This window comes from Hibiscus syriacus, unplaced genomic scaffold (genome assembly GCF_006381635.1).
Source record: "Hibiscus syriacus cultivar Baekdansim isolate YM2019G1 unplaced genomic scaffold, ASM638163v2 tig00110633_pilon, whole genome shotgun sequence".
NCBI lineage: Eukaryota > Viridiplantae > Streptophyta > Magnoliopsida > Malvales > Malvaceae > Hibiscus > Hibiscus syriacus.
In genome coordinates, this window is record NW_024062806.1 from 789,788 (window position 1) to 861,876 (window position 72,089).

The 72,089-nt window shown below is 34.2% G+C and overlaps 3 protein-coding genes, 1 long non-coding RNA gene and 2 pseudogenes across 4 annotated transcripts in view; 3 read left to right on the top strand and 3 right to left on the bottom strand.

Annotated features, from left to right (window-relative positions):
- LOC120136513 (glucose-6-phosphate 1-dehydrogenase 6, cytoplasmic-like) overlaps window positions 1-2,956 on the bottom strand; it is a 14,451-nt gene extending 11,495 nt beyond the window's left edge. The window contains exons 1-4 of the mRNA XM_039152524.1: window positions 2,806-2,956; window positions 2,692-2,740; window positions 2,371-2,431; window positions 2,131-2,280 (exon numbers count right to left, since the gene is read on the bottom strand). Of these exons, the coding sequence (XP_039008455.1) occupies window positions 2,131-2,280; window positions 2,371-2,431; window positions 2,692-2,740; window positions 2,806-2,956 (411 nt within the window). The remainder of the gene's footprint in view (window positions 1-2,130; window positions 2,281-2,370; window positions 2,432-2,691; window positions 2,741-2,805) is intronic.
- A 5,553-nt stretch (window positions 2,957-8,509) lies between these two features.
- Window positions 8,510-13,158, top strand: LOC120136574 (AUGMIN subunit 6-like). Its single transcript, XM_039152559.1, has 13 exons — window positions 8,510-8,754; window positions 8,851-8,907; window positions 9,002-9,096; window positions 9,358-9,508; window positions 9,677-9,802; window positions 9,948-10,104; window positions 10,192-10,252; window positions 10,332-10,590; window positions 11,063-11,188; window positions 11,745-11,906; window positions 12,016-12,319; window positions 12,427-12,903; window positions 12,989-13,158. The coding sequence occupies exons 1-13, from the start codon at window positions 8,539-8,541 to the stop codon at window positions 13,027-13,029; spliced, it is 2,232 nt and encodes a 743-aa protein (XP_039008490.1). The 5' UTR covers window positions 8,510-8,538; the 3' UTR covers window positions 13,030-13,158.
- Window positions 13,159-17,256: 4,098 nt separating this feature from the next.
- LOC120136570 lies at window positions 17,257-20,460 on the top strand (annotated as a pseudogene).
- A 773-nt stretch (window positions 20,461-21,233) lies between these two features.
- Window positions 21,234-21,611, bottom strand: LOC120136571. Its single transcript, XR_005517355.1, has 3 exons — window positions 21,509-21,611; window positions 21,359-21,408; window positions 21,234-21,260 (listed from the first exon to the last, which is right to left on the bottom strand). It is a non-coding gene; the product is annotated as an uncharacterized LOC120136571 (long non-coding RNA).
- Window positions 21,612-22,563: 952 nt separating this feature from the next.
- On the top strand, window positions 22,564-25,318 carry LOC120136514 (annotated as a pseudogene).
- Window positions 25,319-33,683: 8,365 nt separating this feature from the next.
- On the bottom strand, window positions 33,684-36,168 carry LOC120136515 (glycosyltransferase family 92 protein RCOM_0530710-like). Its single transcript, XM_039152525.1, has 3 exons — window positions 36,065-36,168; window positions 35,981-36,003; window positions 33,684-33,969 (listed from the first exon to the last, which is right to left on the bottom strand). The coding sequence occupies exons 1-3, from the start codon at window positions 36,166-36,168 to the stop codon at window positions 33,746-33,748; spliced, it is 351 nt and encodes a 116-aa protein (XP_039008456.1). The 3' UTR covers window positions 33,684-33,745.
- Between the last annotated feature and the right edge of the window lie 35,921 nt (window positions 36,169-72,089).

A 72,089-nucleotide genomic window follows, 5' to 3' on the forward strand; every position in this document is an offset into this window, starting at 1 on the left:
ACTTATTATCGATTGCTTGAGGACAAGCATAGCTTAAGTTTGGGGTGTGATAACTCCATAAAAACACTATGTTTTATGTCTTTCTACTCAAGTTATTGTGTGTCTAAAAGCCGTTGTCATAGCATTTTAGTTGCATTTAGGTCATATTTGCATGTGGTGGATAAGTTTTACCTAGGCAAGATTTATTTGGCTTAACTGATGCTACTGAGGAGAAAGGTTCTTTGTTGATTGTGTTGATGTAGGAAATAACTAAGGAATAATTTATTTACCGAGACAAAAATTATTTCCCAGTGCTAGAGGAACATAAGAAGACGACAGTGAGGAACAAATTTATCTTACCTAGGCAAGATTTATCTTGTAGATCTGAGTGGCTTAACAACTGCTGACGTCATTTGCCCAGCTTCATCCTCACGCACAGTCACGCCCTTTAAGAAAATTGATCACTTCTAGCCGCCTTTCCATTTATAACATTGGTAAGTCAACGAGGGTATTTAGGGAATTTTCAAGGACACAAAACCCTACAAATTCTCATTATAAATACCTCATTATAGTTGCCCAGGAGGATTGAGAAGCAAGGAGAGGATTTACCGTAGGCTTGGAGTAAGCGGCTGCAGCACCTTATTTTCCATCGTTCCCCCACTTGATCGTCCTTGGTGCCTTCCATAGATGGACTTCACCAGAGCAGCGGCTAGGCCCTCGAGAGAGGCTAACCGCTGGAGCAGGTGTGGTGGTTGTCAGAATGTCCAGAGCTCTGTTTGTGAGTGTTTCTTCCTAATTTCTTAATTTCTAATTCGCTTAAAGGGCTTGTACTTAATATTTAACTCTTGGATGATATTTTCGTACCATGAACATCTATACTTGGTGTTGGTTATGGTTTTGATGAAAAGTTGTTTGATGTTATTGAATGAAGAAGTTTGTTTATGCTTAATATTGTTTTCTTCATTGTTTTAATATTTTGCCTTGACACTGTAAGAGCTTTTGAGAGATTGCCTGGTGCCTAGACAAAACATTCCTATACTTTGTAAGAGATTTCAAGAGATTGTCATTTTTCTAGGAATGGATGCCTAATATCGAGAGAGTTAGGGAAGATCTACATGAACAATGGGACTGATACGGGATGGTGAGGTTCTAATCCGTCTTAGAGATAAGGAAAAGGTTTCATTCGACTAAAAGGGGTAATTACTTGAGTAGGATAGGCAACGAATGTAGTTTACGTTGAGGGGTATTGCCTCAACAACAGTTTGACAAACCAAGGGTTGTAGTTCACGCCGAGTAGTATTGTTGTAGCAACCGTTCTTGAATACTCCAATAATCCTGTCAGACAACTTAAGCATAGCACACTAAGTCATTCTAGATATAGAATAACTTTTTGCCTTAGCAAAACCAACCTAAGTTCTTCGTAAATAAGTCTGTTTGTGTGAGGTTTCTCTGAATATATTGAACCCAACACTTTTAACTGCTTTAATAATTTTGATTCGTTTTCTTTTACAATTTTTCCTTGCCTCGACTAAACTTTTCTGTACACCATACTTCATAATATTTCTTGCCTAGACAGTACTTTCTCATTCGTTTATTTTTTTTGGTACTACTTGTTTTTGTTTCGACAAGAATTTCTAGACTAGTTCGGGATATCTAACTCTAGCTATAGCAAAACATCAATAATTCTCATCAATTCCTGAGGAGACGATAACTCTAACTTATTATATTACTTGCATCATTTGTGTATAGTTTCACATATTTGTTTGCTTTAGCATATACATTCACAAGCGATTGGTTTCTCAACAACAATCCGAGTCCATCCACAAAGATCAGCTGGGGAAAAAAATATATAAGATACTGCCTTCTAATCATCAATGAGCCCTTCAAGGAAAGTAGTAGACAAGATATCGTGTCTCTCGATCAAAAATCCGGGACAGAACCATTTAAAGCTTGTGATCGTGAGAATATAGAATGGAAAATTTACACAGTTCGGTGAATTACAAAAATATGAAGAAAGCACAGACCAATGAAAATATTTCCTGAAACAGGCGTTATAATAAATCATGTAAAATGATATGTTCTAGCACCATTGTTCATGAAGCATAAGTACCTACATTTATTCATGCAATATTTCCTGATCATCCTGCAAACAGACGGATATACAGACGGTGGAAGTGCAAGATAAAAGAGTATCCGAGATGACCCTTTTTGGCAACTTTTCGAGATTTCATGTTTCATGATCTCCTTGTCTAACAATTGAAAGCCCTCAGCAGCAGCATACGTCCCGCTTACGTATTTAATCTACAAACAATAACAGTTGCCAGTTGAAAGCTAAGAAGCAAAAATAATAGGACTGAAACATGTTAAATGTATAACTAGGCTTGTACCGACCAGCTGTAAGAACTTCGATACATCTTCCGACGGCAACGAACTCCTTTCAGTCACAAGATATCTGTCATTTTGATTAGATATCAGTCAAGCCTACCATTGACACTATTCATAAATTAATGCGATATGACCAAAGTGTGATAGACGCCTCACCTGCGAATGCGATTTCTCAACTCATCATCCGAAATCTTAGTCCTTGCATGCACGGTTTCAAGTCGCGATCGTGTTTTCAGTTATTTCGAATTTACCGTGATTGCGGCCGTCTCGGGCGCCATTGCAACCATTGCGGGTAACTCAAACGGCGACGAAACCGTTTTTTAAAACCCTGCCTTGCATAGCCGAAAACATGCACCTCGTCCGGCAGTAGAAATCCCTGCAAACACACAATTACCATGTAAGGTTAGCTCCCCTATGATCAAATGAATCCAAAAACTTAACCTGGAGCAGGGAAAGTCTTCTTGGCAAGATCACCAGAGGCACCAAGAACGATAATCGAGAGGCACCCGATTTCGGGCACATTCTCGGTGCCTGAAAACGAATCGTTCCTGAAACTATCTCTTTTTTGAAGGAACCATTCACCTGATCCCATTTTTTAATATGATATGCATTCAGAAAAAAATGGGAACTTTAAACTAGAAGCTAAAAACCCGACACAGAATTCATATCAAATAATCAAACAAGAAAACCAATGAAATTAAAGTCAACAAAAAACATGTTCTGTGTTTTTCTTTTGGTTCTTGTATGATCTGTATTCAAAGAAATGTGACAAGCTCTCGATAAAGACATGAAAATCAAATATTTCTTTAGCTTTCATCGGATTAATCGACAACATGCAAAACAAAACATATCAAACAAACAAAAATGCAAACTTTTTTCATTGCATGGATGGATCACCATGAAGAAAAAGACTTTGAAAACTAAAAACAATAAAAAAAAAACCCAGAATTCGAGTCAAGGATCAATGAGTGGAGTGAAAACAGACCTTGAATCCTGGGGAATTGCAAAGAAAGGGGTATGAGTTTGGTGTTGAGTTTATGACTCATGAAGCAGTATTTGTATTGCTCATGTGTTCCTCACCAACTCTCCTTTGTCTGCTCTCGTTTTCTTACCAGCCGCTTACACCTTATTTTCTACCTATTTCTGCTAATGACCCGCCAGCTTTGTCTACCTTTTTGCTTGACCACGAATTTTCTATTCAATGGCCAGATTATCTAACGAATTAAGATTTTGGATAAACTTTTTATTTGATAGATCAATCTAATTCGAGTTAAGATCTTGTCATAACTAATGACCGATAACAAGCGGTAGTTCATTGTCAATGATGGTAAGAGACGGAGCTCTATTGGGGCTCAAAGGCCCTTGGTCTGTAAAAAAATTATATATTGAATAGATTTTAGTCTAATTTTAATTTGGTTTATGTAAAATAAGTATTTAAATTTAAAAAATACAATAATTTATTAAATATTTAATCAAGTTGATTAAAAAGAAAAATCACATGTTCAATTTTTTGGTCTAATAACACTTTAGGTCATTGTATGTTTAAATATTACACAAATTAAACATTATTTTCTGAATTTTAAGTTTAAATACTATAAGTCATTTTTTTCTTAAATAGTTCAATATTTCAACCTCTACTAATATTTGATTTTGGCTTCATCCCTGATGACGGTTGAAAAAGTAAAATGTTATAACTGAAAAATCGATATACTCTTAAAATTCATTGTCTAAAAATTTTATCATTTTTGACATTAATAGTCGCATCAAAGCGATTTTATTTTTCTCTATATCATCATGTCTTTTGAATTTTAACAACCCAATGGTATATTGAAGCTAAAACCAAAGTTCATTACTCTAATTAAAATAATTAAAAAATTAATGATATAAATAATATATCATCTAAAGTTTAATGGTAGTTGATAAAATTTACCCTATTATTGCGAAGAATTTTCATCCCTGATGACGGTTGAAAAAGTAAAATGTTATAACTGAAAAATCGATATACTCTTAAAATTCATTGTCTAAAAATTTTATCATTTTCGACATCAATAGTCGCATCAAAACGATTTTATTTTTCTCTATATCATCATGTCTTTTGAATTTTAACAACCCAATGGTATATTGAAGGTAAAACCAAAGTTCAATACTCTAATTAAAATAATTAAAAAATTAATGATATAAATAATATATCATCTAAAGTTTAATGGTAGTTGATAAAATTTACCCTTATTATTGCGAAGAATTTGTATTTAATGTAACATACATATGTTAAATATTGTTTTTTATTAAGAGATTTTATCGTTAACTTATAAAATTATACAATAATAATATAAAAATTATTATTATGAAATAATATATTTACTTAATATTTAAATATCAATCTAAGATTGAATTACTCAAACTTTTAAACCCTTAAATTGAAGTGTAATGTACGTCTAAATACGTTATTCTCATGTACTCTTTGATATTACGATAAATGGTTGTCCCTTGTTCCCATATATAATGGGGTAAGGGGGAGGTAAGATAGTAGGCTACCCCAATAACAGGTTGAGAGCAACTTCCGTATAAGACCTCCGAATTATGAAATGCCCTCCGTGGGACTCGATCCCACGACCTCAAGATTAAGAATCTTGTGCTCTACCAACTGAGCTGGATAGTCATCTCATTTACGATAACAATCATACTAATTAAATTAAGATATTCTTAATTAATTTTTTATTGTTACAAATAATATTTTAATTAACTCCAAAAATAACTTAAAGTATGCGTTAACAACTAAAATGGGTGTGAATGAGAATAACCTTTTTCATTATGGGCTGAAACGAAAAAACCAGAAAGTCAAAAGGATCATTTTGCAAATACAATAAAATATAATAAAATACATCAACGGCTTTGATACAAAGTTCAATATGTCAAATTTCAATAATTCCATTATATATAATATATATAATTCAGTAATTCCATTTCTAGAAACAAGAAAACGAAGCATATAATATCATACCGTTTTTGGTTGGAGAACTCGTTTACGATGAACCACCGAGGGATGTATATTTTTAGTGCTACAAGAGGTTATTACTCACATGGACAGACATAAGATTCGAATTCGATGAGTTCTGATTTAATTTAATTTTATAGGGTCAACAAAAATTAAAATTAGTTTCGGGTTAGATCTGGTCAGATTTTTTAGATGTTATGTTTGAGTCAAGTCGGGATTGAGTTTATGGTGAAAATTTCCTACTTGATCAGAAAAAAAAATCATTTTACCTTATATATTTAAGGATAATTACAATAATACCCTTCTATTTATTATTATTTTTAATTAGTTTTTATTAAATTAAAGTAATATTTTTTATAAGTATATTATTTTAAGTTGGATCGGGTCGAATTCAAATTTTATCTCAAAAAGATTAGTCCTACGATTTTGAGTCTGTCAATATTAAGTTAGTCGATTTTTTTTTTTGGATAAAATATATGTATTAAATCTAAAGAAAACAAAGCAACAAGCTGCAACAGTCAAAAAAACAATCAAACCAAAACCTATAATCTCACACTATATAACCCTATATAGTCCTATTTAGTTTCACCTGCACAATTTCTCCATACAACCAAGCAATTCCTCATCATTTCTATACAACTTTTTAAAGTTTCTTCTATTTCTCTCTTCCCAAATAAAATATATAAAAGTATTCCAAGTAATCTTAAACATATAAGAAGAAATGGAATTACTCTTCCTTTTTCAGAGTGCCCACTACAACTCATTTTCTCAACCGAAGCTCCCATGCCACATTCACCACCAAGCTAAAATGGTCTTCCAAACACTTACCGAAAAATTAGATTCAAAGAACATGTCATTTCTAGACTCTTTTGCCACTCCGCATAAAACGCAAACACCCTCCAACATTAGACCCATGTGTTGCAATATGTCTTTAGTACCCAGTCGATCTAACAACGCCAACCAAGAAATAACATGTTTAGGAACGGGAAGAGGAAATCATACTAGCTTCTGCCATGGAACTGTATTCCCTTTCACCCTTAGTTCCTGTCAAATCCACCTTGTCTGAACAGGGGCCAAACCAGTAGCTTCAAACAAGGGCCTTGTAATCTCCCTAGAGAAAAAATCTTCCTTAAACTCATCTAACCCAAGTTAGTCGATTTTGAATCGGATCAACCTTTAGATCCTTGTATCAATTCGTGTTGAGTTGAGAACGAGTCTAATGGATTATATATAAATTATTGATATGTTTAGATAAAGAAATATGTTTTTTTATTTATCAATATTATCATCTACTAGGATATTTTTAATTAATTTATTTTTAAATGATAGTTTCTTATCAATTCCTTTAAATGTATTTCAATTCAATATATAATTTATCGATAATTTTGTTTTCATTATATTTTCAATTATATTTTTTTTAGAAATTTAATTTAGTTTCTTAATATTTTAATATTTTATTTAATTAATATTTAAATTAAAAAACTTAAAATATTATATATATATATATAAGATTGGAAGGGATAACAACCCTCCCACCTCCTAAATGATTTCGGCCCTGTCTATAATCTATTATAAAGATAATTCTCACCAGATTTACTTAATTAAAAAATATAAAATTATTTTATTTGACCGCACAAACAATATCATTTAAATTAATTAGATTTAATTATGCTCACAATATGAAGGAAATAAAATTTTAAAAATATATATTTTAAATATAATAATAAAATAATAATAATAATAATAATAATAATAAGGGAAGCAATAAAAGTTTATATATAATCTACAAACAATGGTTGGTTCAAATGGTAAGCAACTTGATATTACTTAAACAAAGTATTGAGTTCGAGTTCGAGTTCGTTTTTGTGTATTAGAAAATTCCTGTTGGAAGACTCACTCATCAAAGTTAGGTGTGCAACACGGATCAGTCCGAATTAATCAGATGAATCATTGGAACCAAGGGGACAACCAAAAGAAAAAGTTTATGACACAAATTTATAATACTATTTAGGAAGATGATCATGTAGCAAGTTGGTTGGAATTTCTTGTAAATATAACATAGATAATTGTTATTTATTTGTTACGGGTGAGTATTTAATCGAGTAAATTGATTTTAGTATAAAAATTAGGATTGATCAAATTTATAAATAATATTTTATTTAAATTTATTCAAGTTAAAATAAATCAAATATATTGATATTGTTCTATATTACTTATAGGGATGAGCATTTGATCGAGTTCAATAGGTTCTAACACGACTTGAACAAGTCATTTTATATATATATATATTATATATATATATATATATGTTGGTTATGACCACTTACACAATGTAAAACTCTGTAGTTTTACACAGATTTAGGACCGTTAGATGAGTGCAAATAGATAACTAAGATTGACTCCTTGTTTTTTTCTAGTAAATATCTTCTTATTTCCTACTGTTAATCTCAGTCATCTATTTTAACTCATCCAACGTTCATAAATATGTATAAAACTAAAAAAAATTACATTGTGTAACATGATCTTCTATATAGCTAGGATCAAATTACATAGTGTAAAACAAAAAAGTTTTACACCATTTTAGGATCGTTGGATGAGGGGAAATCAAAGGCTGAGATTAATTCGTAGTAGGAAATGAGAAGATATTCATTGGAAAAATGAGTTAATCTCAGCCTTTGATTTCCTTTATCCACGATCCGAAATGAGAGTAAAACTAAATATTTTTTAAATATTAATTAATATTAAAAAATATATTCTTAAAAAATAAATAAAGAAAAATTTATTATGTCCCTCAATTTAAAAAAAAATTGTATTTATAAAAATCCGTACAAAAAAGGGGAAGCCGCCACCTAAACAATTTTCAAAGCGGGCCGGCATTCGCCGACTGTTTTCCAAAGCGCACGTTAGCATCGACCTTTCACTTTATGTCTCTAGTCTTCATCAATTTCAAACGGGTAAACGTGACTCGCTTTATCCCACACGGTCCCATCCAATTACCAAAATTTCAAAACAAGTCCACAACTTTCTCCCACACGGTCCCATCCAATTACCAAAATTTCAAAACAAGTCCACAACTTTCTAAAGTTTAAAATCAGCCCCCAATTGAAATACCCACCATTTCTAAATTTCAATGTTTTGATCTTTTTTTCCTAAACGAAAAAAATTTCAGAGAGAGGGAGATGACAATGGATAGAGAAAAGGAGAGAGAGATAGAGCTTGAAAGCGCAATGTATACGAATTGCTTGCTTTTAGGTTTGGATCCATCGATTATCGGTCTCGGAGCCTCCAACGGAACCCGTCGGGTCGGACTTTTCCGTCATTCCAACCCTAAATTAGGCGAACAGCTTCTTTACTTCATCCTCTCTTCTCTTCGTGGCCCCGCCCAATCCGCCAGAGTAACGATATTTTTCCTTTTTTTCACCGGTTCGGTTTTGGTTTTGATCTGGTCCGTATTGGTTTTGTGTTGAGTTTTTTGCTCTCGGATCTCTCAGGATTTCGATCGAGTTTGGCCGATTTTTGACTCAGCGCAATCTCGTGATTTTCGAAAGGTTGATTTCTCGATTTATTCTTTTCGTTTTTGTTTTTTTTTTTCATTTTGAGTTTCACCGTTTTGGTTAATTCTTTCATTTGTTATTAATTTAGGTTGTGCAAGGGATAATTACCGAGCTGGAAGCACAAGGAGCTCTACCGAGGAGTAATTCGAGGGTTTCTTCGCTGGCTACTTGTTGTGGACCGAGGTTAGTAGTTAATTTCTGTTTGGTTGCCCAAGAAAATTTAAGAAAGTCAACCAAAATGGGAAAGTATATTGATTGGCTTGCTTCTGTTACTTAGTTCTAGTTGCATTTGGCTCATTATAGCGGATATTTTACTATTGGCGCTGAATAGCATTGCAAGGTTCAAAAAGCTTGAATTGTTTTATTTGCGAGTAGGTTTTCTTCATAAATGAAATTTGTTAATACATCTTCACATTAGGCTTTCTTATGTTTTTCATTTTGTAGATTTGTTGAACTTTTGTGGCAACTTTCATTGCATGCATTGCGAGAGGTTCATAGAAGGAATTTCGCCACGGATGTTGCTTCTAACTCATTGCCTGCACCGTTGACTGATGTTGCATTTTCACATGCTGCTTCATTACTTCCTGTAACAAAGGTAATGCATCTCTATAGAGTCTCTGTAATGAACTACAATTACAGTTCCTTATATTGGGTCCTTCTTTTTCTTTTTTTGGGAGCTTCTTTGTTATAGTTTCAGCATGTAGTTTCTAAATGCCTTTTTTATTAAACCATCCATGGCTTTGAAGTAAGATGCTTGTAACAGGCTAGAATCGCTCTTGAACGGAGGAGATTTTTGAAAAATGCAGAAACAGCAGTGCAGAGACAGGCAATGTGGTCAAATTTGGCTCATGAAATGACTGCAGAGTTTCGTGGTCTTTGTGCTGAGGAGGTAAATAGATAGTTAATTACTTATTTGAATCTTTTTGAGTTTTTATGTCAAATGATCAACTCCCCGCTCCTTTCCTTTTGTTATGGGATGGCTTTGACTTAATATCTTTAACTAATGCCTTTACTTTGGAAAACCTGGATCTTAGGCTTATTTGCAGCAAGAGCTGGAAAAACTACATGACTTAAGGAACAAAGTGAAGTTGGAAGGAGAGCTATGGGATAATCTTGTCTCTACTTCAAGTCACAATTCGCATTTGGTTTCAAAAGCTACTCGCTTATGGGAGTCTATATTATCTCGTAAAAGTAAATGTCCATGCATAAACTGTGTTAATCTGTATCTTCATTAACTTGTATGATTTTCATAACCTTGATTTCAACCCATATGTCCAGGCCAGCATGAAGTTCTTGCTTCAGGCCCTATCGAGGATTTGATAGCTCATCGGGAGCATAGGTAATTTGCCCCTGCATGTCATTTTGGATGATGCATATGGCACATTTTTTCACACCTTCTCATATGTGTCATTTTCCAGGTATCGCATCTCTGGGTCATCTTTGCTTTCAGCTATGGATCAGAGTTCACAAGTTCTTCCTACTGATGTCTTATCCGTTCAGTCTGGTGATTTGGATGGCAAAGAACAGAATGATGGATATCACACACAGTTCAATGAAGAGACACTTTCTCGGATAGATGATAGAAGTGGGAGAATCCACCAGACTGTTGATGTAGCAGAAGTTATCAGACGTTGGACACATGCATTACAACGCATTCATAAACAGTCACTTCAGCTGGTATGCTGTTTTATTTCGTTTTTGTTAAGTCAGCTAACTTAGTTTGTTTTAATACTTGTCCATCAGAAGTATACTGAATTTGTGAATACGATAATGTCTATACGACACATAAGTATTAATCTGTTATCATTTAAATTTGTGGTATTGTCAAATTTTATTTACCCAGGCATAATTTTAAACATTAAGCTTGAAGTTGTGGTAACGAAATTTATGGCCCGTATTTTTCGGCTTCTATGGAGCAAAACCTTTCACTTAAATTTGTTCATCTTTTGGAGATGTGAACTAGAAATCTTTTATGGTATATCAGAAACGTGCAATTTTCAGTTTGCACCTTCTGAAGTATTTAAAAATAGTTTAGAAATTCAAGATATGATTCACTTTTTTTTTATTTTATGGAATTATGGGTTTTATGTTGCTAATTGTCACTGTTGAATTAAGGTGCTTGTATGATAGTATTGCTATTGCTTTGCAGGCAAAAGCTAATGACGGAGAGGGTCCTGATATTCTACGAAGCGCACATGATGGTGGCACAAGTGGTCATGCTGAGTCATTAGCTACTACTCTTGCTGAGCATCAGCAGCACCTGGCTAGCTTTCAGGTAAAGAAATAGCCATTACACTTTAAGTAGTTATTTCGTGAGGATAAAGAGCTGAAAATATCTGGAAATGTTGTTAGTTTATGGAAATTTTAGTTTAAGTTATGTTGAGATTGAGAATTGACTGAATCTTTTCTTTTCCTTAAAATCTTTATTGAGTTGGCTTCACGAGTCAAGAAAAAAATTAATTGTTTGAATATAATTAGTGAAATATTAAAAAGAACTAAACATAAAAATATCCGGGATATTAATGGGTTTTTTGTTTCACTTATATTTATAAAAAAGAAACTTGTAACTACCTAACTTCTTTTTGGATGTGTAAAAATCTAGTGGGAATATATTATTGTTTGCTTCTATTTTCTTTGGTTTATGTGCATGTTTGTGGGTTAACAAATACGCTTAGACAACCGCCTCTTCTAAACAGCAAATTGCTGTTATAGTTTCTAAGTTATATCTAAAGGGTTTTTATGGCCTTCATGGTCGACTCAAGATGTTATTCTTAGTTTTAGATGACATGTACAAATTTCTTTTCCAAATTTCTAATACCATTTAACTTCAGGTGCTTATTAACCAACAAAAGGAAGTTGCTCCATCAATCGAGAAGTCAATATCAGAGTGTACAGAGAAAGTAAATAGCATTTCCTCCAACTTGCCTCCAATAACCAAACATCGCGGTCAATCCTCCTCATCTAATGAAGCTCAGAGCAGCGGAAGGACCTTGGTAAATTATGTCTAATCGATGTTTCATGTCATACAAACATTTGAAACTTTGAATAATTGTGTTTGTAGAACCTATGATTCATTTAAAGATGTTTTCGTGGATCACGCAGGAAAGTAGCTCTGATGATGTTGGTGATATTACTTCAAAAATGTCTGCTGTTCAGCTTGAGAAGATTTCAGCTAGCCCTCCAGCTTTAAAGCTCCCGCAATTATTTAGTTTGACCCCGAATTCATCTGGAAAAGGTGGAACCATGCAAAAGCGAGCTCCCTTGACCCCAAATTCAACTGGAAAAGGTGGAAACATGCAAAGGCGACATACATTTGCTCCTGAGACCAACCAAATTGGAACTTTTTCTGAAAGGAATTCAGTGGAACAGCCTCTAGTAAGCAATCAAATAGATTACCCACCCCAAGGTTTGCTTCTTTTCATGCCCCACTTGTCTCCCTACGTGTGTTATCGATTTAATGCATCTTTTTTATCAATTGAAAGAGTCGGTAATTTAACACCTTTTATGTTGCAGAAAGTGACGGTTCTTATATTCAGAACTTGAAAAAATCTGTGAGGCAAGCTGCACTGTCAACACCATCCTCCAATTCAGAGTCATTACGTGACGGTCAATCTAATGAAACTTCCGAACACTTCTTTGTACCTGTTTCATCAACTAATTTTTCTCGTAGGGAACCAGAAAATAAAGTTGGCCCTATAAGGACTAAGAGAATATTTTCTACTCAAACAGACAACTCCTTGATCGACGGCCATGCCGGTAATGGTCATATCGGGAGTAATAACTACGGCTACTTGCCACAAATGTTGAACAATATAGATTCTCTTAATGACTATGATCAAGGAAATGGATTTCTCTCCGCTGGTGCTTCGAGTTCTGCAGCCTCTGATGGCCAATCGTTTTTCGACATGGAAGAAGCTCAGGATCAGGTCTTCTCCCCTCCTTTGCTTATGGAAACGTCCCTGTTTGCCGATGCTTACGAGAATTTGCTCGGTAAGTTTGTTTTAATTGCAAAGTAATACCATTATAAACTACAATGCACTTTGTTATTTTAGCAAGTCATGTTCGTTTTGTGCAGCTCCACTTTCTGAAACAGAAACTGCCTTGATGGAGCACTGAGACCGGAGATCGGATGGTTTTGGTTTTCAGTCGTTGGTTGGGACGTTTCCCATTGCATTGTTATTAGACACGATGCTTGTATGTAGTTTGAGAGAGAGACAGATCCACAGAAATCTTGAATCTTGTTATTAATTTGTAAACCAACTGAAGTTATAATTTTGCCCGCATTGCAAGCATTTCCCATATATTTAATAAGAATTGATTATTGTTCTTTAGTTCAATGAGTTGAATGTTGGAAACTTTTATATGCAAAAGTTGTAGATGATGTTCATTGCTTTGCTTGCAAATGAGTGTTGTTGATTCTGTAAGTTTTAGATTACGAGGGAAAATTATGTTGTATATCCTTGTATTTTTAATTCCACATAAATTCAAGGGTAAAGTAAACAAATGGTCCTCTGATTATAGGGTGTTGCTTTGTTGAGTTTCTTAATTATTAAAGATTACAAAATGATCTTCACCCATAGGGTTTACTTTTTTGAGTCTCCTGACTATTAAAAGTTAAAATGGTCATCCGACTGTTGATATGTTGTAAACTCGTCCTTTTTGATAACAAATTGATGACAGTCTAAGTTGAATGTTAACCTACTGATGAGATATGGTAAAATTTGATCTCAGAATCTCAAACGACTACAAGTCAAATGTTTCGAGGATCATATTTTATCATATCTCAATCAGTAGGTTAACGTCTAGTTCAGACGACATCAATTTTTTTTAACGAAAAATGACGAGTTTGGAAAATATGAATAGTCATGTGACTATTTTGTAACTTTTAGTAGTTGAGGGACTCAACAAAGTAATACCCTATAGTCAGGTGATCATTTTGTAACTTTTGATAGTCAGGGGACTCAACAAAGTAATATCTTATAGTTGGGGGACCATTTGTGTACTGTACCCTAAATTCAAAACCCAAAAATCTTTATGAAATTATAGATATCAAATTAATTATATTTGTTTTGTTATTTCACCTTAAAAAAGACGGTTTAATCATCCTATGTTAATAATTGAATTAAGATAGGATAAAATTAACTTTATTCCTTTAATTTTATAATTGTTTTCTATTTGGTCCTTAAATCTTTTTACACAAAAAAGAAATGAGTTGGAAAAGACTAAAGAGTGTGCGTGATACAACATCCTAAAAGACAAGAATAAATAAGTTCTATTCTTTAATACTTTGTATTTTTCTCTAATTTGGTTCATGATTTTTTTTGTCTATATTAGTCCATGTATCTGGCGATTTTAGAGTATCATAATAACTAAAATTTCAAATTCAGGAACCAAATTGAAAAAATTACCAAGTTGGGGGACTGAAAAGTGCTTTATCCTTGGGCCACATAATGTAATGTTGCTTTATCCTTGAAAACGCAATCCACTGTGGGTCTTTAAGAAAGAGGTTTTATTATGCATCTTTCTTTGGGACGTAAAAACAACATAAAGAACGCAATGTGACGATCTAAGTCGAGTGACAATCGTGACTTTGGAGTAACCTTTACTTCCTCGTCAAATGATTCCTATGGTATCGATATTATATGCACGAAATGATCAAAATCGATACCGAAATGTATCATCACAAGTGTTTTCGCTGTTTTAGATGACATATGTAATTGATGATGATGTTAAAAGCAAACAATGAAGTTGCTTTGTTGGAACTGAGTGATATTATTCATCTGGATGAAGATGGAGTTCCATGTTTATGGGTGGATTGACTGTTTTCCACTTCGAATTCGATGATGTTGCATTTGCTTTGAAGGCCTTTTCTGTTCTTATCGAGTTTTTAAGTGCTCGAAAGGTGATTACGATGATCAAACGGATACTTAATAGGCTCCCATGGAAACCATCTAAGTGGAGTGACATTCATGATGTATAAGGAACCTCTACTTCATCATTGTGCTTCATCTAGTTCAAGAAGCAGTGATCTAGCTAGTAACCGCTATGCAAACTTGAGTCGTTCGACCTTCTCCGGCTTTACCTCGATTCCAAATTCGTGGTTGAATCAATGCAAACTTGTTTGTAAGCTGAACTTGTGTTGCATTGCGCTTGACTTCACTGACCCGAAGAAAAACCTCAAAGAGAAGGATCTTCAGCTGCAAACCTTGCCAGAGCTGGTGGATTTTTATGCAAGAAACCGTGAACACGGTGTTCATTTAGAGCACTTTATTTGGAAGAGGAAGAACCGTCAATGGACGCTGTGTGGTCTCATTTGTAAGTTTGAAAGGCTTTCTCCGACGCCGACCCCGACCCCGAGCTCGAGCTCTTCGAGGAATGCTTGAAGATGTCGCATGAGAGAATGAGGTCAAATCAACATGGAAATGATTAGAAGGGATTGCTGCAATGAAGCTGGGACTGGGAGTAATGAACCTGAGCTTATCTCCTCCGAAACAACTCCCCGTAAGCCGTCCGGTTAGGAACATGAGGTTCGCCATTTTAGTTGTAGATGTTCGATGTTGAGATTGGTGGTTTGCAGACCATCGGTTGGTGGACATATGTCGTCGGGATTTTCGCCGTGTCGAATTGTCTCGTGTTCACCTTAGGAATATACGGTTCGATAGATTTGATCTCACATGAGATTCATCAAAGATTGACGCTAAGTGTATGGGTGAGCAAAACTCGACTCGTTTCAAAATAAATCATTTTTTTACTTTAAAAAACTTGACTCAGTTCTTAATTTCATAAATTTGACTCGAAAAAATTGCAAATTCAAGTCGAGTTATTAAATTCGAATTACTAATTTTTTTTAGTAATTAGTAGATTGATTTTCAAGTTCGAGTTGAGTCATTCAACTTTACATGATATATGCATATCACGTATGAAAAATTTACGAAGAAATATATATACATATACATATATATTATATACGGTTATAGAAAATCGCTTAAATTGAAATCAAATAATACTATAATATTATAAATATTTACAATCAAATTTAAACAAAAACTCGAAAAATTCGATTTGACACGACTCGAAAAGATCAAATAAATTTTAAGTTATAAAATTTGATTTATTAACTCAATTAATTCAAATTTTTTTAACTTAATTCAACTTGATTGAATACTCGTCCCTAACTATATGAATACTGCTCATAAATGCATAGAATGTGTACATAATTGTTGTGGGGGTGGAGAGACCAAAGAGAAAACAAGTTATGATTTTAAAATATTTTAATTGAATCCTTAAATTTTATAACATCATATTCATTTGCAATGTCTTAATTTTAAAACCTCAATTATTACATAGGGGCCTATGCTGCAAATTTGTCATGATACATGTTCATTAAGTTTATTACAAAATGATGGAAGGAATTAGAGATCTAGAGTCGATCTTAACACATTTTAAATATAAAAAGAGTTAATTGCATCACATATCCTCAAAGTATAATCTTCATTTTAAATCAGCCCTAACTTTTATATGTTCCAATTCATCCTTAAACAATGATTATCATTCTAAATTAGTCCTCCAACTTATAAACATTTCAATTTCATCCCTAAACTATGACTTTCATTCCAAATTGATCCCTAAACTTTTTGAATATTTCAATTTTATCCCAAACTATATGTATATACTAATCACATCCCTTGTAAATAAAAGCGTCAAACAAAGTTATATTACTAAATGTTCAAAATAAAAAAAATTAACTATGGTTGAAATTAATTACATATTTGGACGAGTTTGGGGATAAAATCGGAATATTCAAAAGTTTGGGGACTAATATATAAAGAGGATTATAGTTTAGGGATGAAATTAGAATGTTCAAAAGTTTAAGGACTAATTTAGAATGAATCATAGTTTGGGGATGAAATTAGAATATTCCAATGTTTAATGACCAATTTAAAATGAAGATTATAATTTGGGGACATATGATGCAATTGACTCATATAAAAAATTAATTGATAACAAAATATATAATAAATTAATTACCTTAATAAAAGTTCCATGCATTTTTATGTCACAAAGGTACACCAAAATCCCATCCCACAAAAATAATTCTAGATATTTATTTTATGAAATATAAAATAATTTTTTTTATAAATAAAATTATTTGATATAAATAATTTTTTATAGAATATAATATTATTTGAAAATTATACTCTTGAAAATAATTTTATAGTTTGTAAACCTATCAAATTATACATCCAAAGGCCCCTCCTTTCCCTTTCCCCCCCTATCCTCGTGTTTCTTTCTTTCATTCTACCCTTCTAATTGATTTGCCATTGAAATTTCTTTTTCAATTTTAATAAAAAAAATTCCCCAGATTTTATAAACCCTAATCGCCTATTTTTCATGTAAAAAATCAACCCCATTTCAAAGTTTCAGACTTTCTCCTCCAAAACCATGAGTTTATTATATCAACCTTAAAGAAGAAGACAAGAGTTTGGAAGGAAAAGAGGAAGGGGAAAAAATTCGTCTTTGTTAATCTCCGGGCCTGCAAATCTTTCAAAAAATTAGAAAAAAACGTTGAAAAGATCAATACCCAGATTTTATTTTCGACAAAAAAATTAAAAAAATAAGGAAGTTTATCTTATTATTTTGTAGTAAAAATTAGAAAAAATTTAAGGGAAATGCCAAGCGTAGCTGTGAAATTATACAGTGTGTTCTTCAAGTTCCTCATGAAGCAGCGTTTACAAAGCTGGATTAAAGCCCCTGTTGACGACTCCTCCAATCCTTACGGTGTCACGACCCGACCCGAAGAATCCGTTTCCGCCCCCAATCCTTCTTTCACCGACGGTGTCGCCACTAAAGACATCCACATTGACCCGTTTTCCAATCTCTCTATTCGGATCTTTCTCCCAGAAACGTCCCTATCCCCTCCCGAACAATCGCAGAATAAATCCAAGCTCAGATTGTCCCAATTAGATAGCCCGGTTCCATTGTTCACCGGAGGAACAGTTATGCTCCGCCTGATATCGGAACCCCGAGAAGCGATTCGAGAAGGAGCAGTTTGGATGGGTTAAATTCAAGATCCGACAGTAATGCCTATCGAGGTTATTCACCATCATCTCAAAAATGTCGAAAATTGCCTATAATGTTGCAGTTTCACGGCGGGGGTTGGGTTAGTGGGAGCAACGAATCGGTTGCCAATGATGTATTTTGTCGGAGGATAGCAAAAATGTGTGATGTTATGGTTTTGGCGGTTGGTTATAGGTTGGCGCCGGGGAATAAGTATCCGCGGCTTTCGACGATGGAATGAAAGTGTTGCATTGGTTAGGGAAGCAGGCGAATTTAGCCGAGTGTTGTAAGTCGATGGGGAGTGGGGCTCGTGGGGTTGGAGCAGAGTTTACAAAGGCCGAAGTTCAAAGACATCTTGTTGATGCTTTAGGGGCTACCATGGTTGAGCCATGGTTGGCAGCTCATGGAGATCCATCAAGGTTATTTACTATTCCTTCATTTTTTTCCCATTCAAAGTTTCGATCTTTGTTGTTGTAAATGAATTGATTTGGTTGAAAATTCAGGGGGGTAGCTAAGTTCAATTTGATCCAAGCTTCAATGGGGGTGTTGTGATCTTCAATTTTGTTAGGTTTTCTGCTATTGATGTGTTTTTTGTCTGGAGATGTTTTATGCATCTGTTGTAGTTTGATTTGTAGGTCGATTAGGTTCCCATATGAGCTAGCAACTGCAGCTTGATCATAGAAGTGGCTTGTAAGCTTTAATTGGAATTGGTTTTAATCGGTGTCTAGATGCAGTGTAGGTAAAGTTTTAATCGGAATTGGTTTTATACTTCTGTGATGATCAGGTGTTAGATTTAATATGATTGAGTGTGAATGTTGATGCTTTGTGATCATTAATTTTGTTTGATGGTTTTTTGTTAGATTTTCTGCTATTGATGTGTTTTTGGCTGGAGATGTTTTATGCATCAGTTGTTGTAGTTCAGTTTTTAGGCCGATTAGGTTCCCGATTTGATCTAGCAACTGCAGCTTGATCATAGAAGTTTGGCTTGTGAGTTTAAATTTATTCGGTGTCTGTAGATGCAATGTAGGTAAAGTTTTAAACCGAATTGGTTTTATACTTTTGTGATGATCGAGTGTGAATGTTGATGCTTTGTGATCAATAATTTTGTTTGATGGTTTTGCTAGATTTTCTACTACTGGTGTTTTTAGCTGGAGATATATTATGTGTCGGTCACGGTTCGGTCTATAGATCAATTAAGTTTATGATTTGGGCTTGAAAATGCAACTTGATCATGGCAGTTTGATTTGTAAGCTTAAATTTCGATGTTAATAGATGCAACGTGGTAATGTTTTAATCAGAACTGGCGTTATAGTTTAGGGACGATCGAGTGTGGATTTAATACGACATTGTTTGCTTTTCTTTCTATTTGGTTGAAAATTACGAAGTGCATCTTGATTAGGGAAATGTGACTTGCTCTGAAGCTTTCGAGAGTAATTTAGTTCGGGTTATTTGTCATCGTGCTCTAGTGTTCTACAGGATTTATACTATTCTATATAAGAAGTTCAAATTTCCCGAAAAGCTTCTGCGGCTTGGTCGATTGTCTTTCCTATATTTCAAAATTGTATTTCTGTATGAAGTTTCAAGTGCATGTAATATCAGGCACTTTTCTTCCTTTAATTTCTGTTTCGTATTTGTTTGGCTAAAACGTCATTGAGGTAAATGTTTTGATCATGTTGACCCTTGGCTGTAGCATTTATCTAAATATGTTTCTCGAATATATAGATCGATACTCTGCTATTTTTGCGTAAAATTTTGTATTGTGATTTTGCCGAATCTTTAATCTTTGACATGGTTGGAACAGATGTGTTCTACTCGGGGTGAGTTGCGGAGCAAACATTGCGGATTATGTAGCTTCCAAAGCTATAGAGTCTGTCAAGCTTATCGATCCTGTCAAGGTTGTAGCACAGGTCCTAATGTACCCATTCTTCATTGGAAGTATTCCGACAAAATCGGAAACAAGGTTGGCAAACTCCTACTTCTATGACATGGCATTGTGCTTGCTTGCATGGAAACTCTTTCTTCCCGAGGAAGACTTCAGCCTCGACCACCCAGCCGGCAATCCACTTATCCCAGACAGGTCTCTGAAGCGCATGCCCCCGACGCTGACAATTGTAGCAGAACATGATTGGATGAGAGACCGGGCTGTTGCATACTCAGAGGCGCTTCGTAGTGTAAACGTCGACGCACCTGTTCTCGAATACAAGGATGCAGTTCATGAATTTGCAACCCTTGACGTGCTTCTAAAGACTCCTCAGGCCGAGGCGTGTGCCGAGGACATTGCCATCTGGGTAAAGAAGTACATCTCGTTTCGAGGCCACGAGTTCTCTTATTAAGTGGAAGGTTCCAAGTGTAGAAAAAGATTTACAGCAGTGCATCGATTTTGTGTCATTCGATCGACAAAGAGAGCAAGAACGATGCAAGGTTGCCGTAAACAGGATCCGGATAATCATATCTCATTTGTTCATTTGTTGGTAATCTGTTATTCTAACCATGTCCTGTTGTATTCAATTGTAAGATATAGAACCTTGATGTGCAGTAGATTAGTGATCTGTGAAGAAGATGAGATTTACTCCTTTTGAACTTCTTTATGAAACAAATTTGTGTGAATTAAAATGTAACATTCCTCATGAACAAAGAGGCTAAATTGATGTAATTCGCAAGTTCGAAGATCAACATCGGCCTCGATTAATGGCTCTAGATGCCATAGCTCTCAAATTTGCTCTAGCTAAAGAAAGAGGGATCCTCTCTTGCTGATGATTATGGCCACTGCTTCCCCTGAAAGCCTCCATGAATTCTTCTCTTTGCAACCTCAAAGCTAATGCCGCGTCTTCATCTTGGCCCGGCATCCCTCTTCTTCTCGTCCTGGTGCTTACCCTTACAGGGTTCCCCTTCTTGTAGTGTTTGTATTCGTGTTTACTAGCCGCGCAAGATCCTCCCTCTGCAGGCTTAGCAGCCATTGCATGATATTGAACTCGACCTCGAGTTCGTGTCCTTTGGGTGCTGCAACGAGTTTGACTCTCCTGACTTCGACACTCGACTCCGTCGCTTCTGTTTAAGGAACCAGCAGACTTCCTTGCTTCAACATCTTTAGGAAACAAAAGCTGAATTGTATTCCAAAGAATTGTATTCACAGTACAAGATCTTCCATTGCTGCAAATAAAAGGTAAAATCGTTAATCAGTCTTCCATTGACAGGGCTTATAGCTCGGTTTTTACCTTATGAGCTGCCGGCATTTTGGACATCTTCTCCCACATTTATCCGGTGCCAATCTCAAACATTTCTTACAGAAACTACAATCAAAAGAGAGAAGGGTTTCACTTAAATGACAAAATCAACTAAAAACATTGAGTAGTTTCATTGAATTTATTAAACATTGGGTGTGTTTTACCTATGTCCACAAGGAGTAGTGCTTGGTTCAAACCAGATATCCAAACAAATCTATGAAGCCAATCAAATAACATAATTATTACTAGAAGATGAAACGAAAGCTAAATCAAATCAAAGCTAATAAATACTGAGAAAGTATGAAGACTCTTACTGCACATGAAAGCTCTTCTCTGAGTTTATCCTTACAATGAAGAGGATTTGTTTCATTTACTTTTGTTTTCTTCTCATCCTCCACACCAATTGATTCTTGATCACTCTCTGGGAAACATTATTATTCAATAAAAATCAAATTTAATTCATTTTTTTGCTTTAAAAAATGAACAGAAAAAAGGGTTACCTTGTTTCGAAATCTCTTCTTCTTCTTCGAGATTTAATGGAGCAATTGGAATTGAAACAGGGTTTTTTCTCTGAGCCCTACGTTTCCTGGGGAGAAAATTGAAGAAATATATGAATCAAGAATCGGGAAAAGAAAGGGAGAACGAAAATTTTGGGATTATTAGTTTACCTTCTCGAAGTGGAGCATGGCTGTTGAATATCAAATCGGAGCGATTATTGTGTTTATATCGTTGCCGATCTGGTGTATCTTCGACAATGAGACTAGCGTCTAGCGATGACCAGGGCCTCCTTATCCCATCCAGCCATGGCTGCCACGGATTTGAATCTGGGACAGAACAAGTCGTCGACATTTTGGCTATTGTCGGCACTGTTTGGCTGCTGAGAATCTTCTGGGGATTCTCTCGCCATTTTCTTTTCTTAGTGAGAAAAAGAAAGGGGAAGGGAAAACGCTTCTTCTACGGAGATGATGATACGATTTTCTAACGGTCGAGGTTTTTGAATTTGGTTTGAGCAATTTAAATTTTATTTTTGGTATTTTATTATATTTAATTTTTTAAATATTTTTATATTAGATTTAAAATATTTTATTTTTAAAAATGGATAAACTACGTCAATGGTCACTTATTTTTGGGTAAGTTTTCGTTTTTACCACTAATGTTTCAAAAGCTAAATCGGTCACTAATGTTATTGTTTGTGACAAAATAGTCACAGGCCGTTAATAGGCGTGACGAAAAATACAGCTAGACCGTTATATGCTGAGTTGGATCGTTGACCTCCATTTTGACGGGCTCTTCTTCTTCTTCAACCCATTCCCCATCTTATTTTTCTTCACTTATCTTCTTCTCTCTTTTTCTTCACTTTTTTTCACTTCATCTGGTCCTTCGCAATCTTCTAAATGTAAATCACTGCTTTATTGATCACCCATTGCTTGTTGTCTTAACCATGAATGATCCCATCCTGTTGTTTTTCATTCATGATCCAGCAAACCATTGTAAAGATGAACAACGCAGTGCAACACGCCAGGAGAGAAACAAGGATGCTTCTTCACATTCACGTAAAGGTACGAAAACAAATCGAGTCCCCAATACGATGTGAAAATAGAGTTCCTTTTCTAAGACTATGTTCTAGTTTTCTATTTCCTTTCTAGAAAACCGAAAGAAGAGCAAACGACATGGTTCCCCAACGACTCCAAGAGATTGGCCAGTTTCAAGGGTGAAAAAACTTGCATGGGTTCCTGGCCGAAACGTCAACAGCTTTTATTACAGCGACTTGAGGGCTGCCACCCATAAATTCAGTGACGAGAACATAATCGGTGAAGGCGGTTTTGGAAGAGTGTATTTAGGATATATAAATCAACACAGTATGAGTGCTGCAAAGCCCGACACTGGCAAGGCGGTTGCTATCAAGGTGCTCGGAAGAAGAGGGGTATAGAGCGACAAAGAATGGCAGGTTTGGTTCTGATCCAGTTATCCACCTTCAGTTTCACTATATCTGAGAGGAATGTTTTTTGTTGATTTCAGAATGAATTGACGTTTCTAAAGACATTAAATCATCCAAATATGGTGAAACTTCTGGGCTATTGCAATGAGAGAGACCATAGGATTGTGGTTTATGAGTACATGTGCAGGGGAAGCTTGGATACCCATCTCTTGAGTGGTAGAGCTCAATAACTTAATATGACCAGAGAAAATTGGTTGATACAATCATGGAACTAACGCGCTGTAAATGGCAGAGAATGATACAGAGCTAAACTGGAGTAGAAGAATCAAAATAGCTATTGGAATAGCAAGGGCAATAGACTACCTTCACAGTTGTGCAAGGCCAGTCATTCATCGGGACCTTAAAGCGTCCAATGTCCTTCTTGATGCAGTCTGTTTCCTTCCATGATACTTATTTTTAATGCGTCTGACTTACACAGACGCATCCTCACGATGTTTCCATCAATCCTCGCTGCACAAAGTATTCATTAAGCTAAGCGTCATGTTGCAGGATTTCAATCCAGAACTATCAGACTTCGGGCTGGCTAGGTATGGACCCTTAGAAGACCAATCACATGTTAGTTCAGGGGTCATTGGAACGAGAGGATACATTGCCCCCGAATACTTTACAACAGGTATATGCTTCAGCTTATCATTCTGTGCCGTTGAAACTTTGGTAAAGAGGAAAATAAGAAAAGTGAAGAGAAAGAAAGAAGAAGAAAAGTGAAGAAAAATAAGATGGGGAATGGGTTGAAGAAGAAGAAGAGCCAGTCAAAATGGCGGTCAATGATCCAACTCAACAGATAACAGCTGTTAATGGCCAGTGACCATTTTGTCACAAACGATAACATTAGTGACTGATTTGTAACTTTTGAAACATTAGTGATGAAATGAAAACTTACCCAAACATCAGTGACCTTTGGCGTAGTTTACCCTTAAAAAATCAAATAAGCCTTAAACTTTAAAAATTAATTTTATCATCGAACTAAATAAAAAATCAATTTAATTCATATGTCACACCATCAACTATATCACCAATTATTTGGATTATCACGTCAACACTATAGGATGTCATGTCAATATTATAACGATCAACAACGAAAACCATTTGCTAAAAAGTCATGTTAGATTCTTTTTCTAAATTTGAGGATCATATTAATTTTTTAAAAAGTACAAGTACCTTATGTGTCTTTTTGCCTTCTAAATTTTATATTAAAAATATAATAAGTTAGATATGATTATTTTTATTATGTACATTTAACCTCTCAACAATTCATTTAAATTTTGATAATATTATCTAGTATTTTAAACCTAAGCTAATATAATAGTTAAAGTTTGATTTGTTTATTTAAATATGGTTTAAGTAAATTAAAAATTAGCACGAACTATATTTTTTCATTAGTTAAAAGAATTATTATTTTTTCAAGAAATTACGGATTTGAGCATCAACGATTTTAGATAAAGGTGATTGAACGTTCATTGTTAAATGGTTGAGAGTACTTAGAACGTAAATTACTTTGTAATCACTTTCAACTTAATTAAAAATAAATAAATTGAAAATTAACTTTTAATCGACAAAGTTAAGACGTTTTGAAATTAAAAACTTGAGCCATAATTCGATAACATTAACCCTAAAAAATTCTAGAGGAAGTTATACCGGTAATTCCTTATATTTTTATTTGTTCGTCTTCGTCTTCGTCTTCGTCTTCGTCTTCGATTTTGATTATTGATTTAAAGAATCTTCTTTTACTTCTTCTCCTCCTCCTCTTCCTCCTTTTATTTTATTTTATTTTTTAATTGTCAACACAGTCCTCAATTAATGAGTTAACAAGAATTAATGATCGAGAAACTAAAATCGAATGAATCGATAATATAAGGAACAAAAACCACTCTTTTTTTTGAACCAGTGAACAAATCAAATGAACCGAAAACACAAGCAACCATCCATATAATTTATTCAAAATCCTAACATGTTATGTGCGCAGAAGATACATTTTCTATATAAATTTTGTATCATTAAAGAAGAAAAAACACAGTTTATTACAATAACCTTGTTATTTCATTATCTGCAGTCTGCCATGGCAGAAGGGAATTTTCTGGGTCACCAAAGTTCTGCAACACCATATCTTTTAGCCCAGTGTCCGTAACCTCACAAAACCGACTCGACCAATCATCCGGTTCTACCGGTTTAGCCCCTAGCCCAGGGGCTCGATCCTTGGACCCTGCATTTTGATCATCTTTCCAATCAACCACATATGTAGCCACCCTCCTATAGAACTCTTTGAACACTTCCCACACTTAGTATTTGTAGTAGTTCACAACCACCATTCTTCTATCAACATCTATGAATCTAAATTCATCCCTCAGATGAAAGTGATGCACAATGTTGATCAATGTCGAATTCAGTGCTTCGGGTTTGACTATACTCTTGTGTCTCTTGAGAAACGCCATCCGACACGTGTATCCGACCATCACGCCTTGTCGTGGCATCTGTTTGAGTCCTGATAGTCCAAAACTGTGACAAGAGACATATCTCTCCGACTGGAATGCTCTTGGATCGATTTTCAGAACTAGTTAAATTTTGGATCATGTCATGTGTCATAACTATTTTTTTTCAAACAATTTTTATATTAAAAAAACAATTATGACTTATTTAAAGGAAATTGGGATTTTTTTTGTTTTGAATTGTTTTGAATTGGAGTCACCATCGACCTTTGGGCTAAGTATGTCGAATAACTAAAAACGTCATTTAAAATAATTTTAAGAAAAATCATTTTTAAGACAAAAAACTGATTTGCGCTTGTCAAAGATTCTTTTTAAGTTCGGGAGTCGATTACGCGTTGGGACGACTACGCACCCTACAACGCCCAAAATTGATACTTAGTCACTTACACATTATCATAAATGATGGACATTATGAATTCACATCAATAATTAATATGATCCATTTATTGGATTTGGAATAATTTATCAGAGAAAAATCTTTTATTAAAAATGAAATATCGAGATTGACACGTCCTCCAATAGGAATGTTATCTCTTTTATTTCTTCTCCACAAAAGAATATTCCTCCCGAATTATTTAAAAGTATTAAATTATATCAAGAATTAATATCAAGGTTTGCAAGAAATAATCTGTCACTTCTTCTAAAAAGAACATAAATTGTCAATGAAAAATTTTAAACTTGATAAAAATAAAATAAAATATCACCAAATAGAATGAAATAAAATTAAAATATTACTATCATTTAATAAATGAAAATATTCGATTTATTTCAAGTTCACCATTCGTTCGAATATTGTATTGAATCACACTACTTCTATAAGACGGTACACTTATTCTAAATCGAATATTCTTGGAAATATTCAAATAAAATATATTTATAAAACTAGCACGCAAAAGTAATTCAAGGAAAGACAAGATGCATATGCATTAATACATAAATGACAAATATATGACATAAATAAATATGTACATGCATACATATATATATCTACTAGGTATATATAAGGAATACAATAATATTATAGAATGTATACAGAAAAACACATGCATATAAGACGGTAAATGGAATATATTTATTTCATGCAAAAGTAGATAAAACTATAATATATGTAATATAGCACACATATACGTACAAATATGTAAAGGGGTGAAATAAAAATATAGAATCATTGCAGACTAGAATTCAAACATAAGAAACTAAGCATACTTAGTAATTCAAAGGATCAAAATCATGTTAATATTAACTTAAAAGACTTAAATAACAATACTAACAACAATCAGACTATCAATCGAAGATATTAGACAACAAAGGCACTAAAACTGCAGATAAACCATAAATGACATTAAGGACTACAATCAAATAAACCAGAAACATGGAGGGATAAATAATAAATTTACCTAAAGACATCTATACAAAGTAGAGACCAAAATAAAAGATTCATAAACATCATGGTCAGAGTCAAATATTAACAAACATGGCATAATGTATAAAATGGTGACTTAAACATAAATATTAAAAGATGCATGCTCAAAATGAGATAAAAAAATTTCCATATAATGGCTAAAATGTAATATTACAAAGAAAAGAGGACCAAAATTGATATTATCCCATAACAGGCTCTCAGTCCCCCTATGGCCAAAACGACACCGCATGGATGTTGATATATAACCCGTTTTAAGGGTTTCCTTTGAAACCCTATTTTCATTTTTTTAATCTCCAGTCATGCTCTCCCCCTTCTCTCTCTCTTTTCCCACACTAGAGAAAGGGAGAAGAAACCCCTTCCCCGAGGCCATCACCAAAGACAGCACCGATGATCAGGGAAGAGGGAACCAAAGTCCCCTCCCTTTTGAACCTGACAATGACCCCTTTTAAAACTCCCCAAAGAAAACGACATCCCGCTAAATCTCAATCTAGGCGATGAAGGAATTATCTCCAATTTGGAAGCTCTTCGGCCCCGACGAACGATGAAAATATTCTACAAAGAGAAGGGTAATTTCCTTATTCTTTTCATTCTTACTGTTCGAATCTCTTTCGAAATTTTGTTCCTTTTTTTATGTTCTTCAAATGGTTGTTATCCCTTCATCTGCTCCCCTCCGTTTTTTTGTTGTTGTTACCTTCTATTTCATTTTTTCTTCTTTTCGATTTCTGATTCTTCCTCTTTTTTCTCTTTGTCCCCTTTGATTTATGATTGATTTCTCGGATAAAATTATGAGGTCTTGTAATAGGGGAATAATTTCCCTAGTTAATATCCCAGATTTGGTAGGATTTTGATATTTTTTAAAGAGAAAATAACTTCAGTGACAAAAAATGCTTTATAATATACGATTTTAACCAACCTTTTTTGGATTTGCCAAAATGACCAACAAAATCGCAATGCGAAATAAAAATCGCAACGCGATCTCCAGAATCGCAAATCAGTTCCCAGAATCGCAACGCGATTATGAAGAATCGCAATGCGATAGTACAAATTCGCATTGCGATTTTCCAGAATCGCAACGCGATTCTGACTATCGCAACGAGTATCCGTAAAATCGCAACGCGTATCCGTAAATCGCAACGACAATACGTAAAATCGCAACGCGTATCCGTAAATCACAACGGCAATACGTAAAATCGCAACGCGTATCCGTAAATCGCAACGAGAATACGTAAATCGCAACGCGTATCTGTAAATCGCAATGAGAATACGTAAATCGCAATGCGATTTTGGTTTCGCATTTTATACAGTTAATCTTAGTCATTCATATCATTTTTTTTCGTTTTATACTATATCAACCGATTTTGTCGAATAAAAATATTATCATATCCGACCATTATAGATAATAATTTGGATAATATATATTTTCGAATTTTAAGAATTGCCATGTCAAGATTATGCGATAAAATAACTAGACTTGGACCCTCCTTTCAATTAATAAAAATTTGAATAATCAATTAAGGTTGGTTTTTATGTAAAATAGTCTTGAGAATCAAATTCCAAATGCATTTGATGAAAGAGAAAACATTAAAATCTTTAAAAATTTATATACTTTTAACATTATTATAAAATATAATTATATTTAAATATATTTGAATTTATAATTTTTATATATTATAATAATAATGTCAATTAAACTAATATTCAATCAACTTATATTTGAATATGATATTTTTAATTAATTTAAAAAAACAAACACTTATTTCACTTTATTTTTAATCATATAAGTGACTCTTTAAATTAAAACTTGTAAGTTCTTAGATAATATATGACAAAAAAAATTATATTTATCTACGCACTTAATTTTATATATATATAAGTTATAGTGGCTTGATGATATCCTTCAATCTCATCACTGTTAATTTTAATAGACAGTCGTTAAAAAATCATTTACCTGCATATTTATCACGATTGATTTTTGTTAGTGTATTCATAATGATATTTTACTCTGTAAAAACATAATTGATCTTCACTTTCCAATCAACGGATGGATCTGAACCGCTTGTAAATTATCTGATTCAATCTCCATTTTTTAAAATATAGTCTCCGTGTACGTAATAAGATACCATGAAGTGCCTACAATCAACACAAAGGGTTGGGCGACTCCCAAACTTGTAAATCCAATTACCTTCATTATTTCCCCACCATAATATCACTATTATTTCCCAGCATTGACAACCATAGTTGGGTTTTTGCCATTCTTTCAAGTTTATCGCGCAAAACTCATCAAATGTATATTTTGTAAACATTCAAAAGTCACGGCATAACCACAACAACATTGAGCCTACAAAACGAACACTGAAATATCTATCTATTATTTCACTTATATGATTAAAAATAAAGTGAAATAAGTGTTTGTTTTTTTAAATTAATTAAAAATATCATATTCAAATATAAGTTGATTGAATATTAGTTTAATTGACATTATTATTATAATATATAAAAATTATAAATTCAAATATATTTAAATATAATTATATTTTATAATAATGTTAAAAGTATATAAATTTTTAAAGATTTTAATGTTTTCTCTTTTATCAAATGCATTTGGAATTTGATTCTGACTATTTTACATAAAAACCAACCTTAATTGATTATTCAAATTTTTATTAATTGAAAGGAGGGTCCAAGTCTAGTTATTTTATCGTATAATCTTGACATGGCAATTCTTAAAATTCAAAAATATATATTATCCAAATTATTATCTATAATGGTCGGATATGATAATATTTTTTTCGACAAAATCGGTTGATATAGTATAAAACGAAAAAAAAATGATATGAATGACTAAGATTAACTGTATAAAATCGCAACGAGAGAATCGCAATGCGAAATGAAAATCGCAACGAGTGAATCGCAATGCGAAAATGAAAATCGTAACGCGAAAATTTCGCGTTACGATTTTCATTTTCGCATTGCGATTCACTCGTTGTGATTTTCATTTCGCATTTCGATTCTCTCGTTGCGATAGTCATTTCCGCGTTGCGATAGTCTGTTTTGCATTCAACATAATGCATATTGAAATCAACAAATCAACTATTACATTTCAATCAATTAAACAAGCACAAATATTATGTACACATCAATTAAACAAATCAACATTTACAAATCATCTTTTACAAATTAATTAAACAATCAAAAAATAATAATGAAATCAACTTTTGCACCCATACATCCATTTCACGCAGCTCACTTCAGGATTAACCTGCAGAAACCAAACATTGAATCAACAACACTTTCTACACATCTAAAACCTACAAACAACAAATTCTTTAATTCTAGCTACTTAACCAAACATTTTCAAACCAAAAAGAGTAAATATGTTTAACAACACTTTCTACACATCTAAAACCTACAAACAGTAAATTATCTCATTGCGATTTTCATTTCGCGTTGCAATTCTCTCGTTGCGATTTTTATTTATCTCGTTGCGATAGTCATTTTCATGTTGCAATTTTCATTTTCATGTTGCGATTTTAAGTTTAGAAACTATTCTTCTTCTGCAAATTGAAACTTTAATGTATTGCATTACTTCAACCAAAAGACAAAACAAAGACAAATACTAACTTCATAGGGTTAAAGACTAAACAGTTTAGCAGTATTGACAACAATCGAATGAATTTAATAAGAAATCTAAGTGAAATGGTTAATCTATTATTAAAATTACTAGTAAACTTATCATCAATTTCAATATGAAAAACTTAAAATAATGCAAAAATTTCAAAATAAAAATAATTAAAAAACTAACCCTCGGAGGTTGATTTTCAATTTCTGAATGATTGTGAGGGATTTCTGACAGTGAATGGTTGTGAGGGATTTCGCCGGAGATGGGGACGGAATCTTCGGAGATGGGGACGGATTTCGTCGTAGAGAGTGAGAGATGGAGATGAGACTGAGTTGTGATTTTAGGTTTTAGGTTATGAGTTGCGATTACGGGATATACTGTGGACGGTTCAGTGTTCCAAATAATTAATATTCGTGTTTGGAATTTGAAAATAAAATACGCGTAACGACTCTAATGGCGCTTTAAAAATCGCTTTGCGATTTACGGATACGCGTTGCGATTTTACGTATTGTCGTTGCGATTTACGGATACGCATTACGATTTACGTATTCTCGTTGCGATTTACGGATACGCGTTGCGATTTTACGTATTGTCGTTGTGATTTACGGATACGCGATGCGATTTTACGGATACTCGTTGCGATAGTCAGAATCGCGTTGCGATTTATATGTTCGCGTTGCGATTTTCATATTCGCGTTGCGATTCTGGAAAATCGCAATGCGAATTTGTACTATCGCATTGCGATTCTTCATAATCGCGTTGCGATTCTGGGAGCTGATTTGCGATTCTGGAGATCGCGTTGCGATTTTTATTTCGCATTGCGATTTTTATTTCGCATTGCGATTTTTTTGGTCATTTTGGCAAATCCAAAAAAAGTTGGTTAAAATCGTATATTATAAGGCATTTTTGGTCACTGAGGTTATTTTCTCTTTTTTTAAATGGGTATTGGATTAGGGTTGATAGTTGATTGTCATGATTGTTTTTTGTTACTATTTTGGGTCTGTTGCTGACGATGGCGGCTTGGAAACTCATCGACGACGGCTCATGCAACGGGGAGGCGAATGAAAAAGTTTCACGGGAATTGTCTTGATCGTCGGATATCATTGAGAAATAAATAGGAAGAATCGAACGATTTCCTGCAATTCTTCCCAGTATAGAATGACTAAAGAATCAAGCTACAAGTCTCGATCTATACAAAACGCACGAACTGTATTTTTGCTTTCGGTTTCATTGATAGCAGAAGACCCTTACTCTATAGGGGCGCTAGCGCTTTAATAGAATATCAAGTTTCGGGGCCTGAAAAACGTAATAGGCTGCTACTCTAGGCTCGCTTCGCTTCTTCAAGCTCCGCCCCTTATTGAAAACTAAATCGCTAACGCGTCTTATATTATTTAGTAAAGCAACCTTTCGCGCTAGGCGCTCATGTTTTTTGTTTGGGTGGAAGCTGGCGGCAGGGCTTGCTTAACCGGATACACGGAATTGGGATCTCCTCGCATGCAACTATTTCTATCGGGAAAGCCTCGCTTATTCAAAGGGCTGAATTTTTTAACCCTTTTTGCTCATAAGTAAGTAAGCGTTGGTAGGAGCGGCGGGATGATATTTAGTATATAAAAAAAGAAAAACTAGAAAGAAGAAATGACAAGATAAATTAATTGGATATCGATGGAGGAAATAACGATGTGGAAAATAGGACAGAGATTCTCTACACACCGTAACCAATTGAAAGGGATGTGGCGCAGCTTGGTAGCGTCTTTGTTTTGGATACAAAATGTCACGGGTTCCAATCTTGTCATCCCTACATTCTCCTCTGGGCAGTAACGAAGGTTAAGATCGATTCAAATGACAGGCGCTGGTGACGGATGATCCATCTTCAGTCGGCGACGACTTGGTTCTGGTGTCTTATGGGTATGGCAAAACCCTAATTTGGGTCAACTTGGATTATTGGATCAGATCTGATCCAATGATTATGGCATGAGACGATTGAAGCAAAAGGAGTAAAACCCTAATTGGGTTTGGGCCACACGAGTGGGCTCCTTACTGGGCCTGAATCTCTGTTGTTAGGCTTAGATTTCCATTGGGCTTGGGTGTTGTTTATCTTGGGCCCAGTTTACAATCTGGATTGGGCCAATTTGTAACCGGTAATAATTAAAATAATAATAATTAAAATAATAATAATAATAATAATAAATAAAACACAACTAGAACCTGGACAGAAACAATAGCTACATCGTGTAAAAGTAACCCTGATGGTAAGTGAAAGAACTCGTCTATGTCGATGAGCTCGACCCATTCACATGAATCCCTAGCTCGCAATGCACAATGAGAGAACCTTCCTTCTTGGGTCTTAACCCATGGCCAAATGTGCCTCCAAATGTTGAAACCGGTATTAACAACAATTCGATTACTTTATTGTTATCGTCGAGGCTGTTGTTATAGTAAATGTACCAACGTCGGACCCCGATCTTAGGCATGGTACATGACCCATTCCTTCAGAAATCTCGCTTGGTTACGTGCCATGGTGCAAACACATACTTCATGTGGTTTCCGGATCAGTACCGGGTAATGACCGGAATCTGACAAGAACCCTAGTCGGGCTATGGAAGGTAATATCCTCTGCCCTCGATCCTAACTGAAACCTTAACTGAACCGTTGACTTTTTGTTAATTATTCAAAACACTAAACGGCGTTCTACACCGCACGATCTCTTGAGCAATAGATAAAACCTCTTATCTTACCGATGGTTTCGACCTGCTCAAATCCCAGCCGTACACGCACTCAAATCTTGAAGCATTGGAAACTCTTTCCGGCTATAAATTAATCCCCTTGACAAAAACACCGTCGTGTTATCGTTATCGACCAAAGCTTCGTACGCCAGTGAGTCCCACCGATAGTGGGACCAGATGAGAGGACCTCAATTGACTCCGAACCAACCGTTACAAACAATCCACGTGGATCACTAGGACGACGCACGATCTGCTCACCCAGCTGTTCGGCTTCAACACGATCCGGGAACAGCTTAAGGCAAGGCTAGGATGAGGTGGTACCGTTACTAGCCGAGAGGTAAACGCAGTCGAGTTCCTCTTTAGAAAATAAACGAGCCGACGGAGGGTATGTCAGGAAAAGTATACCTTGATCGGGGAGCAAATCGATTTCACGAATCGAGAGTACCTGAGTAACCGGAAAATCGTCGGAAACGACGGCGTTCACAGTTGAAGCTCTGCGGGAGAAACTCAACACAGGCTGGAACTTTCCTGTTTTAAAAAAAATACATTCAAACAAGATTAACAATAAAAAATAGGGTAAAGTATAGTAATGATCACTGAACATTTCTGAAGCTTGTATTTAGGTCCTCAACATTTAAAACTTGCAATACAGTCCCCCAACATTTATTCCGTTTGCAATATGGTCCCCCAACTTAAACCACAGTTAGAAAATTAAGATAAATTATATAAACGGTCATTGAACTTTTCAGTCACTTGAATTTAGGTCCCCCAACTTTTAAAACTTGCAAAACATCATCAATTTCATTCTAAACCCCAATTTCCAAAGTAATTCAATTTTATTCTAAACCATAAATTCTAAAATACTTCAATTAAATTCTAAAGTACTTCAATTTAAGGTAATATAGGCTTGAAGAAAGAGTTCAAGGCACAGACACAACGAATAAAAATATATTTATATAAATGTATATTTATATTTAGATGTATAAATAAAAAATATATTCTTATATTAATGTATGAATCATTTATATTTTTTGAATATTTTATTTTTAATAAGAAATTAAAATTATTAATTATATTAGAAATACTCAACTTAAGATTATATATATAATCATGAATTATAAATATGAAAAATATAATTATTAATTTTAGTTTAAAAATATATAAATCTTAAATTTATTCTTTTAAAATATTGTATCAACTAATATTTAAAAAATATATTAAATCTATCAAACAATTTATCAAATATAATATTTTTTTATTGTAAAAAATATAATATTTTCCCATCATTTATTGCTTTCAAATTTTTTGCCGAAGTTCAAATCTCATTATTTCCATTTTACATTATATTCTTTTTTTTCTGGCATTGGTCATACTATTAGTATATGTATTATTGTATATCTCTTAACACAAACGATGGTGTTAGCTTAGTGACTCCACCCTGTATCTTTCATTTGCGTGACTCAGGTTTTAGTTTGCCCAAGACCCAAATTTTACTTCTTTGTAACTTAATTTTCTTCTAATTAAGAGGTGACATGTGTCACCAATAACATATCATGATCATGTGTTAACACATGTCAGATCCTGATTAAATGATTAATTTATTAAATTTTATTTAATTTAGGACCAAATTGATAGCATATATAAATAATTAGGTGGTAACACGTGTCACCAATGACACGTGTCATGATCATGTGCTAACACATGTCAGATCCTAATTAAATGATTAATTTATTAAATTTTATTTAATTTAGGACCAAATTGATTATATAAATAATAAAGACTGAATGTATAATAATGCCAATTCTTTTTAACTGCCACATCATCATTTTTATCAATTGATAACGACTAGTGGCTTAGTTGAAACAGTTAAATAATTATGTGGTATGATTGTTAAATTTAAAAGATCGATGACAAAAGTAAAAAGGGCTAGATAGTTAAGTTGTCAACCGAGTAGTTTACACTTTTATTTATACGTCAAAATAACATTTTATAAATTTAAAATTCGAATTATTTTCAACATCTTCTATATCCTAACTACTTTTTTTAATTAAAAAATTTCTTCAACAGCTAACTACTTTTTTTAATTAAAAAATTTCTTCAACAGATAAGAATTATACTATTATATTTATATAAAAAAATATGTATCACATGAAATAAGATAAAATTAAATAATAATTTGACATAATTGAATTTAATTTAAGTATTTTGGAATTTAGGGTTTAGAATAAAATTGAATTACTTTGGAAATTGGGGTTTAGAATGAAATTGATGACTGTTTTGCAAGTTTTAAAAGTTAAGGACCTAAATTCAAGTGACTGAAAAATTCAATGACCATTTATATAATTTATCCTAATTTTCTAACTGTGGTTTAAGTTGGGGACCATATTGCAAACGGAATAAATGTTGGGGACTGTATTACAAGTTTTAAATGTTGGGGACCTAAATGCAAGCTTCAGAAATGTTCAGTGACCATTACTATACTTTACCCTAAAAAATAATAAACACTTAAACTACGGATGAATTAAAAAGATTAAATTACCTCCAAAAAGAAAGCGAAAGGAGTCCGAGAAGCCACTGAAAAGAACGGAGGAGCCGATTAAAGCAGCGAACCAGAAAAATCTGGGAGTAGGAGAAGCCACTGAAAAGAACGGAGGAGGAGACGATGAAAGCAGCGAACCAGAAAAATCTGCGTGGGGAAACGACGTAGTTTCGCCTACAGAACCTCATCGATTTCCGTTGGTTTGGGAACAACAAACAACTTTCTCATTGATCTGAGTCGTTGGCTCGAAGATCGCAGGGTGGGTTTAAATCCATAAAAATAGTATTGGTTGTTTGGATCTTCTTCTCAGTACTCAAGAACCGAAAGGAAAATGAAAAAAGAGAGAACATTTAGGGACGATAAAGAGAGGCTGCTATCAAAATCATCCTCTGATTTTACGACCGTTCGTGTCGGTTTAAATTCGATCGTTACTTTTTTACTCAGTTTTCTCGATGATGATCCTCTGTGTTTCGAGATGCGTCTTTCCATTTTACCTAACCGGCTCACCACCATCAGATTCCGCCACTTCGTCCTCGTCATGGTAAAAATCTACTCAAGTTGTTTATTAAAGTTTTGGCTAAACTATGTATTTAGTCATCCAATAATCACTTTGGTTCTATTTTGGTTATCCAACCTTTTTTTATAAAATTATACTTAACGTTTGATTATGTTTTGATAATCTATTGTTAAAAAATAAACAGAATTATTGACCTGATAATTTTTTTTAATTTTTTTCAATAATGATATGACATTATTTATGATGATACTTCAACATCATTGTTATTTTTTCAAACGGTAAGAATGATATATCAGATCCCTAATAAAGAATGTTGTTAAATTTATCACAATAAATTGCAAGATGTATGTGTTCGAGATATGATAGAATAATGAGAATGATATATCAGATCCCTTAATTATGTGAAACTAAAACTATATGAAAATTTAAACAATTATTAAAAAGAATATGATCATTTGAAATCTTATACATATGTATACATCTTAATTTATTAATATTAAGAAAATAAAAAATTAAACTATATAAATGTGATTATTATTTTAATTGCGTTCGATCTAAGTTATTTAAATTATTTAATTATATGATATATGACAAAAATACATTATTGAATTTCTCAAAATCAAGTTTGAAAATGAAACTAAAAGATTAGTATGGTATATGGAACGACGAAAAGACTTCATCTAAGCCACGTGGTATCATTTGGAAAGCTTAGAATACTGCCTGATGCAGCAGATTTGCTACGTTTCGTGTTCATTTATGCAATCTACCATGATTGGACATGGGCCCACTTTTCTCGAGGTACGACCCATGGTCTCAGAACTTACCACGTAACCCTGAGTTAAGGTTGACACTTTTGAGTCATTAAAAGGACAATTTTACCAAAATTTCACCCTCAACTTATTAATTATCTGTCAGACACACTTTCTCATAATATTATTATTCTAGTACTTTTTCTGACAAAACATGAATAACCATTCGCGCCTTCGTGGGATTCTGTTCGAACTGACGCCATGTAAGGGAAGGTGCAGAACCTCTGACATATACGAAAGACACGAATCATGAAACACGCCTTCCATAAGTCTACATCATCCTTCAAAGCATTTTTAAAAGAGAAAATAACTCAGTGACCAAAAATCTCAGATAATATACGATTTTGACCAATTTTTTTTGGATTTGCGAAAATGACCAACAAAATCGCAATGCGATCTCTAATTCGCATTGCGATCTCCACTATCGCAAATTCGCGTTGCATTTCGCATTGCGATAGTTGAAAATCGCGTTGCGATTTTCCATTTCGCGTTGCGATAGTTGAAAATCGCAACACGATTTTCCATTTCGCGTTGCGATAGTTGAAAATCGCAACGCGATTTTCCATTTCGCGTTGCGATAGTCTACAGTGTCGTTGCGATTTTCCATTTCGCGTTGCGATAGTCTACAGTAAATTAAAAAAAGATTTTGTTTCTTAAGAATTTTCTCTAAAAAGATAGTATCCGCGCGGACGTGTCGAAGACACGTATTACCACGACCACGACCACGACCACGACCCGACCCGAGATGGCGACGGCGGCGGCGCGCGAGAGTTCCCCTTGTTCTCTTTCACTCAACAAGGAAATGGGAAATACAATCTTAAATACACTTCCATATAGTGTTTCCAATACTATGTGGGATTGAGCATTACTCAACACTTCAAAGAAAATATAGCAATTTTTGTAGTATGTTTACTACTTAATACATATCTAAAAATATTAAAACATTTTATCATATTAAAACTATATGTATAAGTTTGAATTGAAATGTAGATATCTACAACTCTTTTAATTCTCTTGATAAAATGATAAAATGTTTTAGATATGGATTAAGTGGGAAACATGCTACAAAAATTGCTATATTTTCTTTGAAGTGTTGAGTAATGCTCAATCCCACATAGTATTGGAAACACTATATGGAAGTGTATTTAAGGCTTGGATTTCCATTTCCTTGTTGAGTGAAAGAGAACAAGGGGGACTCTCGCGCGCCGCCGCCGCCGTCCGTCTCGCCGTGGTCGTGGTCGTCGTCGTGGTCGTGGTCGTGGTCGTGGTCGTGGTCGTGGTAATACGTGTCTTCGACACGTCCGCGCGGATACTATCTTTTTAGAGAAAATTCTTAAGAAACAAAATCTTTTTTTAATTTACTGTAGACTATCGCAACGCGAAATGGAAAATCGCAACGACACTGTAGACTATCGCAACGCGAGATGGAAAATCGCAACGACACTGTACACTACCGCAACGCGAAATGGAAAATCGCAACGACACTGTAGACTATCGCAACGCGAAATGGAAAATAGCAACGACACTGTAGACTATCGCAACGCGATTTTCAACTATCGCAACGCGAATTTGCAATACTGAAAATCGCGTTGCGAATTAGAGATCGCATTGCGATTTTATTGGTCATTTTGGCAAATCCAAAAAAAGTTGGTTAAAATCGTATATTATAAGGCATTTTTGGTCACTGAGGCGATTTTCTCTATTTAAAAAATATACATTAAAAAATTAAAAATATAAAACTGTAGGGACTAATATCATAATTTAATACACATTAATTCCATGAGTTGAAGATCTTAATAGAGTTAGCTTATATAGGCATATTAGAGTGTTTAACTTATGTTTCTTGACAATGTGGGATAAAAGCTAAAATGTGTATTCCTTAACCATTTTATCTTTATATCTAATGAATCTACTTATACACTATTGTTAACTCCTTTGCGATCTCCCCTTTAAAATTGTTGAAACTGATATACCTAATCAATTTTTTGGTTAGTAGAAAGCAACAATCTTGATTATCATAACATGAAAAAATACTTCTAGGTACTTCTTATAGATATGTTAGACTCTTAAGCTCACAAATTTTAGAAGGAAGAACATCTTGTAGCTTATTCCATCTCAAATTACTACATCCAAAACATATAATTAAATAAATTACACGAAAATTATCCATTATCTCATAATATAGATTTAAAACAAAAGAACATACGATATTTTAAGTCGTTTGAGTCGTCTGAATATAATTAATTTTATATTCGATCTTACATGAGTATACTGTTTCCCATTTGATATATATCAGCTTCAAAATTTAATTTAGTATAAAAATTAATAAATATTAACCTAATGTAATTATTTAAATATTAACATATAAAAAATATCTTGTCGGAATGGTCTTTAAACTTTTTGAGGCTATGGCGGGGATCGATCCAACTTAATCTTGGGAAAAGATTGAGTTTTAAAATAAAACAAATAAATATTTTTGGAGTCGCCATCAACCTTTAGTAAGGTAGATCGATACCTAAAAATACATTTTAAAATAATTTTAAGAAAAATAATTTTAAAAGATAAAAAAAGATATGCATTTAATCAAAAATTCATTTTGAAAAAGGGTTCGAGAGTTGATTACGCGTGGGGAAGGATTAGCACCCCCAAGACGCCCGAAATCGGTACCTAATCGATTATACGTCATCTAAATATTGAAATTGGCAAATTTCAATATACATTTGATTTGTGATATTTTTTTAGAAAAATTAAAAGGGATATTATTTTGTACGAACATTCCTCGAAAATACCTTCCTAGTTAGTTAAGGGGGTATTTTTATGGATTCCTCGTACAAAATAATATTGCCCTAAAACTTTTTAAATACAACAAATATATAAAATAAAAATAATAAAAAATATAAAAGAAAATCATTTAAACAATAAAAGGTATTATTTTATTCGAGCAATTAATAGAAGCACACTCATTGTCAGTTAAGGGGCGTTTCCTTAAATTCCTCATATAAAATAATATATGAAAGTATCTCGATTAGCAAGAAATTTATAAACATGTAAGTGAAGCATTAAAATAATAAATATGATTAATTTAGGGATTAAACTATAAAACTAACAAGAGATCAAGGCAACCAATACAAATACTTTATATGTTAGGCACTTCAATCATAAATAAACCAATAACACTTTTCAGAATTAAAAATATTAAATTTAAGGATTAAACTGTAAAACAATCGAAAGTCATGGCCATAAACAAGAATATCAAGCAAGAGAGGTACTGGAAAAGTAATTCAACCACTACCGAATTTCAGGATTAAAATGAAAAATATTAAAATAGTGTACTAAAACTAAAATAAACATAAAAATAACATAACTAGTATAGATGGACTAAAAATAAACGGGGGTAAACTTGGAGTTCATATCATAACAATTAAAACTTACATACAGTGACTAAAATGAACAAATTACAAAGTAAAAGGCTCGCAGAGATGGTATAACCACCACCCAAAAACACTGAACCCCTCTCCAAAACGACGTCGTATGAAGGAGGGTATAAATACCCATAAACCGGCCTAAAACCCCCCATTTTTCACTTTTCTCTTCTCTCTCTAGAAGGAGAGAAGATAATTTCTCTCTGGCTTCTCTATTCCATCCCTCGCTGGGGAGAGGCCGGCGGCCTCTGGCCACCGTTCGCCTGAGCCTTCTATCGCCGTCTACGACGGCCGAAGATCAGAAAAAAACCCCAAAACAACCATTTTCTCACCATAAACCCGAATCTAAACACCCCAAAGCCTAAAAATCCCCAAATCGTCGTAGATCTAAGGTTTTACCTTCGAAAAATACAACCTTTCACCAACGTTTAGAAGGCCCGGTGGTAAGGTTTGGTTCCAAGGGTAAGCTTTTCCTTCCTCTTCTCTCTCTTTCTCTTTTTTTCTTTTCCTTTTTCGAAATGAGGTCTCCCTTTTTTTGTTCGATTTTCTTTTCGATTTTTTTGTTCGAAAAGCTCCCCTGAATATCTCTCTCATTTCCCTTTTATTTCCTTCATCCCCTTTGTTTTTATTGGTTGATTGACGGTTTACTTCGGTATTACCCATAAAATAGGGCATGATTGTCCTATTTTGTAGCTGATAGTCTCGGATCTGACTTAAAAAATATTTAAGATTTTTCTTGGCCTCCAACAATGTCTGACTGATGTGTTGACGGTAGGGATGTGTTGAACTATGTTTCGATATAACAATTTAAGGAAAAATGGTTTTTGGACTTGAATTGAATTTACAAAATGTATTTGGACTTAATTGAATTTATTCAAAATTTACAAAAATAATTCAAAGTTCTTTTAATTTAAAATTGAGCACAAAAATGTTTTTATGAATAGTAATTTACTATTTAAATAGTAAATTACTATTTGAACAGTAAACCACTGTTTGAACAGTACCCGATGCTCAAAAATTCCAGTATGTAAAAGGAGAACCGATTCCCCCCAAGGGGGTACCGATTCCCTCACTGTTCATCAGCCCAACGGTCATAATATTTGAATATTATGAAGGGGTATCGATTCCCTATGAAGGGGTACCGATTCCCCCCATTCTGGGCAGCCTATTTTTGCAGAAAAATCATTCCCAAACGGCTCCAAAACATCCCCAACGGCTAGATATGACTTCAAACACATTCCAAGCTATAAATACAAGCTAAGGACACTTGAAGAAGCAATAGAACAACTATCCAAGCAATCAAACACAAGAGAAGAATTTTTCATTCTTATTTCATCTTTCTCTTGTATATATTTTGTTCTTGTGAGCTCAATCTTGTAAACACCTACCTTAGAGAGGTTTTCTTGTTTACATTTCTTATCCTTTTGTAAAGGGGAAAGGTTCTAGCTTAGCCCGTGTAAAAGCTAGGGAAAGGTTCTAGTTTACCCGGAAAAACTAGGGAGTTTGTAAGATTACTCTTTATCCTCAAAAGAAAGAACAAATTAGTGAATTTGTTGGAAAATCCTTGGTGAGGAGCTAAGGTAGTGGACGTAGACTTTGATTGAGAAAGTCGAACCACTATAAATCGCTGTGCAATTCTCTATTTTTCAATCTCCTTACTCCCTAAACACAAAACCGTTCCGACCCCTCTTTGCAAACCGTTCCGGTTGTCGATTCGAGCTTTCGAAAATCCTAACAGGATGAATTGTCGATGGTGGCAGGAGAAGACGACGGTAGTCACTAGTACAGTAGGGGATAACAGTGAAGACAACAGCAGGTGGCGGCGATGGCAGTACTAACTCCCTAAGGTTAAGGTTTCATAAACACTAGGGTGTTATTGGGTCGGGTTATATCCTCTTAGGTCATTGGGTATTGGGGCTTGATTTCGGGCCTTGGGATATAATTTGGGCTTCGGGTTTGGGTCATATGACCCTTTCTAATTGGGTCCGTTTGGCCTGTTGTAATTGGACCTGTAAAATAAAATAAAACATAAAAATAAAAATAAAAATAAAAATAATAAAATAAATATAAATAATAATATCAATATGGGGATAAAAACCATTGTCTATAGTTGCCCCTATATGCTCATTCTTATGCCAACAAGAATAGAGCAAAGGAAAAGAGACAATCAGTTTTTGTCCATTCGACTTCATACTTTGAAATTTGATGAGATTTGTTCCACTGTTTCTCCAGGGTAAATTGGATTAACAAACGTTGACTCATTCCACTGTTCTTCAGGGAAAATTGAATCAAGGTTAATTTGCTTCACTGCTATACAAGAATACCAAATCTGAAAGAAGAAGAACATGCTCTGTTACTCTTTAGGGGAGATCAGACTCGAGAAAAAATTTGATCAACTTCTCTGTTCTTCAGGGAAAATTGAATCGAACTTGATTTGCTTCGCTGCTATTCAGGAAGACCAAATTTGAAAGAAGAAGAATATGCTCCGATACTCTTTAGGGGAGATCAGACTTGAGAAAAATTTTGATCCACTTCGCTGCTCTTTAGGAAAGATTGAATCGAACTTGATTTTCTTCGCTGTTCTTCAGGAATACCAAATCTGAAAGAAGAAGAATCTGCTCCTCTACTCTTTAGGGGAGATCAGACTCGAGAAAAGTTTTGATCAACTTTGCTGCTCTTCAGGGAAGATTAAATCAAACTTGATTTGCTTCGTTGCTCTTCAGGAAGATCAAATCTGAAAGAAAAAAGAATCTGAGAGATTCTTTGAAAATCAATTTCTCTCGTAGCCATCAAATATGAAAGTATGCCTTAGCTCGAGTGACATTTTAACATCATTTTTTAGGAATTTTGAATTGGTTACTCCTATCTTGAACTTTCCATATCTTCAACCTTCAGCTTTCTTTTGGGAAACCTATAGATACTTAATTACATTCTTCATCATGCATTTATGAATGTCATGATCCTATTTATGCCTAAAATGTGTGCAATGACACCATTTTAGTGTATTTTATTTTTTGAAGGAAAACCCTATCTCGTTGGCCATCTTGACTCGATTTCATCATGGGCATAGAAAACATGACTGGTTCACCCCAGCTAATGATCTTGATTCCATATTCTTTGGTCAGACATGATCTTGGTTTTCTTCCTTCTTGAAACCTACCATTACCCATGACCAACTAATCGATTAGACAAATATTTTGTGTCATCCTCAAATGGCTAAAACTTTTGTGTAATCCAAGGTTTTAGATTCTTGTATCACATCATCATGCAAGCTTATAGGTTAAAACCAATGTCAGCTTCAAAAAACCTGCACTCTTCCAAATCTTTTGCACAATAATATACAATGATCTCATGTACATAAAGTTAAACTACGTGTTTTTAATTTTCAAAGTAAGATGCTTGCAAAAGGGGAGTTAACAAGAGAAGACCTCTTTTTTTATTTATATAAATGTAAAGAGTTTTTGAGTGACTACATGACAAACTTTTATCTGGAAAAATGTAAAAGGAAATGAAGTAGGCATCCTCAAATATCCATAGTACAAATGCTTTTGAACTGGCACGTCATAGAGTGACTCAAGTGTAGCTTCTGTTAAAAGGATCTCGAGAGTCGTGATAATATGTAAGGGTGTGAATTTCTTTCTAGACTGCCAAATCACTAGATGTTTGATGTCATCAACTAGTATTAACTTTTATACACATTCAACTTCTTCGTGGTTGATATAATCGAGACTTTTTAATCTTTAGTCCTGATAATGATCACCACTTGATGTTATTACCCAACCCAGAACCTTTTAATCTTTACAAGGAATCCAGGACCTCCACCAGGCACGAATCCTGAATTTGAATGACACTCAACCTGCCCTTTGCGGGTTTTTAACTTGAGACCTCTTTTGGTTTCAAGACATTTTTTCCGGATTTTCATCTTGAACCCTCATTTTATTTATTTTTTTCTTTGTTTTTATTTTTTCTTGTTCTTGTTCTTTTTTCTTTTCTTCAGGCAAAATATCTCTTAACTGCATCGGAGTTCACTGGGTAGGGTAATTCTGGCCCATCCATCTCAGTAAGGACAAGAGCTCTTCTAGAAAAGGCTTTCTTCACAATATAAGGTCCTTCCCATTTTGACATCCATTTTGCTCGGAAGTCCTTTTGAATAGATATGATGCTTCTAAGCACCAGATCTCCTTCGTGGAAATCTCGGAGGCAAACTTTCTTATTATGTGCTCGTATCATGCGTTTCTGGTTCATTTGACCATGACAAATAGCTCTCAATCTCTTTTCTTTAATCAAATTCAATTTTTCATATCTGACTTGTACCCATTCAACCTCATCTAGCTTTATCCTTAACAAAACTCGAAGTGAGGGAATTTGTACCTAAATGGGTATGAAAACTTCCATCCCATAGGTTAAAGAAAATAGAGTTGCCCCAGTCGACGTCCGCACTAAAGTTCGATAAGCCAACAGAGAAAATGACAATTTCTCATGCCATTTCTTATAAGTCTCACTCATCTTCTCTATAAACTTCTTGATATTCTTATTAGCCATCTCTACTTCCCTATTCATCTTTGGGCGATAAGTGGTGGAATTATGATGCTTTATTTTGAACTGCTTATAGATTGATTTTATCATCTTATAGTTTTTATTTAATGCATTGTCAGAAATAATCCTCTTTGGTAGGCCATATCGACAGATGATTTCATTTTTTAAGAATTTACAAACTATTGACTTGGTGACGTTTGCATAGGAGTCGTTTCTACCCATTTGGTAAAGTAGTCTATTTCTACCAAAATGAAATGATGGTCATTTGAAGCTTTGGGCAAAATGTTTCCAATAAAATCCGTGCCCCACTTAAAGAATGACCACGGAGCAGTCCTCACATGCAACATATGAGGATGGGTATGTATCTTGTCTCCATAAATCTGAAATTTATGACATTTTCAGGCATAATTGATACAGTTAGTTTCTATGGTTGACCAATAATACCCAAATCTCATAATTTGTCTAGCCATTGTATGTCCATGGGCATGAGTACCACATACTCATTCATTCACCTCTTCAAGAATTATTATAGTTTCTTTAGTGTCCACGCATCTCAATAGGACCTGATCCAAACTTTTCTTGTATAGGATGTCACCATCAAGTACATACCTTAATGTCATTATTCTAATAGTTCTCTTGTCATTCTCATTCGTCTATTCGTGATAACTCTAATATCTGATGTACTGTAAGATATCATAATACCAGAGTTTTCATCTTCTTCTTCCTCAATGTTAAAGAAATGGGTTGGATACTCATAAGCCTGCATTTTGATGGGCATCATATTCGAGTGCTCGTCTACCTTGAATATTGCTGCCAAAGTGGTCAAGGTATCTTCCATTTGATTCTCTTTTCTGGGGAGGTAATTGAAGGTTACTTCTTCAAATTCTTTGATAAGTTCTATGACCAATTTACGGTATTTTACAAGCTTGGAATATTTTGTCTCATATTCTCCCTTGAGTTGATAAATTACCATAGCTGAATCCCCATATACCTTGAGCATTTTTACCTTACGTTCGATGGCGGCTCTAAGACCCAGAACACAAGCCTCATACTCAGCCATGTTGTTTGTGCAATCAAAATTAAGTTGAATGATGAAAGGATAATGATCTCCATTTGGTGAGACCAAGATTGCCCCAATCCCATGCCCCAAGGCATTTGAAACACCGTTAAGGTTCAACTTCCAATGTTTACTGGTGGACGTAACTGTTTCTTCCACTGGAATAACCATTAGATCTTCGTCTGGGAAATCAAAACTCAGCGGCTCATATTCTTTAGAAGCCCTACTTACAATAAATTCTGCTATGAATTTCCCTTTAACCGCTTTCTAGGTTACATACTGGATATCAAACTCTGGAATACAGAATCTACCAACGATCTAATCTTCCAGATAGTGCAGGTACATCCATAAGATATTTCAAAGGATCGAGTCTGTATATAAGCCAAGTGGTGTGATATAGCATATACTGTTTAAGCTTCCAGGTAGCCTGTACCAAAGAACAACACAACTTTTCGATCGGCGAGTATCTGGCCTCGCAATTCGTCGAACTTCTTACCGAGATAGTTAATAGCCCTCTCGTTTTTCTCAGTTTGGTCATGTTGTCCTAATACACACCCCATCGAGTTTTCACAAACTGACAAGTAAATAATTAAGGGTTTGCCTGGGATGGGTGGTACTAAGATTGGGCTACTTGAAATATATCGGTTAACTGCTTTGAAAGCTTCTTGGTAATCATCACTCCATGCCCTTGAGTTATTCTTGCAGAGGAGGTGGAAAATGGGATCACATTTCTCAGTCAAAAGTGAGATAAACCGAGCAATATAATTCAGTCACCCCAATAATCCTCGAACCTATTTTTGTGTTCGTGGGGGGTGGTAAATTTTGAATGTATATAACTTTATCTCGATCTATTTCAATTCATTTTTTGCTCACTACAAATCCCAAGAGCTTCCCAGATGTCACCTCAAAGATACACTTACTTGGGTTAAGCTTCAGCTGACATTTCCTTAGCCTTCAAAAAAGCTTTTTTAAATTCTCGATGTGTTCTTCCTCTGTATTGGCTTTGTCAATCATATCACTTTGATATGTCGCTCCTACGTTCTTTACCCAAATGATATCACTCTATAGCAAAATGTCCCCAACATAGTGGTAAACATTATTTTTCCATATCTTCAGGGTGCATTTTAATTTGATTATAGCTGGAGAAACCATCAATGAATAAGAACAAGGAATTTCCAGCAGTGTTATCCACCAAGGTGTCTATGTGTGGCAAAAGAAAATTATCAGTTGGACTGGCTCTATTGAGATTTGTTGAGTTAATCGATCGGATAAATTGGTCAAAAGGAGGTGAATTGGAAATTAAAACGTCGGTAGAAGCTTTGACAGAAAATTGAAAATATTTGCACAGCGATTTAGAGTGGTTCAACTTTCTCAACCAAAGTCTACGTCCACTAACTTAGCTATCCACACTAAGGATTTTCCACAAATTCACTAATTTGTCTTTCTTTTGAGGATAAAGAGTAACCTTACAAATCCCTCAAGAATTATACCCCAAATTCTTGAGAACAATCTCTCCTAAAGAGAAAATAAAATTTATTAATATTTAAGGGACTAAATATATAATTTAACCTAATATATATATATATATATATATATATTTGTGGACTAAAATATAAATATATATAATATGAAAATCAAATTAAAATGCGCAAAACCTGATTTCGACGACCAAAGGTAAAGATTACAAAGCTTAAAGGACCACATGTGTAATTTACCCATTTGTAGAATTACACAAACAGTCCTTCCCCAAAATGACGTCGTTCGAGGAGGGTATTTAAAGACCCTAACTGGCCCTTTTAGGGTCATTCTCTTTATTTCTTTTCATTTATTCTCTCTCTAAACGAGAAAACCCTCTCGATTCTTTCTAAGTTTCCTCTTCTGAGGAAGACCAACCACAGGGCAATAATTGTGTGCTTCCGATCGCCACCGCTACCGGTCACCACCCACGATGGCCGAAAAATTCCAAAACCCACCAAATCAAAGCCTGGTTTACCCTTAACCCAAATCTAAGCTTCGTTTTGCCTAAAAGTCTACAAAACTCTGTAGATCTACGTTAATACCTTAGACTTTTATACTTCCTGATGATGTTGAAGCTTTTCGGATGACGCTAATCACTCCTTTCGACTTTTTTCTTTCACTATGATGGTTGCTTATTCTCTCTAGCTTTGTTACTTTTGTTGCTGTTGTTGTTATCTCTCTGTTTCCTCGTATATGATTTCTTGCAGGGTCAGGGTTTATATAGCCCTCAAAGATCATCTATAATGATGATGAAATCCGGTGAGTCACCAGACCTACGGTGGTGACTCATCATAGAGTGATGCGTTGTGTGGCTCCTGTGTGGCCTTTGGAATCTTCAGGAGAGATCTCGAGAGGTGGCAGCAGACGATTAGAGCACTTGGAGGCGGTGGCCGGAATAACCCTAGGGTGGTAATGATACCCTAGGGTTCCTTCTGGATGGTTGGGGACACTTGGATTTGCCTCTGATCGAGCAGTTATGGAAAGACGACGACATTAGAATAGTTGGTGGAAACCCTAGTTGTAGTTGGGCTTCTTGTAGACTGCTGGATCTTGGCCTGAACTGTTTTTGGGCCTGGATTAAATCTGTTGGGTTTGATTCTGGATCGGGCTCGGGTTTGGGTTGTAACCGGGTCTACAATTGAATTTGTAATTTGGGCCTGTGACCTTGCTTTGTAACCGAGCCTTTGGGCTTTATAAATAATAATAATATAATAATAGTATATATATATATAATAAATATATAAAAACATCACTCGGACGAAAACTACTGTCGACAGCTGCCCTCTCTTTGCTTATTTTTGTGTAAACAAAATAAAGCAAAGATAAAAAGACAATAAATTTTCGTCGAGTGAACTTCTTGCTTTGAGAAATTCGTTCCAATACTCTTCCGTGGAGAGCGAATTTTGCTCTAGCTCTTGCTCCTACTTCACTACTTTTTTGTGAATGCTGAATATGACTTGTAAATGATTTCTTCACTACTTTTTTGTGAAGGTTGAATTTGCATTACTTTATTACTCTTTCATGAAGGCTTCATACTTTGCTGAAAAATCCATTCCACTACTCTTCCGTGGAGAGCAAATTTTGATATTGGTCCTGTTTCACTACTCTTTCGTGAAGGCTGAAGATGACTTGCAAATGATTTGTTTCACTACTCTTTTTGTGAAGACTAAATTTGCATTACTTCATTACTCTTTCATTAAGGCTTCATACTTTGCTGAAAAATCCATTCTACTACTCTTCCGTGGAGAGCGAATTTTGATCTTGGTCCTGCTTCACTACTTTTCCGTGAAGGCTGAAGATGACTTGAAAAGAATCTATTTCACTACTCTTTCATGAAGATCAGACTCGAGGTTGAATTACTTCCACTAATCTTCCGTGGAGATCTTACAAATGTCCCTAAGGACTTATCATCTTGCTCGAAAGACTGACAGATGACCCGAAGGATTTACAAATTACCCAAAGGATTTACAAATTACCCTAAAGATTTACAATTTACCCGAACACTTTACAAATTACCCGAAGGCTTTACAAATTACTCGAAGGCTTTATAAATGACCGAAGGTTTTACAAATGACCCAAAGGCTTTACAAATTCATGGGAAATAATTTACTGGGTAAAAAACTTCTTACTTTTCAAAAATTTCATTTTTAAAGAGATTAAATGAAAAACTTTGAAAAAATGTTTTCTCATTTTTTTTGAAACAACTTGTTGGTTGGGCATACCCCAAAATTAATGCTTCCTTTGTATGGATTGCATTTACCTATTCTTCAGATGTTTGCCTTTCCAAACATAACTCCTGTATTTGTGATTTGGATTCTACCTTATACTCGTAAGGTATTTTATCCCTGCATCTTCATATGAGAAATGTATTTATGCAAATGCAATCAAATGTATCAATGAAATGCATAATTTTTATGCAAATGATATTTTTATGAATGCATCAATCTTCATTTGATCCCAAAGTTTGATCTTTTTCCACTCAATCATTCCTTTGCATTTCTGAATAACCATCTGGTCAACTTGTATCATTTTGTGTTATTTTATCTTAAGAAGAACTGTTTCATTTATGAAATTCTTGCCATATTCAGAATTATAACCTTCTTTTCCATTTTGTCCTTGATAAAACCAGTTGTCTTTACCTGAACTTATGTAGAAATCCGATAAAGCTTTTATCTTTACTTGTGTAAATATAACTGTGCTAAACTTAGCAGAGATTAATCAGGATATTAGCCACGTTTGTTCTGATTTGACTCTTGAAACACATCATAAGAAAGATTTATCCTAATTCTTTTCATGTCTCTACATCTAATTAAATCTCGAAAGGGTTATTCAAATCATATCATATCGAGATGTTTAACAAAGACCCGTTATTCAATCTTAGTTGGCCCTACTAGTTTCTTGTTGTTAAAGTTCAAACGCTTCTTCGTGGAAAGAAATCTTCATCATTTCTTATTTTTGAATCTTGACGTTGAAGACAATCTTCATCTTATATCAACAACATGATCGTAACATTGGTTCAACATCGTAATTATTGGTTCGCAAAACATTTAACAACACATTCATCATTTCTTCTGGTTTCTGCCTAGATTTCAACCAGGGAACTCTTTGCATGATGCGCAGAGCTTTTTTATGACATCACAATGATACTTCAGTGAGAATATAAGTGAGATGCTTTAACGCCACATTTATTTTTCTTGTAGCTTCTATGGGGACAATGTAATCACAAGGTGGATGAAACAACTATGTATGATCAACTCTACTGTCATTGTTTCACTATTTTCATTCTTCATACCTTTTTGTTTCAAGGAAATGATTTTTCCCTAGAAGGATAAGGGTCCAACATGCCCTAGCATTCTCTTCTTATTGATGTGAGCCTTCAAAAATGTGCTCAACATTGTTTCTTGTGATAGGAGCCTTTACAATGCTCCAACATTGATGTAATCATTCAAAATATCCTACTTGGATCATTTTTTGTCTAAAATGGTCCTTCAGCATGCCCCACATGGATTATTTCTATATGATATAAGCTTTCAACATGCCCAATATTAAAATGCCCCAATATTATTTCACGTTGATGTGAGCCTTCAAGATGTCCCAACATTCTAAGTTGTAAAGTTCACTCTTAATGTCCATTTGATTTGAATTCATGATTACCTCGTGATCCAACTTTGATAATGTCCCATCATGGGTACTGGTATCTCTCTTGGTGCCAAATTTGTTCATCTTGAATACTGTCGTTCTGGTGTTACTGAACAATGGTGTTGTCAAGTAACTTGAGAGATTCTCTTCATGTGGTCATAAACTTTGAGAAATGACCAATTCTTTTGAAAAAAAATGTCTAAAATACATGCACCTTCCAAAATGAAGTAATTATCTATTCATTGACTGATCTTCTTATTGCCTTTTTGCTAGGCTCTAAGATATGTAACTTTCCTTTGAATAAGGAAATCATCTTTTCTTGACAGGTTGTCACACAAGGAATATTATAAGTCTAATTCCCCAGATTTTGGTTTCTCAGGCCACTTACTTTAAAAAATATGAAATGTTTCCTCATTCTAGCCTCGCTCATTCTTTTTTCCAATAAAGGTAGAATAGGCATCAACTTGCTTCAAGATTCTTTCTCATTTGAGACTATCATGTTTTAAAATGTTCTTCCTCTTTCTTTATCAAAGAATGAAATAATTTTATAAATTATTGTCCCTTACAGGTTCACAATAGAATCAAATCATAAGCATGACTTCAAAGAATATCAAAATAATCAACAATTTTTACTATTTCAGAGTTATAGTTCTTTGACAAGTATCAAGATTGAGAGGTTAGTTTCAAGTTGGCTTTCCTATTTTCTATGGTTACATCTTAGTGAAACTTTAACTCCTCTCTCACTCTTTTGTGAACATTGTCACATGCCTCACTTTCTTGACTTGGTATCTTTAATCGGATACGTAAAAATGACACAACTAGCATATCAATTACTAGATGTTATAGAATACCTCCATTTCAATTCTCTGAAATCCTTGATTCTAACAAAAGCAGTGTGAGAATATTGGTCTAACAATGAAATTTCTGTGTGCACGTGTGTGAAGTATACTATAACATGTATTATTTCATTTTTATAACAACTTTTTCTTTTGTAACAATTAGCCATTTGGCTAGCTGAATTCAACTTTATTGAAATTAACCTTCATTGGGTAATTGGAACTTATCCATAAAGCCAGGGCTATCAACCAATTGCTTTAGAGGGACAACTTTATTGCATATATGACTCTTAATAAGAACATGTTATAGTTTATGTGTTTGGTGGAAGTCAGAAAATCTCATTACCAAATTTCAATTCACAAGCACTATCTTTAGACTAGATTTGTCAAAGTTTCATCGTCGAACCTCATCAATAAAAAAGTAATCTAGTTAGCTTCGCAATGTTACAAAAGATGCCCCACTTGTACACTTCTTTATATAAATACCAAGCCTTTTGTCTAATTTTGCATTGGAGAAAACTCTCTTATATTGGTAAGAGAGTAGTGTTTGGGTATATTTCATTTGGGGTAAAGTCAAGGTCTATTTTTACTGGTTTTCAATCCTGATACTTTTATCAAAGATGTATAACTCTAATTGTAAAGAGTTTTTAATCCAGTTGATATTCAAAGAAATGCAAGATTGCAAGATTGATTCAATGCTCATAACCTTAAAAGTAACACATTTTTATTACAAAAGGCAGAGAAAGGAAAAAAAACATGTTCAAACAAGATGCTACAAAATGAAAGGTACAATAGTGGCAAATAATGACTTTCACTGTCCCATTACTCCTTAAATGTCGGGAGTATAATCAGACCAGGATCTTTGTCTATATTTGCCCCTATATACACTAAATTTTTGTCCCCGTTTTATTTTATTTTATTTTATAATAATAATAATAATAATTATTTTATTATTATTAATGTATTTTTATTAATAAATAATTTTATTACATTTCAGGCCTATTTACAATAAACCCGGAGCCCAGAATACAAAGGAGACCCGATCCAAGCCCAAACTCGAGAAGGCCCTGATTTAGGTTGACCTGATACCCGACCCGATCTAATAGTAACCCTAAACCCAACTAGGGTTTCATCATCTCAATCCAGCAAATAACCATAGGGACCACGCGGCCGCCGCCTCTGCTGCCACCATCCGCTGCCGACGCTCCACTGCCAAATCGCCATTCTCGTCGAAGATTCCAGAAGCCATCTGGCCGCCCACGTCGAAGCTCTATGGTGAGTCACCACCATAGTTCGGTGACTCACCGAAAGCCACCCATAGGACCGGTCCGAGGAAAGCTTTGTGGTGGCTATAAAAGCCATCCACCGAACCTGCAAGAAGGCAGAAGAACGGTGGAAGAACGAGGAATCAACAACAAGAAACGAACAACAACGTTCGAACAGAAACGAGGAGATAAAAAGACGAACACAATAAGCAATACAACAAACCACAACTAGCATAAACAACCGAAAGAAAGAGAGAAGAGATCGAAAGCTTACCGAACCGTCTGAACCTCTACGCGTACTCGGAAAACACAAATACGAAAGGTAACAAATTTAGATCTAGGTCGATTTGGGAGTTTTTAGGCTAAAACAACCCTAGATTTGGCTTTAGGGTAATCGGGGTTTTGATTTGGGGTAGGTTTGCAACTTTCAGCCACCGTGAGTGGTGGCCGGCGACGGTGTTAACGACAGCATAAGGCGGTCGACCGACGACTGGTTTCCCTCCAGCGAGGGAAACCTAGAGAGAACGCAAAGCATTTGTTCATCTCTCTCTTTTAGAGAGAGAGTGAAAAATGAAAATGGGTAAAAATGGCCCCAAGGGGGTTGGTTTTAAGGTTTATATACCCCTCCCTGAACGATGTCGTTTTGGGGAGGGGTGTATGCGTAATTTTGCGCATGGGCAAATACAGCCTCTGGTCACTTTAGGTTTTGTAACATTCTATTTTGGTCACTGAAATCAACTTCTGTGTTTTTTTAATTCGATCTTTTAATTTTGTTTTATTTATAATTTAGTCCATTAGTCTTATTTATATATTTTAGGATAAATACCAGATTTAGACCCTATAATTTTGATAACTTTTATTTTAACCACGAAATAATTAGTTAAGACTAAAATATACTATCAATACATAATTTTTTAAATAATTCGAATTAGGGCCTTTAATTTATATATTTTTATATTTTAATCCTATATTTTTATATTTTTATTTAATTACAATTTTACATTATTTTTATTATTACCTTTTTAATTTTGACATGTTTAAATTATTACTTTAATTATTATTTTATTATTATTTTCATCTTAGTCATATAAATATATATATATATATATATATTTAAATAATAATATTTATTTATTTTTAAATATGAAGAAAGGGCAGTTGTAATATAATTATATGTCATATTCTGTTATTTTAAAAATAAATGAATATCTGCTTATAAAAAATAAAAAAATATATATATTGTTTTATTTAAATTATTTTCTTAGGAAAAATTATCATATTTTATTTATTTATTTATTTTTTAATATTAAAAAAGGGATTATCTTGAAGCAACTAGATGTCCTTTTCTGATATTTTTAAATAAATACTTTATTTATAATTTATAAAAATTATTTTAATATTTTTTCTTCTTTAGAATTATTCGATTGAATCTGAAATAAGAGGATCATAAATTAAATTTATATTCGAATTCTTAAATTCTATTATTAGAGACAATTTATAATCGACATAGACCAATTTTGGGCAATGTCGGGGTGTTAATCCTTCCCCAAACGTAACCGACACGAATCCTTTTTTATTATTAAAAGAACAAATTTTTGGTTAAACGCAGACCGATTTATCTTTTAACTGATGTTTTCTTAAAAACTCTTTTAAAATATAATTTTTAGGTATCTGACCTACCTAACCCAAAAGGTTGATGGTGACTCCCCAAACATTTCAATAAAAACCATTTATTTATTCACATTACTTTTTCCGCCAAGGAAATTCGTGCCCGGGCGAAAACCGGTTACGACAGCTTGTCGACTCCGCTGGGGACCCTGGTCAACCTAAGTCGATTATATATTGTCTCTATAATTAGAAATTGAGAATTCAATTTTATTTAATTTATGATTCTTTTGATTTCTTTTAATTTCTTTTATACCCTTGCATATTAATGTTTGTATTTAATTGTTTTTCTAGATATTAAATTTTTGTGTGAAAATTTCTCCTCACACACAACACGTGCATTGCATAAACATAAGCTCTATAATTGAGCTCTGCCCTTTTAAGTGGGATTGAAAGCAACGTCTTCGGGAGAATTTATTCTCCGTGTCAAACCTAGCAAGTAGTATGCGGGGTTCATATACTCTATGTCTTCGTGACGATTTATTCTCTGTGTTAGGCATAGAGAAATGTGCCCTCTCGAATTGAACTCAATCCACTTAAGTCTGTAATAGACTAGGATTGAGGATTTGGTAGCCCAAGGGGGCACCAACAAGGAAATTCGAGCACCTTTACTCTTAGAATCGAAACCTTGCATATAATAAACCCTAGAAATTCACCCGATCTAAGATAATGCTGAAACCCTGTCCGTAGGTGTACACAAAGGGGAAATAAGCTCTATCTTTTGATTTATTTGATTTCATTATTTTTATTCAAATCTATTCATGCGAACTAGTAATCATACGGTTAGGTTAATTTTTCCAAACAAAGCATTGAACTAGAAAGCATGAGGTTATGATTTATACCATGATAAATAGAATATTTTCTTTTCCATTAATTGGTACTAACTATTCTATTTTTTTTCTTTTTTTTGTCTATTTTGAAGATACATTTTATTTTAGTCTAATTTGTTTATATTGATTTCTTTTGCTTGCATTACATGATCATGGCATAACCAGAAGGTGTTGATTTGATAGAGTGTTCATCAAATTGAAAAGTTTTCATACATGAAAAAAAGTTTTATGATAAAGCAAACTATGACGCAGCCAAGGAATGGCATCCTGAGGTAACTCTTAGGATAGAGGAGAGCTATGCACACAAAGATCCTGTTAGATTGATACCAAAAGTATTCCACAAAGATCCTGTTAGATTTGTACCAAAAGTATTTTATGGTAAGAGTATCAATAAAGTATTTAGAAGGAAGGAAGTTTTTATGAAGCTCAAACACGTTTTTGGAAGGATGAAAACAAGAAATTAAGTACAAAGATGAGCACCATGTGTGAGGATTTCCAAAAGATCAGTCAAGCCTTTCAAAATGCTGGCATAAGAAACACCCTAGATGAGTGGATAACAGGGGTCACCAAACTGAAAAAGAGTTGCAACATACATGAAGATCTTTTCCAAGAACTCCGTAACCATAAAGATTCCCTCACAAGGGAGAATGAGCAACATTGCCTACAACTCTGAGAGTTGACACAAAAGATGAGGGAAAAAGACAATGTCATTGAAGAAACTGCTGTCCAGACAAGCAATATGGCTCATAAGCTGATAGACTTAGCTGACTTTACAAGGAATTGAAGAAGATTGAGAATTCAACTTTAGAGCAAGAAGGGAAACTAACTTGGCTTTAGAGAAGTAAGGAGTGAAATCTATCCCTATATGTAAAGTTTTGTTTGATATACCGAAACTTTTGTGTTCAATGAAGGCTGTTTTAAGATGATCACTCTTGAATAACACCTTTTTCATACATGCATTTTCATTTTGCATCTTTGCATTTTCATTTTACATCCACATTTTTGCATTTGCATTTACATTTGCATCTTTGCATAATTACATTTATAATTTCAATATTACATCATACACTTGCAATTTTGTTAGTTTCAAACTATATTACATGCATTTAAGTATGAAAATATGGGAATAATTCGTGGAGAATTTCATGACAGAATTTCTGAAATCAAATTGGAGCTAACTTGGTCTTCCTAGAGAAAGATAAGTACCATGAATGAGATTTTAGCAAGGGTTAGTAGAATCGAAAAAATCCAAGAACAACTCATAAAGATTTAACAAGAGATGATGGATCAAGCGAAAAAATTCCAAGATGATTCAAGAGAGCAAATGACAAAACTAATGGATATGGTGAATATTATGATCCATGGAGATAAACCCTTAGAAGATCTTATTGTAACAGATTTGAAGGGGATTATAAATGTTAGTGGAGTAGCTGATGCGATGAAAACAAATGACCAGGAACATGTCAGAGAATGTGAAAATCCAATAAGTCTCAAAAGTCGGGTATGATCTCGGAAAATGCGACAGAGATCAAGTTAAAGTGAAGCATAAAAGAGGTTCAAAAGCCATTGAAGAAAGCTAGGAAAAGAAAAAAGAAAATAATATCTCTTGGTCCAATTCCAATCTCATTTTCAGACTTATTACCCTTTCTTTTTGAAAATGACCTCATAACACCAATTCCTCAAAGGCCTAATACTTATTTGCGTCCAGATTGACAGGTGTCAAAAATTCATGCAATTATCATTCTGGAGAGTTTAGCCACTCTACTGAGAATTGTATGGTTATGAAATTAAAGGTCCAAAACCTCATCACAGAGGGGTTGTTATATTTTGAAGATGGGAAACCTATGCTCCTCAAAAACTCAAAACTAGTCGAGAAAGAGAAATTTTTGAATTACTGTCTGTCTCATGATGTTGGTTAAGAAACAAACATTCAAAGCAAACATTTTGGTCATCATTCACAAGGTCTTCAAGAAAGGAAAGTAAATAATTGTAAAGAGATAGTGATGTCAAGGGAGATTCTACCCCGCTTTCCTTTAGTTTCATACAACAAGTTATATTACAAGTTGCTCCAAGCCCAGATTATTACTCCATGTCGAGCTATGCCTTTGTTGCTTCCATACCCGAGTTGGTATAATGAGAAACTCTCTTGTGATTATCATGCTGGAGCCCGAGGGCACTCCATCGAGATTGTGGTAATTTCAAATGACAAGTTCAAGACCTTATGATTCAGGGAATCATAGAAGTGTATATTAATGATCATAATGTTTTTTTCAAATAATTGGGAATTAAACCCTAAAATATAGTTGATAGTATCAAAACAAGTGAAGTACATACCACAGAAGACGAGGAAAACAAAGTACTTGAGCCAAGGATAAAACATTCAACTCTCAATACCTCTCTTATTATAAATGATAAAGAAGTAAAAGGAGAGGTAATTCGAGACTGGCCCATAGGCTTAAGAATGAATGGGGAAGATGTAATCTAGAAGACACCTCAAACACCTATCTCAGATTTCCTGAATACAAGTGGAGAATTAATTGGAAAAGCAATCAGCAAAAGACCAATCAATCAAGAAGCGAAAGCTGATGATATGAATGAATTTCGCATCCAAAACCCCTTCAATCACAAAAGAGCAATTAGTCATTCAGAACGATCACAGAAAGTGAAAGTCTCTCGATCGAGAAACACTCTAAAGGTGTTTCAAGAATCTATATCAGATCTGTACCCTCATTTGGTTAAAGGTCAATACATTACACCTAGATTGGTGAAAGTTTCACCAAAGCCTTATGCCCATTGCTATGATCAAAATAGTTTCTATAATTTTCACTTGGGGGTATCGGGGCATTCAACAAGGAATTGTTGGCCACTGTTAAAGGAAATAGAGATGCTTGTTGACAAGGGAGTCTTGACACAAGAAATGATCAAGAAATGGAGGGCAAATAAGGATGAAAATCCTGGGCCAAGTACAAACCTAACACTCGAGGAATGATAGAGCAAGCTAAAATAAACAAGTGGAAGTTATTATATACCACTGTAGTACCTTTCTATTTTCAGCATCTTGTTTGAACATGTTTTTTGTTCCTTTCTCCATCTTTTGTGCAATAAATAAATTTGTTTTGCTTGTAAGATTATGAGCATTGAGTAAATTTTGCAATCTTATAGTTATTTGAATATCAACTGAATAAAAAAACTCTTCATGATTAGAGTTATAATCTTTGACAAAATATCAGGATTGAAAACCAGAAAAACAAGGACCCTTGACCTTACCTCAGATGAAATATACCCAAACACTATCCTATTACAAATATGAGATAACCTTCTCCCATTGAAAGGAATTAAAAAAAGGCTTGGTATTTATATATAGGAGCGTACAACATGGTGCATCGTTGGTGTATTACATTACAAAACCGACTAGAGTATTTTTTTATTGACGACGTTCGATGATGAACATAATCTTCACAAAGGTAAATCTAGTTTAAGTTAGTTACTTGGGAAATTAACTTTAACGAAGAGATTTTTTTTGATTTCCACCAAAACACTTAGACTATAACAAGTTCTCCTTAACAAGTAGATATACTCATATTATATTATATATACAATAAAGCTTGAGTTATCCCCCTAAAGCAATTGATTAATCGCCCCAGCTTTACGGATAATATTAAGCTATCATGTTATACTATTATATGTAATAAAATTGTCCCTCTAGAAAAATTGGTTAATCGCCCCGACTTTATGGATAAGTTTCAACTAGCCTGATAAAGGTGATTATACTATTATATACAATAAAACTGAATTCAACTAGCCAAAATGGAAAAAAGTTACTATATAAAGATGGACAAAGGGGGTTAAGGAACACTTATTATAGTTAACCTCACACGAGCACGTAGAAATTTCATTTTTAGACCGATATTTTCGCACTGCTTTTGCTAGAGTTTACAAAGCTTACACAAATGGAAAATTTCAGAGAATTGAAATAGAAGTATTCTAGTAATTGGCTATACAAGTTGCGTCATTTTGTACACATCCAGTTAAAATACCAAGTTCTTAAAGTGAGGCATATGACAAAGTTCACAAAGAGAGAGAGAGAAGTAACATTTTAAATAGATGTAACCATAGAAAATAGGAAAGCCATCCTGAAACCAAACCAAATCTTGATACTTGTCAAAGAACTATACTTCTTAAAATTAAAGAGCTATTAATGTATTTGATATTCTTTGAACTCATGCTTATGATTTGATTCTATTGTGAACCTTTAATGGGCAATACTTTACAAAATTATTTCATTATTCGATAAAGAAAGGAAGAAAAACATTTTCAAACATGTCAGTCTCAAATAAAGAAGGTCCTAGAAGCAAGTTGATGCCTATTCGACCTTTATTGGAGAAAAAGAATGAGATATGCCAGAATGATGAAGCATTTCACATTCTTGAAGGCAAGTGATCTGAGAGCCAGAAAGTCTGGAGAATTGAACTTGTAATACTCCCTTGTCACACTATCAGCAGCCTAAAAAGAAGAAGAAGATTATCCTATTCAAAAAGGGCATATATCCCAGTGCATAGCAAAAAGGGCAAGAATACAACCAAATCAAGAAGGAGATGATCACCTCATTCAGAAGAGACACGTTTCTCAAACATTTATGTCAGAAGGATTGATTACTTCTTAAATGTTTGTGGCAACAACAAGAAGAATCTTTAAGATACGAACAACACCGCTGTTTAGTAACACCAGAATGAGAGCATTCAAGATTAACAGGTTTGTGCATGAATAAAGCCACGAGTACCCTCAATGGGGCATTAGCAAAATTGGACCTCGTGGGGATCATGAGATTCAAATCAAAAAAACATTGAGAGTAAGCCTTACAATTTAGATTGTTGGGGCATTTTGAAGGCCCAATTCAGACAGATCCATGTGAGACATCTTGAAGGCCCATTTCAAATAGAAATAGAATGTTAGGGCATTTTGAATGCCTAATTCAAACTGAAATGATCCATGTGGGGCATTTTGAAGGCTCACAACAATATGAATATTTGGGCATTCTTGGAGGCTTATCCCAACAAGAAGTAATGTTGACGCATTTTGAACGTTTGTATAAGCAAATGTTGGGGCATGCTGAAAACCCATTTCAATCAGAATCAACAATTTTGAATGCATTCTGAACGTTCATATCAACAAATGTTGGGGCATTCTGAAGGCCCATATCATCTTATGGAAAGACCATTGCTTTGAACAAATATTTCCAATAAGATAGAAATGTATGAAGAATGAAAATGGTGAAACAGTGACAGTGGAGCTGACTATACATAATTGATTCATTCATTAGGCAGTTGCATTAGGGTCCTGGTGTTGAACAAATATTTACTCAGTAAGTATGGTTTCAAATACCAATTCTTTTTAACCATGTGTCACATGACATCGTGTTCTTTATTAAGCTACATCACGATTACATGGATAAAGATGGATCAAGATGGCTTTGAATTTAGTCTTTTATACGTCGGTGATGATTGGGAATATTTTTTTGAGGTTTATAGGGGTTAGTTTCAATAATGTTGTTGGGGTTACAAAGCCATTTTTCACAACAGTTTTCGCTTACTTGATGACATTGAAGAGGGAGGCTCGGCTTTCGTATATTACCCTTATTCCCATTGTTACTGGGTTATCATTGCCAGTCGGGGTGAATTGAGTTTTCATCTATTTGGTTTTATGTGCGTTTCATCTACAGCAACAAGAATTCCATGAACTTCCTTATGTACATTGATCCTATAGCTGACGTGTTTCTACTTCCTACAATACTCATTATGGAAGAAAATGTGATCGCTCTGAACACTATGCAAAGAGCTTCACTGACGAGAAATATGGGCAGAAGCCATAGGAAAGGATGAATGTGTTGTCAAATGTTTTACGAACATCTGGGCAGAAGCCACAGGAAAGGATGAATGTGTTGTAAAATGTTTTATTAACCAATGATTATGCTGCTAAAACCAATGTTACGATCATATGGTTTCAATTTTTAGACCCAAGATGAAGTTTTCTTCAACCCCAAGGTTCGAAGTGATATATGATGAAGATTTCTTTCCACAGAAGGGAGCTGGAATTTTAACAACAAGAAACTAGTGGAACCAACTAAGATTGAACAATAAGATGTTGTTAAACATCACGACATGATATGGTCTGAATGGCTTTGTTCGAGATCCAATTAGATGTGGAGACATGAAAGAAATTAGAATAAATCCTCCTTCTGATGTGTTTCAAGAGTCAAATCAGAATAGATTGCTCTCCTAATTAATCCTTGCTGAGTTGGGCATATCTACATCTACATTCTTCAAAGATGATAGATTCATTCTTCAAATATGATAGATTCTCTTTTCAAAGATGAAAGCTTTATTGGATTTCTACACAAGTAGAGACGAAGAAAGCCGGTTTTATCAAAGACAAAAATGAGGACATCAAGGTCATAGTTCTGATTACGGCAAGAGTTCCATAAATGAAACATTTCTTCTGAGACTTTAATGAAACAAAGAAGACACAAAGATACAAGTTGATCAAATGGTTATTCATAAATATAGCATAAGTTGATACACTGATATCCGAAGGTAACCCTAGAGATAAATGATCAAGTGAAGGAAGACCAAATTCACTACTTTGAAGTCAAATAAAGATAGACTCAACATTCATGCATCATATTTAGGCATTTACAAAAATAGGGGCATTTTCATTCATTTATCAATGTTGAATATTTGACAGGAATTCCAAAGATTAGTAAAGATTTCAGTACAGATTTGAATCCATCACTTGATGGATGAAACATTTCCAGAAGGAGTTCATAATGAGAAGAACTGATCTGAAGAGGAAGATGAAGTTCATAATGAGAAGAACTTATTCAACCTTTTGCTCGACTCTATCACAGAAGGAGATAGATCAACATCAACATTGCGAGGTAGAGTTCATAATGAGAAGAACTCATCTTAAGAGGAAGAAGAAGTTTATATTGAGAAGAACTTGTTCAACCTTTTGCTCGACTCTATCAAAGAAGGAGATAGATCAGCACCAACATTTACAGGTAGAGTTCATAATGAGAAGAACTCATCTGAAGAGGAAGTAGAAGTTCATAAAGAGAAGAACTTGTTCGATAGCTTGATTCATCACTTACGAAGTTGAATGAAAGAAGAACCTCACTTGAGGATCAACATTTTCGGAAGAAGTTCATAATGAGAAGAACTCATCTGAAGAGGAAGAAAAGTTCATAATGAGAAGAACTTATTCATCCTTGTCTTAATTCATCACATATGATGTTGAATCAACGACACCTCTTTTGAGGATCAATAGTTCCAGAAAGAGTTCATAATGAGAAGAACTCATCTAAAGAAGAAAAAGAAGTTCATAATGAGAAGAACTTGTTCAACCTTTTGATAGATTACACCACAGAAGGAAATGAATTGTCATTCCCAGTGGAAAAGTTCATAATAAAAAGAACTAGTCCAAAGAAGAAGAAGTTCATAATGAGAAGAACTTGTTCAACATTTCCATCTTGGTTAAGAGAAGTCAACTGAACAAAAATTTATTGTCTTTTTGTCTTTGTCTTATTCTTGTTAACACAAGAATAAGCAAAGAGTGACAGCTGTAGACACTAAATTTTTATCCCGATTTTATTTTATTTTATTATAATAATAATAATAATTAATTATTTTATTATTATTATTGTATTATTATTAATAAATACTTTTATTACATTTCAGGCCTATTTATAATAAACCCGAAGCCCAGAATACAAAGGAGACCCGATCCAAGCCAAAAACTGAGAAGGCCCCAATTCGGGTTGACCCCTACACCTGACCCGGTCTAATAATAACCCTAAACCCAACTAGGGTTTCATTATCTCAACACCCAGCCGCCAACATCATTAGCTAGATCTAACGGTCCAGAGCCTTCCAGCAAATAACTCTTGGGGTATCATAACCCTAAAGACCACACGAGCGCCGCCTCTACTGCCGCCATCCGCTGCCGACGCTCTACTGCCACAACGCCACTCTCGCCGAAGATTCTAGAAGCCAACTGGCCACCCACGTTGAAGCTCTATGGTGAGTTACCACCATAGTTCGGTGACTCACCGAAAGTTACCCATAGGACTGGTCCGAGGCAAGCTTCGTGGTGGCTATAAAAGCCATCCACCAAACCTGCAAGAAGGTAGAAGAACGGAGGAAGAACGAGGAACCAACAGCAAGCAAACGAACAACAACGTTTGAACAGGAACGAGGAGATAAAAAGGCGAACACAACAAGTAATGCAATAAACCACAACTAGCAGTAAACAACCGAAAGAAAGAGAGAAGAGATCGAAAACTTAACGAACCGTCGGAACCTCTACGCGTACTCGGAAAACATAAATACCGAAGGTAACAAATTTAGATCTAGGTCGACTTGGGAGTTTTTAGCCTAAAACAACCCTAGATTTGGCTTTAGGGTAATCGGGGTTTTGATTTGGGGTAGGTTTGCAAATTTTGCCCACCATGAGTGGTGGCCGGCAGCGGTGTTAACAGTAGCATAAGGCGGCCAGCCGACGACTGGTTTCCCTCCGGCGAGGGAAACCTAGAGAGAAGACAGAGCATTTGTTCATCTATCTCTTTGAGAGAGAGTGTGAAAAATGAAAATGGGTAAAAATGGCCCTAAAGGGTTGGTTTTGGGGTTTATATATTCCTCCCAATGGCGTCGTTTTGGGGAGGGGTGTATGCGTAATTTAATGCATAGGCAAATACAACCCGTGGTCCCTTCAAGTTTTGTAACATTCCATCTTGGTCACTGAAATCAACTTCTGTGTTTTTTTAATTTGATCTTTTAATTTTTTATTTATAATTTAGTCCATTAGCCTTATTTATATATTTTAGGATAAATACTAGATTTAGTCCCTATAATTTTGATAACTTTTATTTTAACCCCAAAATAATTAGTTAAGGCTAAAATATACTATCAGTACATAATTTTTTAAATAATTTGAATTAGGGCCTTTAATTTATATATTTTATATTTTAATCCTATATTTTATATTTTGTTATTTAATTTCAAATTTTACTTTATTTTTATTATTACCTTTCTAATTTCGATATGTTTATTATTTTATTTTTATTTTCATCTTAGTCATATAAATATATATATATATTTGATTAAATAATAATATTTATTTATTTTTAAATATTAAGAAAAGGCAGTGGTAATATAACTAGATGTTCTATTATGGTATTTTAAAAATAAATGAATATCCTGCTTATAAAAACCAAAATATATATATATATTGTTTTATTTAAATTATTTTCTTATGAAAAATTATCATATTTTATTTTTTATTTATTTTTGAATATTAAAGAAAGAGATTGTCTTAAAGCAACTAGATGCCATTTTCTGATATTTTCAAATAAATAAATACTTTATTTATAATTTATAAAAATTATTTTAATATTTTTTTTCTTTAGAATTATTCGATTGAATCTGAAATAAGAGGATCATAAATTAAATTTATATTCGAATTCTTAAATTCTATTATTAGAGATAATTTATAATCGACAGGGACCAATTTTGGGCGTTGTAGGGGTGTTAATCATTCCCCAAACGTAACCGACCACGAATCCCTTTTTATTATTAAAAAGAACGAATTTTTGGTTAAACACAGTCCAGTTTATCTTTTAACTGATGTTTTCTTAAAAACTCTTTTAAAAGATGATTTTTAGGTATCCGACCTACCTAACCCAAAAGGTCGATGGCGACTCCCAAAACATTTCAATAAAAACCATTTATTTATTCACATTACTTTTTCTGCCAAGGAAATTTCGTGCCCGGGCAAAAACCGGTTACGACAGCTTGCGACTCCGCTGGGGACCCTGGTCAACCTAAGTCGATTATATATTATCTCTATAATTAGAAATTGAGAATTCAATTTTATTTAATTTATGATTCTTTTGATTTCTTTCAATTTATTTTATATCCTTGTATATTAATGTTTGTATTTAATTGTTTTTTTAGATATTAAATTTTTGTGTGAAAATTTCTCCTCACACACAACACGTGCTTTGCATAAACATAAGCTCTATAATTGAGCACTTTCCCTTTTAAGTGGGAGTGAAAGCGACGTCTTCGTGAGAATTTATTCTCCGTGTCAGACCTAACAAGTAGCATGCGGGGTTCATATACTCTATGTCTTCGTGACGATTTATTCTCTGTGTTAGGCATAGAGAAATATGCCCTCTTGAATTGAACTCAATCCACTTAGTCTGTAATAGACTAGGATTGAGGGTTTGGTAGCCCAAGGGGGCACCAACAAGGACAATTCGAGTACTTTTACTCTTAGAACCAAAACCCTGTATATAATAAACCCTAGAAATTCACCCGATCTAAGACAATACTGAAACCCTGTCCGTAGGTGTACACAAAGTGGAAATAAACTCTAGCTTTTGATTTATTTGATTTCATTATTTTTATTCTAAATCTATGCATACGAACTAGTAATCATACAGTTAGGTTAATTTTTCCAAAAAAAACATAGAACTAGAAAGCATGAGGTTAGGATTTATACCATGATAAATAGAATATTTTCTTTTCCATTAATTGGTACTAACTATTCTATTTTTTCTTATTTTTATCTATTTTGAAGATACATTTTATTTTACTCTAATTTGTTTATATTGATTTCTTTTGCTTGCATTACATGATCATGGCATAACCAGAAGGTGTTGATTGAGAGAGTGTTCATCAAATTGAAAAGTTTTCATAAATGGACAAAACGTTTTATGATCAAGCAAACTATGACGCAACCAAGGAATGGAATCCTGAGAATACTCTAAGGATAGAGGAGAACTATGCACATAAATATCCTGTTAGATTGATACAAAAGTATTCCACAAAGATCTTATTATATTGGTACCAAAAGCATTTTATGGTAAGAGTATTAATAGAAGCATTCAGAAGGAAGGAAGTTTTTATGAAGCTCAAACACGTTTTTGGAAGGATGAAAACAATAAATTAAGTACAAAGATGAGCACCATGTGTGAGGATTTCCAAAAGATCAGTCAAGCCTTTCAAAATGCTGGCATAAGAAACACCCCATAAGAGTAGATAACAGGGGTCACCAAACTAAAAAAGAGCTGCAACATACAGAAGATCTTGTCCAAGAACTCCGTAATCATAAAGATTCCCTCACAAGGGAGAATGAGCAATATTGCCTACAACTCCGAGAGTTGACACAAAAGATGAGGGAAAAAGACAATGTCATGGAAGAAACATCTGTCCAGACAAGCAATATGGCTCATAAGCTGATAGACTTAGATGACTTTACAAGGAATTGAAGAAGATTGAGAATTCAACTTTTGAGCAAGAAGGGAAACTAACTTGGCTTTAGAGAAGTTAGGAGTGAAATATATCCCTATATGTAAAATTTTGTTTGATGTACCGAAACTTTTGTGTTCAATGAAGGCTATTTTAAGATGATCACTCTTAAATAACACCTTTTTTCATACATGCATTTGCATTTTGCATCTTTGCATTTTTATTTTACATCCACATTTTTGCATTTGCATTTACATTTGCATCTTTGCATAGTTACATTTATAATTTCAATATTACATCATGTACTTGCAATTTTGTTAGTTTCAAACTATATTACATGCATTTAATCATGAAAATATGGGAATAATTCGTGGAGAATTCTATGACAGAATTTCTGAAATTAAATTGGAGCTAACTTGGTCTTCCTATAGAAAGATAAGAACCATGAATGAGATTTTAGCAAGGGTTGGTAGAATCAAAAAACTCCAAGAACAACTCATAAAGATTCAACAAGAGATGATGGATCAAGCGAAAAAATTCCAAATTGATTCAAGAGAGCAAATAACAAAACTAATGGATATGGTGAATATTATGATCCATGGAGAGAAACCCTTAGAAGATCTTGTTGTAACAGATTTGAAGTGGATTATGAATGTTAGTGGTGTAGCTGATGCGAAAAAAACAAATGTCCAGGAACTTGTCAGAGAATGTGAAAATCCAATAAGTCTCCAAAAGTCGGGTATGATCTCGGAAAATACGACAGAGATCAAGTTAAAGCGAAGCATAGAAGAGGTTCAAAAGCCATTGAAGAAAGCTAGGAAAAGCAAAAAAAAAAATGATATCTCTTATTCCAATTCCAATCTCATATTCAGACTTATTACCCTTTCTTTTTGAAAATGACCTCATAACACCAATTCCTCAAAGGCATAATACTTATTTGCGTCCAGATTGGCAGGGTGTCAAAAAATTCATGCAATTATCATTCTGGAGAGTTTAGCCACTCTATTGAGAATTATATGCTTATGAAATTAAACGTCCAAAACCTCATCACAGAGGGGTTGCTATGTTTTGAAGATGGGAAACCTAAGCTCCTCAAAAACTCAAAACTGATAGAGAAAGAGAAATTTTTGAATTACTGTCTGTCTCATGATGTTGGTCAAGAATCAAACATTTAAAGCAAACATTTTGGTCATCATTCACAAGGTCTTCAAGAAAGAAAAGTAAACAATTGTAAAGAGATAGTGATGTCAAGGGATATTCTACCCCGTTTTCCTTTAGTTTCATGCATCAAGTTATATTACAAGTTGCTCCAAGCCCAGATTATTACTCCATGTCGAGCTAAGCCTTTGTTGTTTCCACACCCGAGTTGGTATAATGAGAAATTCTCTTGTGATTATCATGTTGGTTCCCGAGGGCACTCCATCGAGAATTGTGGTAATTTCAAACGAAAAGTTCAAGACCTTATGGTTCAAAGAATCATAGAAGTGGATATTACTAATAATTCTATTTTTTTCAAATAATTGGGAATTAAACCCCAAAATAGAGTTGATAGTATCAAAACAAGTGAAGTACATGCCACAGAGGACGAGAAAAACAAAGTACTTAAGCCAAGGATAAAACATTCAACTCTCAATACCTCTCTTATTATAAATGATAAAGAAGTAAAAGGAGAGGTAATTCGAGACTGGCCTATAGGCTTAAGAATGAATGGGGCAGATGTAATCTAAAAGACACCTCAGACACCTATATCAGATTTCTTGAATACAAGTAGAGAATTAATTGGAAAAGTATTCAGCAAAAGACCAATCAATCAAGAAGCGAAAGTTGATGATATGAATGAATGTTGCATCCAGAACCCCTTCAATCACAAAAGAGCAATTAGTCGTTCAGAACGATCACAGAAAGTGAAAGTCTCTCAATCGAGAAAAACTCTGAAGGTGTTTCAAGAATCTATTTCAAATCTACACCCTCATTTGGTTAAAGGTAAATACATTACACCTAGATTGGTGAAAGTGTCACCAAAGCCTTAGCCCATTGCTATGATCAAAATAGTTTATGTAATTTTCACTTGGGGGTATCGGGGCATTCAACAGGGAATTGTTGGCCATTGTTAAAGGAAATAGAGATGCTTGTTGACAAGGGAGTCTTGACACAAGAAATGATCAAGAAATGGGGGGCAAATAAGGATGAAAATCCTGGGCCAAGTACACACCCAACATTCGAGGAATGATAGAGCAAGCTAAAATAAACAAGTGGAACTTATTATATACCACTATAGTACCTTTCTATTTTCAGCATCTTGTTTGAACATGTTTTTTGTTCCTTTCTTTGCCTTTTGTGCAATAAATAAATTTTGTTGCTTGTAAGGTTATGAGCATTTAGTCAATTTTGCAATCTTACAGTTCTTTGAATATCAACTGAATAAAAAAAACTCTTCATGATTAGAGTTATAATCTTTAACAAAATATCAGGATTGAAAACTAGAAAAACAAGGACCCTTGACCTTACCTCAGATGAAATATACCCAAATACTATCCTATTACAAATATGAGATAACCTTCTCCTATTGAAATGAATTAAAAAAAGGCTTTGTATTTATATATAGGAGCGTACAACATGGGGCATCATTGGTGTATTACATTACAAAACCGACTAGAGTATTTTTCTATTGATGACGTTCGATGATGAACATAAACTTCACAAAGGTAAATCTAGTTTAAGTCAGTTTCTTGGGAATTGAACTCTAACGAAGAGATTTTTTCTGATTTCCACCAAAACACTTAGACTATAACAGGTTCTTCTTAACAAGCATATATACTCATATTATATTATATATACAATAAAGCCTGAGTTATCCCCCTAAAGCAATTGGTTAATCGACCCGACTTTATGGATAATATTAAGCTATCCTGTTATACTATTATATATAATAAAATTGTCCCTCTAGAGAAATTGGTTAATCGCCCCGTCTTTATGGATAAGTTTCAACTAGCATGATAAAGGTGATTATACTATTATATACAATAAAGCTAAATTCAGTTAGCCAAAATGGCAAAAAGTTACTATATAAAGATGGACAAAGGGGGTTAAGGAACACATGTTATAGTTAACCTCACACGAGCACTCAAAAATTTATTTTTAGACCGATATTTTCGCACTGCTTTTGCTAGAGTTTACAAAGCTTACACAAATGGAAAATTTCAAAGAATTGAAATAGAAGTATTCTAGTAATTGGTTATACAAGTTGCGTCATTTTGTACGCATCCAGTTAAAATACCAAGTTCTTAAAGTGAGGCATATGACAAAGTTCACAAAGAGCGAGAGAGGAGTGACATTTTAAATAGATGTAACCATATAAATAGGAAAACCATTCTAAAACCAAACCAAATCTTGATACTTGTCAAAGAACTATACTTCTCAAACATTAAAGAGCTATTAATGTATTTGATATTCTTTCAACTAATGCTTATGATTTGATTCTATTGTGAACCTTTAATGGGTAATACTTTACAAAATTATTTCATTCTTCGATAAAGAAAGGAAGAAAAACATTTTCAAACATGAAAATCTTAAATAAAGAAGGTCCTAGAAGTAAGTTGATGCATATTCTACCTTTATTGGAGAAAAAGAATGAGCTATGCCAGAATGATGAAGCATTTCACATTCCTGAAGGCAAGTGATCTGAGAGCCAGAAAGTCTGGATAATTGAACTTGTAATACTCCCTTGTGACATTATCAGCAGCCTAAAAAGAAGAAGAAAATTACCCTATTCAAAAAGGGCATATATCCCAGTGCATAGCAAAAAGGGCAAGAATGCGACCAAATCAAGAAGGAGATGATCACCTCATTCAGAAGAGACACGTATCTCAGACATTTCTTTCAGAATGATTGATTACTTCTTAAATGTTTGTGGTAACAACAGGAAGAATCTTTAAGCTACGGAACAACACCGCTGTTTAGTAACACCAGAATGAGAGCATTCAAGATTAACAGATTTGTGCACGAATAGAGCCACGAGTACCCTCAATGGGGCATTAGGAAAATTAGGCCTCATGGGGATCATGAGATTCAAATCAAACAGACATTGAGAGTAAGCCTTACAATTTAGAATGTTGGGGCATTTTGAAGGCCCAATTCAGACATATCCATGTGAGACATCTTGAAGGCCCATTTCAAACAGAAATAGAATGTTAGGGCATTTTGAATGCCTAATTCAAACTGAAATGATCCATGTGGGGCATTTTGAAGGCTCACAACAATATGAATATTTGGGCATTCTTGGAGGCTTATCCCAACAAGAAGTAATGTTGACGCATTTTGAACGTTTGTATCAGCAAATGTTGGGGCATTCTGAAAGCCCATTTCAATCAAAATCAACAATTTTGAATGCATTCTGAACGTTCATATCAGCAAATGTTGGGGCATGCTGAAGGCCCATATCATCTTATGGAAAGACCATTGCTTTGAACAAATATTTCCAATAAGACAGAAAGGTATGAAGAATGAAAATGGTGAAAAAGTGACAGTGGAGCTGACTATACATAATTGATTCGTTCATCAGGCAGTTGCATTAGGGTCCTGGTGTTGAACAAATATTTACTTAGTAAGTATGGTTTCAAATACCCAATATTTTTAACCATGTGTCACATGACATCATGTTCTTTGTTAAGCTACATCATGATTACATGGATAAAGATGGTCCCCATGCA

What these genes read in the sequence shown, in the direction of transcription:
- LOC120136574 (XM_039152559.1), top strand. Translation starts at nt 8,539, where the DNA reads ATGACAATGGATAGAGAAAAGGAGAGAGAGATAGAGCTTGAAAGCGCA. An exon ending in GCTACTTGTTGTGGACCGAG is followed by an intron (nt 9,097 to 9,357) that starts GTTAGTAGTTAA and finishes TTCATTTTGTAG; the next exon opens with ATTTGTTGAACTTTTGTGGC. An exon ending in CATTACTTCCTGTAACAAAG is followed by an intron (nt 9,509 to 9,676) that starts GTAATGCATCTC and finishes TGCTTGTAACAG; the next exon opens with GCTAGAATCGCTCTTGAACG.
- LOC120136515 (XM_039152525.1), bottom strand. Translation starts at nt 36,168, where the DNA reads ATGAGGTTCTGTAGGCGAAACTACGTCGTTTCCCCACGCAGATTTTTC. An exon ending in TTCAGTGGCTTCTCCTACTC is followed by an intron (nt 36,004 to 36,064) that starts CCAGATTTTTCT and finishes TGGCTTCTCGGA; the next exon opens with CTCCTTTCGCTTTCTTTTTG. An exon ending in CTTTCGCTTTCTTTTTGGAG is followed by an intron (nt 33,970 to 35,980) that starts GTAATTTAATCT and finishes TTTTTAAAACAG; the next exon opens with GAAAGTTCCAGCCTGTGTTG.